The 72,089-nt window shown below is 39.4% G+C and overlaps 1 protein-coding gene across 1 annotated transcript; it reads right to left on the bottom strand.

Annotated features, from left to right (window-relative positions):
- Positions 1-14,358: 14,358 nt before the first annotated feature.
- On the bottom strand, positions 14,359-22,655 carry LOC118899558 (follitropin subunit beta-like). Its single transcript, XM_036861332.1, has 4 exons — positions 22,589-22,655; positions 16,389-16,447; positions 16,161-16,319; positions 14,359-14,589 (listed from the first exon to the last, which is right to left on the bottom strand). The coding sequence occupies exons 1-4, from the start codon at positions 22,653-22,655 to the stop codon at positions 14,359-14,361; spliced, it is 516 nt and encodes a 171-aa protein (XP_036717227.1).
- Positions 22,656-72,089: the final 49,434 nt, after the last annotated feature.

Here is a 72,089-nt window from a genome sequence, read left to right as displayed (position 1 = left end):
CCCAAAGGAATGACATTTGGGAAATATTTGGGGGTGTTCAAGCAAATAACAGCATTCCACATCTGGGTTCTGAACCAAATGAGAAACCAGAGAACAGGTTAACTAAATAGAGCCAAAATATTACCTTTATTATGGATAAAGCTGATATTGCAGGATGTGGCTTATATCTGTGGGCTAGTGGGCTTCCTAATAATAAATCCCTGGGTAGAGAGACTTACCATCCAGTCACAGGCAGTGCTGGCCCCCCGCTCCCTTCAACCCCATTCCCAGTGGTGGGACCTTTACACCAAGTTTACTGCATGGTTGAGGGCAAGTGGGAACACATTCTCTGCATACGCACCATCTCCCAAGGAGGAAACAAGGGGCAGGGTTACAAATGTACAACTAGATACCTCTCTTTTCTTCCCTGGGGGATAAGTGATGGGGCAGAAGGAGTTCAAGATGTTAAGCTAGTGGATCTCCCATCACATGAAAGGAAATATTAGGAGTAAGAAGAACATTCCCTACCCCCTGCCTTCACTCCCAAGATCAAGAAGATTTAGGGTGGAGGGTGTGAAGAAGTTTCAAGATGCATTTCATAGAGTAAATGAGTCCATGACTGGGAATACACAGTTTTGGCCAAGATATAATGATTGAAAAATAGATAGATCCCTCCTTTTCCAAAGATTACCTATTACTTGTTTGACTTATAAAATAAATTTTAACCTACTGAATTTAAACTCCTTAAAATAAGCAGAGATGACCCTCAAATGTGATCTGGCAGTACATAAAATTCTGCTGAAGAAATGGATAATGGGCCCAAATGTCATAGCTATAACTATAAAATTTCTAGAAGAAAATATAGAGGAAAATTTTCTTGATTTTGTGTTAGGCAAAGATTTCTTACATAGGACACAAAAGCAAGCTATACAAAAAATTAGAAAATTGGATTTCACCAAAGTTAGAAATGTTTTCTCTTCAAATGATTCCATTAAGAAAATTTAAAAAAGGCAAGCCACAGACTGGGAGAGAATATTTTCAAAGCACATATTTGATAAAGAGCATATATCCAGAATATATAAAGAGTTCTTATCACTTAATAAAAAATAGGCAAAAGATTCAACTAGCTATTTCTCCAAATAAGCACATTAAAGCAAATAGGATCTACATCATTAGTTAATAGGAAAATGCAGTTTATAGCCACAATGAAATACCACAGTACACCTACTTGGAATGGCCAAACTGAAAAAGACAGCACTAAGTGTTGATGAGAATGTGAAGAAACCGGAGCTGTTATTCACTGCTGCCAGGAATGTAAAATGGTACAGTCACTTTGGAAAACAGTTTGACAGTTTCTCCAAAAGTTAAACATACCCTTCCATAAGCATATACTTACCTAGATATTTACACAGGAGAAATGAAAACATGTGTCTACACAATGACTTATATGCAGATATTTGTAGTAGAATTATCTGTATTAGCCCCAAATAGAAATATGCCAAATGCCCATCAGCTGGTGAATGGATAAACAAAATGTGACATATGCATATAATGGAATCCATCTAGGCATAAGAGGAAGAAACTAGTGATACACACAGTAGTATGCATGAATCTCAAAAACATTATAAGTGAAGGAAGCCAGACACAAAAGACTGTATTTTTATGATTGCATTTATATAAAATTTCTAGGAAAGGCAAAGCCATAGTTATACACAGCAACCAGAATGATATTTTAAAAACGTAAATCAGTTTGCATCATTTTTTGCTTAAAAATCTCCAATGGTTTTCCACTGGCTTAAAAGTAAATCTAAACTCCTTACTGTGGCTTACGAGTCCTTCCAGGATCTAGCCCCTCCCTCTCTCTCTGATTCACCTTTCCTCATTACATTGCAGTGATATCAGGCTTCTAATTTTTTCTCAAGCACACCAAGCTTATTACTGCCCCAGGGCTTTGTACTTGCTATGTCTTCTGCCTGAAATGCTCTGCCACCAGAGAGTCTCACAACTGGTTCCTTCTTTTCACTCAGCTCAAACAACAACTTCTCATAAGTCCATCTCTGACCATCAGTCTAAATGATCTTCCCCACAAAACCTGTCTCTGTTTGAGGATCTACTTCTGTGTAACCAACTGCCCCAAAATATCGTGTCTTAAAACAACACTTTATTATTGTGGGTTTACTGGGCTCAGCTGGGTGATTCTACTAATTCTGATCATGTAAGCAGCTGCATTTGGTGGGGAGCTGCTAGGAGCAGAAATGCCCAAGATGGCCTCTTGTTTGGCAGGGCTTCCCTCCACATGGCCTCTCTCACTCTAGAGTTCGGCCTGAGCTTCTTCACGGCACGGCAGCTAGATTCCAAGAGGGAGACGGTTCTCTTAAGACCCGATTGGAAAATCTCAGAATGCCACTTTTGCTGCATTCTGTTGGTCAGAGTAAGTCACAAGCCCTGCCCAAATTCAAGGGGGGAAGAGAATAGATCCACTTCTTGTTCTCAGGAGTAATATGTATGTACTTGGATGTGAGCAATTATTAGCCACCATATTTTTTTTTTTTAAACATCTTTATTGAAGTATAATTGCCTTACAATGGTGTGTTAGCTTCTGCTTTATAACAAAGTGAATCAGTTATACATATACAATATGTTCCCATTTCTCTTCCCTCTTGCATCTCCCTCCCTCCCACCCTCCCCATCCCACCCCTCTAGGTGGTCACAAAGCACCGAGCTGATCTCCCTGAGCCACCATATTTTTAATCAACCCAGCAGAATTTCTATCACAATGTTTTCCCCATAATATCTGATACTACATTGCATGTTTGTGTTTGATGTTTTATTATCATTTTCTCCCACTGCAGTTGGTGGCGATGTATAAATTACCTTATTGCTCACAAGTATTTAATGATCACCAAGGTGAGTGTTGTATTGTGTAGTTTGGTGATCCACACAATCTGTTGGAGAAAGAGAGAACTAACTCAATACATTTTCTTTCTTTCTGTTCCTTGGGTTAACTCCTATAATACTGCATAAAAACCAAAAGTTAAAGGATAAACCAATGTACTATTCTCCTGTGTGTTCAGAACTTGGGCAACTTGGCTCATTAGCACTGGTTAGCTTAATATTGTCCTCTAAGTCTCATAAAGATTACTAAGTCATCTTTACATAACTCATAAGGCTTTAGTATTATAATTATGAAAATCAGTTACTTTTATTTATGAGTGGATATGCTGAAAACTGTTTCTCTCATCAATTTCATTAACCAATCCTTGTTCAGTATTTCTCCCCATAAAGGAAAAAAAAAAAAAAGTAATGACTCTGGCTGATTGGATCCTTGGCGAATAGGAGTTTACAGTAGGTTTTAATTTGATTATTACCATTTTATGTTGTACTTTTCTTTTACTCTTCAGTGAATAAATTACCTCAGGCACACATAGTTAAAGTCCTTAGTTCATATTACAGATACTTCTTTTCTAAATGCCAATCCATGAATGTGCAAATAAGGAGTACACACTTGCCTGCTTTACCTTAGAATGTTAATGATGGTAAGGTGTACCTTATGTAGTCACCAAAGCTCAAAGGTGGCAGTTTTCTTCTATGGAGAAAAAAAGGTAGAATAACATTGATCTCTTTGGAGCTGCTTTGAACTTCTTTGATTTGGTTTAGGAGCGGGATCGGCCAGACTTTTTCTATAAAGGGACAGATGGTAAATATTTTAGTCTTTGTGGGCAACGTGGTCTCTGTTGTGACTGCTCAACTCAGTCATTGTTGCAGGAAAGCATGTGCAGACAATACATAAACAAACGAGCCTGACTGTGTTCCAGTAAAACTTCATTTCCAAAAACAGGCAGCAGGGCACATTTGATCTTTGGGCTGTAGTTTTCTCACCCCTGGTTTAGAATTTAGGGGTGAGAGGGAAGATGCTGTCTAGTGTAATGGAAAGAACACCAGCAAACAGAATCAGGTGACTTGGTTTTCAGTCCTGGGTCTGCCAATTTGGTTTAACTCAATGAACATTTATAGAGCATTGACTGTAGTGATGGAAATACCGAGCACTGTGCTGCCACTGTCCTCTCCCTTACATGTCAGCAGGCGGCACTGTTCAGTCACAGCACTTGTTCAGAGTCCAGATGCACTCCCAGAATCCTTCTCAACACAGTGTTGCAGGTAGCCAATATCAGTGGATTGGAGTGGCTGTGTAACATGAAATGACTTGTCACTCCTGAAACACTATGTGTCATTTACTGTGCAGGGTGATTAGCATATTAGGATTAGTTAGACTTAATACTTACCCTAAGTAAGTATTAAGGGCCTCAGAATCCAGTGCCATTTCACTAGGTCATATCATTCAACACTGCTGAAATCTCTAAAATGGGAATACAGGATCTTTCTCACTGGACTATTGTGAGGGTCAAATGAGGTACTGTGAGTGAAAATATTCTATAAATGGCAAAACATACTTGTTTAATAAGTGAAAGCACTAAACAGGTATCTGTCAAACCTCATTTCATTCCTTAAAATTTGGACAGCGCCTGGGATGAGGATCAAATTCCTGTAAACTTTCAAGGTTTACATGAAACCGTTTAGCAACTGGGACATGAGAAATTTCACCACCCATAAAAATGACTTTATTTTGAGAAATTAGGCCAAACATTTCACTTCTGCAAAAGTGATGTGTGAGTTGTGTTGCCTAAGGTGTCCTCTGTCCTCAAATCTTATAGATGCCAGGTACCAAATTCTTCTGAAGTAGTTCCTGAAGGACAAGGATCCAAATGCAATAATAGTAGGAAACATTTTCAGCGGAGACGGCAGTGAGTGGGAGCCTTCAGGGAAAGCTCTTTGAGAGCTCGCAGGGGACTGTAATGCTTTTTTAGTTTCAAATGACAGAAGTCAACTTGGTCTCACCTAAGGAAAGACAGAAAATTTATTTAAAGAAACAGAGTTGTCTTTTGGAACTGAAGGCAGTAATGCAGCCAAATCAAAGAAGTGACTGGAAGCAAAACGTAAAAGCTGTGAGGCTTCTCTGGATATCACTTTAGTTTCTCTGTGTGTGATTGTTTCTTGCCTTGCTTGCTCTCTCTTTGTGTGGAGTGGTTCCCTCTACTCCAGTCTATGATGGAGAAAAATTATAATTCTTCATCTTCCAGATTTCTATGTTAGAGGCCTCAACCAACTCAACTCCTGGTTTTAATTCCAAATGTCTAGGGATGGAAGTGTATGCAGCAAGTGCCTACTGGCTCAATCAACTGGAGTCAGTGATTGCAAAGATATGCCAAGAAGGCATTTTAATGAGTTACAGGGAGATGTATTTCCCAGAGAAAGGATGTAGGAATATGGGGCAGATACTCCAAAAGATGTCCACTTTAGGGTTCCAGTGAAAAGATGCCCTTCTGGCTTAATAGTTTATGGCTGTAGTGTTGGGCATAAATTTTGGTTTAGGGGAATAAGGTGGTTCTGGCCATGTCCCCTCCAAGAGTTTAATCTCAGAGATATTGACCTTTCTCAGGCCCTTCATCCTGGGCCTGTGTTTTCACAGGCTGTGTCCTCTCTAGTACAGATTATTAAGTTCATATGTGGACATGGTGACTAATAGGTGTTCTGTCAAGTGTCAGTAAATTGATGATAATAATACATAGTTTTGTAAAATTCTTCTGCAAAAATGTGTGTATCCCCAATGTCTTCCCCTAGATCTAATGAAAATCTTTCTAATAAAGTGAGTTTTCAGAATATTGTACCTTCTCTAAATTCTTGTGCTTTCCCAAGTATATCAGAAATCTTTGAAATAGAGAATATTTGTCCTTGTGTATTTACTTCTTCCCTTTGTCCCTGGCACACTGCTGGGCTTATGACAGCTGCCCCCCAAATATTTGCTAAAGTGGCTTCTCTGATAGGAGGCCAAGAGAATGGAATCATAAGAAAGAAGATGGCATCCTAAGAAAGTGATCTGAGAGAGAATCCTTAAATACAAAAGCTGGAAAGGAACTAAGCCTCTAAACTAATGTGGTAGACTGGATATTTACCCCCCTCATATGTCCATGTCTTAATTTTTTGGAAGCCGTGAATGTTACCTTATGTGGCAAAAGGGAATTTTCATATGTGCTTAAATTAAAGACCTTGAGGTGGGGAGATTATCCTGGATTATGTGTGTGGGCCTGAAGTAATCGTAACACTTCTTATAAGAGAGATGCAGGAACAGTCAGAGTCAGCAGAGAAGGCCATGTGATGACAGAGGCAGAATTGGAGTCATGTGCTTTGGAGACGGAGCAGTACTCCACAAGTCAAGGAAAACAGGTGGTCACTGGAAGCTGAAAGAGGAAAGGAAATAGACCTTCTTCTCAGAGCCTCCAGAAGGAACCAGTCCTGCTAACACTTGACTTTGGCCAAGTGAAACTAATATAACTAGAGATCCCAAACTGAAAGTCATAGGCCAAATCCAGTTAGTATATCTGTTTTATTTGGCCAGCGTAGTATTTTGAGAAAGGAAAAGAAATAAGCCTACCTTCAAAATTTTAAAAATTGATGTGTTTGACATAAAAATCTCGATTTTTGGTTTGTTTGTAAGACAAAAAACAAAGATAAAACCCAGAAATCTAGAAATACAGGATCTGCATTTCTGTGTGGCATTCATCCCCTGAATCTGGGCTGCAGCTCCTCCCATTCCTGGGATTTGTGCCTGTTAACTATCATTTCCTCTACTCCCTACTGTATCTCTAATTTAAGCTGAATTATCAACACAAAATTGTCTTTGTTCTTCCTAAGTAGAGATATACTTCTCTGTATTCATATTTGTAGATAGGCTGATAAAAAATAGTCGTGATAAATGTATGATGCTCATGTAAGATGTTAACAAAAGGGGAAACTGGGTGTGGGGTATATTGGAACTCTACTATTTTTGCAACTTCTCTGTAAATCTTAAACTATTTTAAATTTAAAGTTTACTAAATGAAATTGGCATATTTCTTTATGAAAATGGAGAATGTTATTATGTATTTAACATGCAAGCAAAGTGTTTCTCTGTTGAATGATTCTTAGTCTATTTCACTCATTGCAGTTCTTTCTAGGCCTCCCTGAGCATTCATTTGTGACCTGCAGACATCTGCATTTTACAGATGAGGATTCTGAGGCTGGGAGAGAGAAAGTGACTTGCCCATGGTCACAGAGCTAGTCTGGGAGTTGCTGTGAGTGGAACCCAGGCCTCCTGACTGACTTCCAGCCCAGTGTTCTCTTCTTTCCTGCTATTGTGGGGAGTAATGGCAATAGGGAGGGCATAATAAGGTCAACATTCTAGAATACAGTGGGAATCTCACTTACCCTTCTAGAATTCTCTACTGGAGGAGAAGAAGCAGCACCAGAATCAGAGCAGCCTGCTTGCTTGCCTTTTGCTTTTTTTTTTTTTAACTTCCCCCATTTATATTTTAAATCTGGTGCATAGGGAAAACATTTGACATTTGTCCAAATACCAAATGTACTTTGGATTTTCTCTCTTACATATTAGCAAACTTCAGCCATGCGCTAGAACATTTCCTCTAAAAGCAGGAACCTCAGGGTTTGAGAAAGTTGGAGCAGAGTAGCTGGGACTGGGCTCAGGTCTTTGTGGAAGCTGTTGGGTAAAGGCTGAGAGGCAGGTGTTCAGTGCAAGCTCCTGCCATGCTGGGAGGTGAGGATTAAGGGATTAAGTGGATTTGGGAGGTTATGACTGCTTGTAGAACACTGTGCATTCACAGCCTTGGGTCTGAAGAACTGTTGGTGTGGCAGGCTCAGAGCCGGCCAGAAAGTCGAGGTCAGCTGTTAGAAGACTAAACAGGCTCAGAAATGGGCTGGTTCCTGGCCTTCCTCTGGCCTTAGCTCTGCAAGGTTATTTCCATGCTAATAACTTTCTCTGGGATCTGAAATGGTGAGCGTAATTTCTAACTTTTCCTAAGGTTGAACACTCAAGGTATGCGGGCAGAAAGGGAAAGGGAAAAGTAAATGATAATGATAGATGCAATTGTATTGAGTGCTTCTTATGTCCTCACGTAATTTATGTATTATATATGCAAGCAAAGTGTTTCTCTGTGGAAAGGATACACTTTAGTCTGTCTCATTCATTCCTTGGGCATCTCTAAGCATGAATTCATGACCCCTGAACATTTTCATTTTACACATGAGGATTCCGAGGCCCACAGAGAGAAAGTAACTTGCTCAGAGTCACAGAGGTAGTCAGGGAGGTGCTGTGAGTGGAATCCAGGCCTCCTGACTGAGTTCTAGCCCAGTTCTCTCTTTTCTTTCCGGCTGCTGAGGGGAGTGATGGCAATAGGAGAGAATATTTTGGAATTCATGCTTATGAGAGTATAGGCAGTACGGTGTAATGGCTGGAAACAGAAACTCTGGTGCTGATTGCCTGGGTTTAAATCCCAGCTTCACCACTTATTGGCTGTGTGACTTGTGCAAATTATTTAATCTTTCTAAACTTATTTCTTCTTCTGTGAAATAAAGATAGTAATAAACCTACTTCAGAGGACTATACAAGGATTAAGTGAGTTAGTTATAAAATAGTACGTGGCTCATGGTAGCTTCCATATAAATGTTAGCTATAAATATTATTGCTATTTTGAAAATGAGGACCCAAGCTCAGAGAGGTTACATAGTTTGACCAACAGCACACAGAAAGGAGCCAAGCTGGGGTTTGAACTCACATCTCTGCTATCAGTCATCTATTATATTACCTACCTATTAGCAACTCAGGTTTGCTCAGACCAGTATTCCTTGGCTACCTGTCTGGACAGCCCATGGTATGTAAACAAAGTTTCTGTGCTTATATTGGTAAAATATTGATAATCTCGATAGGTCTTAGATCTTTCACCTCCTCCTTTTAAGTTCTTGCCTTGAGTATTTTTTCCTGTTTTTCTATGTGAAGAGAAATAGAAGAAGTAATGATATAAATTTCAAACTCAGTAGGCTAACTGAAGTACATTGGTAGGGAGTAACACTGAGTGCAAAAAAGAATGCTTACCATTGAAATGGGCAAAAGGCTTTGTCTTAATGGTTTCAGAGGGAGAGCAGCAAGACAATGCTCTGATCAGGTCATTTAGACATAGTCGCTGGAGCCTAGGATGGGCCAGCTGCTCAGGACATAATTATAACACATTTGCTGTCTCTTCAAAGACCTTCCATTTGAGTCTGTTGTCTGCAGTTATTTAATGTCTTCAGTCTGGGTCCATTCTGCCCTTTATGAATCCCCATACTTTATATAGGCCCTTAGCACACAAAAGAATATTGATCAGGATTGTGGAAGGGTCTGTCTGAACCCTGGATTATTCAAAGAACAGTTGAATGAACTGCTAATCTTCCAGCTGGAAACAAGAACATAGCTGCTCTCCTTACTTGAATGGTGTTCAAACAGAAAAGAGATTAATTTTGTTTTGGATGGTTCCAAAAGAGAAAACTGGATGGAAATTGCAGGCAAACAGATTCTCGGTTCAGTTTGAGTCAATCCATTTATACCACTAATGGTACCTACTAAGTGCCAAGGGTTTACCCAAAGGCAGACAGAGGCAGACAGAATCCCTACATCCACAGAGTTACTAACTTTTTTTTTTTTTTAATCACCAGAACTGCAGTCTAGTCTTGACATAAAAATGTTATAGAGAATATAGATGTATGTGATAGTCTACACTTTGCAGATAGCCTTGTTTGAATGATCTAGTTTGGTTGGCAAAGTGTTTTGATGGCATAATGGGAGATAATCTGAAGAGAGACTAAAAATAAGGGGTACAGGGTTCTAATTCTGATCCTATGTGATCTCAGGCCTCAGTGTTAGCACACAGTAAATGGCAACACAGAACTAGATGGCCTTCAGTCCTCTCTCCATTCTGTGATTCTATTCAGCTTTCATTTTGTTTGTTCTTAGATCTTTGTACAGTCAAAAAATATAATCACATCTGTTCGTGAAGAACAGAGCAGATGATTATTATGAGAGGCCCACTGTTTTAACATGTACTCATTCTCAATTCAAGAATTTCAAATTGAATGGAAAAAAAAGTCATTTGGAAAGAATAATTATTTTTCTTTAGAAATTTAATTTTAATTTTTTCCCAGCCTTATCAAGATATAATTGACATACACCATTAAGTTTAAGGTGTGAAATATGATGATTTGATATATGTATACATTGTGAAATGATTACCACAGTAAGGTTAGTCAACACATCTGTCACCTCATGTAGTTACCTTTTTATTTATTTCTATTTTTATTTATTTATTTACTTTTTGTGGTGAGAACTTTTAAGATCTCTTTTAGCAACTGTCAAGTATATAATACAGTATTGTTAATAATAGTCACCATGATGTACATTAGATCCCCAGAACTTATCATCTGATAACTGGAACTTTGTATCCTTTGACCACCTTTACCCATTTCTCCCTCCTTGACCACCTGCCCCTGGCAACCACCAGTCTGTTCTCTGTGGTTTATTTTAGATTCCACATGTAAGTGAGATCATACAGTATTTGCCTTCCTCTGACTTATTTCAGTTAGCATAATGCCCTCAAGTTTCATCCATGTTGTTACAAATGGAGGGATTTCCTTCTTTCTTTATGGCTGAATAATATTCAATTGTGTGTACATACCACATCATCTTTATCTGTTCATCGACTGACAGACACTTAAGTTGTTTCAAGGTCCTGGCTATTTAAAATAATGTTAGAGTGAACATGGGGGTGCAGGTATCTCTTTGAGATAGTGACTTTATTTCCTTCTCATATATACCCAGAATTGGAATTGCTGGATCATATAGTAGTTCACTTTTTAATTTTTTTTGAGGAACCTCTCTACTGTTTTTCATAGTGGCTGCACCAATTTACATTTCCACCAACAGTGCATGGGTTCCCTTTCTCCACATACTGGCCAACACTTGTTATCTCTTATCTTTTTGATAATAGCCCTTCTAACAGGTGTGAAAGGATATCTCATCATGGTTTTGATTTGCATTTCTCTGGTGATCAGTGCTGTTTTACCTTTTCATGTACCTGTTGGCCATTTATGTGTCTTGCTTGGAAAAATGTCTGTTTAGGTCATTTGCCCATTTTTAAAATAAGATTTATTTTTTTTGATATTGAGTTATATTTTGGATATTAACCCCTTATCAGATATGTGGTTTGCGAATATTTTTTCCCATTCCCTAGGTTGCCTCTTCAACTGGTGATCAATTCTTTTGCTGTGCAGAAGATTTTTAGTTAAATATAGTCCCATTTATTTTTGCTTTTGTTGCTTGTGCTATAGGTGTCATATCCAAAAAATCACTGCCAAGACCAAGGTCAAGCAGCTTACCCCTATATTTTCTTCTAGGAGTTTTATGGTTCCAGGTTTTACATTCAAGTTTTTAATTCACTTTGTGTTAGTTTGTGAGTGGTGTAAAGTAGTGGTCCAGTTTCATTATTTTGCATGTGGATATCCAGTTTTCCCAATATCATTTAATAAAGAGACTATCTTTACCCCACTGTGTATTCTTGGCTCCCTTGTCAAATACTAGTTGACCACATATGCATAGGTTTATTTCTGGGCTCTTGATTCTGTTCCATTGGTCAGTGTGTCTTTTTAATGCCAGTATCATACTGTTGTAATTACTGTAGCTTTGTAGTATAGTTTGAAACCAGGAACTGTGATGCCTCTAGCTTTGTTCTTCTTCCTCAAGTTGGCTAATCAGGGTCTTTTGTGGTTCCATACAAATTTTAGGATTGTTTTTCCTATTTCTATAAAAGATGAATTTTGACATTGAATCTATAGATGGCTTTGAGTAGTATGGATATTTTAACAATATTAATTCTTCTGACCCATGAACATGAGATATTATTCCATTTATTTGTGTCTTCTTCAATTTCTTTCATCATTGTCTTATATTTTTTATTGTGCAGATTTTTCATTTCCTTGGTTAACTTTATTCATAGCTATTATATTGTTTTTGATGCTATTGTGAATGAGATTATTTTCTTTAATTCTTTTTCAGATAGTTTTGTTGTTAGTATATGGAAATGCAACGGATTTTTGTATGTTGATTTGGTATCCTGAAACTTTGCTGAATTCATTTATTAGTTCTAACAGTTTTTGAGTGGAGTCTTTAGGGCTTTCTACATATGAGATTATGTCATCTGCAATCACAGACAGTTTTACTTCTTCCTTTCTGATTTGGAAGACTTCTATTTCTTTTTCTTGCCTGATTGCTATGTCTAGGACTTCTGGTAATGTTGGAATATTCTCTGGTGAGAGTAGACATCCTTCTCTTATTCCTGATCTTAGAGGAAAAGCTTTCAATCTTTCACCATTGAATATGAAGTTAGCCGTGGGCTTGTCATATATGGCCTTTATTATGTTGAGGTACATTCCTTCTATATCCAATTTGTTGAGAGTTTTTATCATGAAGGATGTTGAATTTTGTCAAATGCTTTTTCTGCATCTCCTGAGAAGAATAATTCTTGATATCCATGTGCTGGAAAGTGTATCAGCTCTAGTACTTAACTAGATTCCAAAGGTTATGAGGAAAACTTCCCATTGAGTCTGAGTTACAGATAAGACATGCTAAGAGCTTTCTGGGAATAAATCAATTTTAGTGTAGACTGGGGGTTAAGAGTAGGAATATATTAGGAAAGTGATGATACAAGAAATGACAGAAGGTCTATTTTAGGGAAAAAAGAACACTAAAAATCCAACAAAATTCTTATGGATATTCCCAAGTGAACAGTAAGCACAGGTGATATTTATAGAAGCATTTAAAAATAGATTTCTAGTAATGTCACCACTTATATTATGAAAATACACATGTATGTGTCATGAGCAAATAGTTCAAGAGCATGGAAAAATCCAAAGTTGTGCCTTTGTTAGACAACATTTTTGATTTTTAAGTATGTTTCAACATTCAGGTAAAAAAAAAAAGTTATTATCTTTAAAAGTAGTTTAAGTCACGAAGCATTTTCAGAGTGCACCCTTTTGAAAGAAATCATAGATTTGGGAGAACATGTAGTCAAGTGATAAAGCAAATGTAGAGAGAGCCCAGAAAATACAGCTATTCTCTCTAGACTGCCAACTCTTTCTAAGAGAACTATTTCTCTGAAAAGTTAATTGGCAAGTAAGTTAAATGTAGCCTGTTAAGTTGCCTAAAGTGCTGTCACGTGGACTTCAAGGTTCCCATCCCAGAAATGGAGGAGATTTCTGGTACAGGTGGCACAGCAGTGAGTGACAGGTGATATGCCTTATTGCCTGAGGGGGAGCTTTGAGAAGGCTGGAAGTTCTTGATCAAGTTTATTTAACTGGCAAAGTACATAAGGGCTAGCAAGTTAGGAAAGGATATTTGTTGATCTTGCAACTGAATTTCCACAGACCCAAATTCATAGTTCTCATCTTGGCTCTTTTTTTTTTTTTTTTTTTTAATTTATTTATTTATTTTTGGCTGTGTTGGGTCTTCGTTTCTGTGTGAGGGCTTTCTCTAGTGGCAGCGAGCGGGGGCCACTCTTCATCGCGGTGCGCGGGCCTCTCACTATCGCGGCCTCTCTTGTTGCGGAGCACAGGCTCCAGACACGCAGCCTCAGTAGTTGTGGCTCACGGGCCCAGTTGCTCCGCGGCATGTGGGATCTTCCCAGACCAGGGCTCGAACCCGTGTCCCCTGCATTGGCAGGCAGATTCTCGACCACTGCGCCACCAGGGAAGCCCCCTCATCTTGGCTCTTAATTCAAATTTGAAATAAAAATTAAGATGTGGTTTTCAAGGCTGCAAATTGTGAATGGTTGCACTGTTTCCCAGCTTACCACCCTCCCACACCTGCTCCCACCTTCTCAAGTCAACAACTTCTCTGCCAGAAAACACAGGTGAGGTGGAACTGTTGTAGCACCTGCATAGGCTGGCAATAAAGTGGATAGTCTTGATTTAGTATCCCTACCTTCCTGACTCTCCTCTTAATAACGAAACAATTAGACATAGAGTTAGGTACCTGCTCCGTGACACTAAAGCGATACCGGCTCTGCTCTTGCAGGCCATATATCTTACAGGAGATTGTGTTCCATTTAGTTCTCCTACTCCATCATCTTGAGACTTCCTTCCCCTAAGTCTAGGTTTTCTCATCTGTAAAATGACAGTGTTGCTCTAGAGGACCTCTAAGTCTATTAAAAATGGGAAACAGCTTACAGCCCCTGCATTCAAGTTGAATGAAACCAACAGAGCCCAGAACTAGGAATATAGGGTTGAGTGGTGACAGGCCCCAGGCCCCAACACTCTCCATTCCTGGAGCTCGCTTCTGCAGGAGAGCAGGGATCAGTGGGGTCTCCCACAGTGGTTTGCAGCCTGGGCACATGTACACACAGACGTCTTGGATGTCTTTGTCCTTCAGGTCAAGGGTAGGCAGCTCAAAGTGTCCACCGCTCTTTATTCTTTGATTTCACTGAAGGAGCAGTAGCTGGGCCCCAGGCCTCGCACGGTGCAGTCAGTGCTGTCGCTGTCACACTTGCCACAGTGACATTCAGAGGCTACTGGGTACGTATACAGGGAGTCTGCGTGGTGAGCACAGCCAGGCACTTTGACCGTCTCGTACACCAGCTCCTTGAAGGTACATGTTTTCTGGATGTTGGGCCTGGCTGGATCCTTGTACACTAGATCCTGAGTGGTTTAAGAGAGAGAGAGTTAGGTTACAGTATTCTGCAAGCTTCTGTTTGGCTTAGTCAATATAAGACAGGGATTTAATACTGCTTGCTCTAATATTTGCTCTCAGAAGATCAGCTTCTAGGATACTTAAGCACAGGAAACTTGACCTCATAAAGGAACATTTATACCACTTTTCTGAACTGTCCTGGAAGTGTTATAGAAAATATAATTGTCTCTTTTCTCTCTACCATGAGAGTACCCACATATTTAATATTTCTGAAACTCTACAAAACCTTTGAATTTGTATGGCATAAAAACATGTAAAGATAAAGGGTATCTTTAGAAGATATGACCTTTGCAATTTAAGGATGAGTGTTTTTTTTTTTTTTTTTTTGTACCTCGTAATCTTAAGCTATACTAATGACAGGTAAAAACATAGCACTTGGAAAGAAAAATATTTCCAAGTACTCTTTTCTGTGTATATTTAAGAGAGGAATAAGAGCCGTAAGCTAAATTATTGATATTTTGCCTAAAGTGTTTGGGAATTCTCATATTGGATTCTGGATATTCTATTGCCTTTTAGATTCTTCCTTGCCACTGCCTTAAATTCTGTACCTTTGTGGGGTTCTTAATCCAAAAGTATATGATACAGTTTCACTATCAGAACATCTAAATCAGGCCAAATATATTTCACTCTTCTACTTGCCCAGTGAGAAAATAATTGGCTTTGAGGGAGAAAGGGGACTGGGGGTTAATTCATTTCCCTAGCTGGCCACTGGGTCTATATCTCACCCAAAGTGCAGTAAGTTGAGTTTTATTGATCAATTCATTTAATATCAAACAAAGTATTTTCATTAAAAAGCAGCCACTTTCAATTTCAGTTTATCAAACTTCTGCACAGCCAGGTACAACAGAAAAATGGCAAAGAAACACTTTCCCCTTTAACTGGTTTATTTTGAAGAAGCTGTGAGACTGTAGACAAATGGTTTAATACCTCTATTCCTTGATTTTCTTAACAGCATAAAGAAGGGTGTGGGTTTGATGATTCATTTTGGTTCTAGTGTACAGGCATTGATTGCTCTCAGGCTGCTCGTTGGTATTGTATTAAAGATGGGTCAATAAAATGAATTTTATAATTGGCTGCTTGCATTTTTTATTTGGCTTTAAAATGAATGTTATTACTATTCCTGTTGCAGAGGTATGCCTTTTATTATTGCAATTGGCTTTTTAAGACTATTGGCAAAATTCCATGATTAAATATAGATATGTACTCATGCCCATGTTTATCCCTCAATAGGTAAAGCTAGCAGAAAAATGCTCTTTTAAAATGCAGAGTTGGCACATTACTGAAGCATTCATTTACATCAATCTGAGCTGTCCCGAATTTGTTTTACCCAAATTAAATCCAAACCCAAACATCTAAATGATATCATGGTAAATTACCTCAATCACAACACAGACAGTGTTGACTAAAGGGCTCGTGGCTGTTACTCAGAAGAGACAAAATATTGACAAAGTGGGAATAAATGAAGCCTGCCTCATCCAGACCCTCAGCACTCTCACTTCCTTCAAAGCAAAGTACCTACCTGGGTACAGCAGTAGCCCGCACACCACGTGGTGTTGATGCTTTTACAGAGACCACATTCCTCTTTCTCTACTGTGATGATGATGTTGGTTAGCTCACAGCTACTGCAGCACATTGCTCTCCAACAACAGAAAAGGAAGCAAAAACTACTGACTTCATCCTGGGTTGGGAAGCAAACAATTAGACACCCAAAGTATTTTAACTGTCATGGACTTTGACCCAGTCAAACTGAACTGAAGTAAACCTGCTCCCCAAACTCCACCATCACATTCAGCTTCAGCAAGCACTCTTTAACCCAAGAGAATCACAGTACAGGTCAGAAATCCTCATATATAATTTTTTAAGGATTAAGATGTCACAGGGTATATATCTGAAAAAAACAAAAACACTAATTCAAAAAGATACATGCACCCCTATGTTGGCAATTTACAATTGCCAAGATATGGAAACAACCTGTGTCCATCAACAGACGAATGGATAAAGATGTGGCATACACACACACACACAATGGAATACTACTCACCCTCAAAAAGAATGAAATTTTGCCATTTGCAGTAACATGGATGGACTTGGAGGGCATTATGCTAAGTGAAATAAATCAGACAGAGAAAGACAAATACTATATGATATCACTTATTTGTGGGATCTAAAAAATACAACAAACTAGTGAATATAATAAAAAAAGAAGCAGACTCACAGATATAGAGAACAAATTAGTGGTTACCAGTGGGGAGAGGGAAGAGGGGAGGGGCAATATAGGGGTAGGGGAATAAGAGGTACAAACTATTAGGTATAAAATAACATACAAGGATATATTGTACAACAGGGAATATGGCCAGTATTTTATAAGTGGAGTATAACCTTTAAAACTTGTGAATCACTATATTGTACACCTGAAACTTATATAATATTGTACAGCAACTATACTTCAATTAAAAAAAATGTCACAGAGGATTACCTTAATATAAGCATTTAAGGGACTTCCCTGGCGGTCCAGTCATTAAGACTCCGTGCTCCCAATGCAGGGGGCACATGTTTGATCTCTGGTTGTCGAACTAAGATCCCTCATGCTGCATGGCACAGCCAAAAAAAAAAAAAAAACCCAAAACATTTAAGACTACAAATTTCCCTGTAAGTTTGCTTTAGATTCATCCCCAAATCTTAATTCATGTTGAGTTGTCATTATTCAGTTAAATATATTTTCTAATTTCTCTCTTGCTTTCTTCTTTGACTCATGGGTCATTTGGAAGCATGTTGTTTAATTTCCATATTTGAAGGGATTTTCATGATATTTTGGTTATTGATTATTTAATTCCATTGTGCTTAGAAAACACACTTTATGTAATTTCTATCATTTTAAACCTTTTGAGATATATGTTATATCCCAGCCTATGGATTGTTTTGTTGAACATTTGTGTGCATTTGTAAAGAATGTGCATTCTGCTGTTTTGGGGTGAAATGTTCTAAGGGTATTGATGAATTTAACCTGATAGTGTTGTTTGACTCTTCTATATACTTTCTCATTTTCTGTCTGCTTGTTCTATTGATTACTGAGAGGAGAATGTTGAAATTTCCAACCATAATTTTATCCATTTCTTCCTTAAGGCTTATAAGGCTATAAGTTTTTGCTTTGTGCACTTCGAAGCTCTGTTATTAGGTGCATGTACATTTTAGATTTTTTCATATTCTTGCTGAATTGACCATTTTATTTTATGAAATGTTCCTCTTTAGGCATGGTAATATTCCTTCTCCTGAGCTCTATTTCACCTGGCATTAATATAGTCACTCTAACTGTATGATTAGTGTTTTCAAATATATCTTTTTCCATCCTGTGTCTTTGTATTTAAAGTGCATTTCATCTGGGCAGCATATAGTTGAATCTTGCCTTTAAAAAAATCTCATCTGATAATCTTTGCCTTTTAATTGGAGTGCTCAAAATCTTTATGTTTAATATACTTTTTTTTTAAACATCTTTATTGAAGTATAATTGCCTTACAATGGTGTGTTAGCTTCTGCTTTATAACAAAGTGAATCAGTTATACATATACAATATGTTCCCATTTTGCTTCCTTCTTGCATCTCCCTCCCTCCCACCCTCCCCATCCCACCCCTCTAGGTGGTCACAAAGCACCGAGCTGATCTCCCTGTGCTATGCGGCTGCTTCCCACTAGTTATCTATTTTACATTTGGTAGTGTATATATGTCCATGACACTCTCTTACCCTGTCACATCTCACCCCACCCCCTCCCCATATTTAATATACTTTTGATAATCGTGGGTTTATGGTCATCATATTGTTATTTGTCTCATTTATTCTTTGTTTGTTTTTCCATTTTTCCTGTCTTCTTTTGAATTAGTTATTTTTTAGTATTTGTTTTATTTCCACAATTGGCTTATCAGCTTGCTTTATTTATTTGTTTGTTTGTTCTCAAGTTTAAAATGCATACTTTATCTCAGTAATATTCCACTTCACACATAATTAAAGTATGTATCTTGTAACATTTCATTTTCCTCCACCCTCATCCTTTGTGCAATTGTTACTTATTTTACTTCAACATTATTCTACCCTCAATACATTGTTGTTATCTTTGTTCTAAATAGTCAATTATATTTTTTAAACACTTAAAAAATTAGAAAAGTCTTTTATATTTACTCATATATTACCTTTTTTAACACATATTATTTTTCTTCTGCTTAATGAACATCCTTTAAAATTCTTTGTCATGCACATTATCTGGCAATACATTCTCTCAATCTTAAATTTACTAAAAATGTCCTAATTCAACTTAATTTTTGAAGAAAGTTTTTCTAGTTATAGAATTCTAGGTTAGGAAGTCTGTTTGTTGGTAGTTTTGTTTCAGCACTTCATATTCTTTATTTGCATTGTTTCTGATGAGGATTCTGCAGTCTTATATATTTATCCTCTCTATGTAATGTGTCTTGTTTCCCTTTGACTGCTTTAAAGATTTTTATCTTTATCATAAATTTTCAGCCTGCCTTGCTGAATTTATGCTTATTTATGATGTGCCTTGGTGTGATTTTCTTTGGGTTTTTCCTACTTGGGTTTCAGTGAGCTTCTTGGATATACAGGTTTATAGTTTTTATTAAATTTGAGAAAATTTGCAGATAATTGCCAAATATTGCTTATCATTGCCTTGAATACAGAATAAATAAAACAATTAAGTTTTCTTTGGCCTCTGTTTCTTGGTGTTCTGACGTATCTATCTTATTATTTTTAAAAAGAATCAAGGTAAAGCTTGGAACAGAGAAGAGATCAGTCTCAATTTTGGTAGGGGTCTCTAAGACAAGCATTTTTTGTATAGCTGTCATAATTTTCAGTGTGATAATTTTCTTGACATCATGCTCCTCTGCTAGACTGTGAACTCCATGAGAGACTAGTGGGAACAAAGAAGGAGCTCAGTATTTTTTTAGTGAATGAGTGAACAACACATGGTCTGCTAACTCAAGGAGTGAGGCAATATTGATTTCTCAGAAACACTAAGACAGGTGGAGACATAGTCAAGCCAGGGGAAGGTGGGAAAGAAGCCACACTAGACATGTTGTCAGAGATTACCTCTACAACCTCAGTCCAAACTGCAGTAAAGCTTGGTCCAGGGTGTCTAACCAGATGGGTTGGTTCAAGAGCAGCAAGGAACTCTGCCCACCTAGACCTCTAGCATGACCCAGCAGAAAGGCACAGATTTTGGGGACCCAACTATATTAGTTTGCTAGAGCTGCCATAACAAAGTACCACAAACCAGGCGACTTAACAGAAATTTATTGTCTCTTAGTTCTGGAGGCTAGAAGTCCAAAATCAGCAGATTTGGTTCTTTCCAAGGACTGTGAGCAAGACTGTTCCATGTTTCTCCCCTAGCTTCTGGTGATTTGCTGGCAATCTTTGGAGTTCCTTGGTTTGTAGAGTATCACCCTGATCTCTGCCTTCATCTTCACATATCGTTCTTTCTGTGTGCATCTGTGTCCAAATCTCCCCTTTTGATAAGAACACCAGACGTATGGGATTAGGGACCCGCCCTACTCCGGTATGGCCTCATCTTAACTTCACTAGTTATATCTCCAATGACCCTGTTACCAAATAAGGTCACATTCTGAGGTACAGGGGTTAGAACTTCAATATGTGAGTTTTGGTGGGGGACACAATTCAACCCATAACACCAACAGATCTGAATTTGAATCCTGTCTCTTTCTCTTACTGACTTGACATGTTTTCACATCTGAAAATGGGCATAATACTACTTATCTTTCAGGGAAATTATAAAGATTAAATAAGATAGTGTTGGCAAAGCACTTGGCTCAAACCTAACACATGGTGAGCACTCAGTATATTGTGGCTTTTACTATCCTAAGCTAAATGCACATTGATTTATTGAATAATTGTGTTCCTCCTGAATATAATTGAGAAAAAGCCCATTTTTCATTTGATTCATTTGTCCATTAGAAATAGATCTGGTTTCTTTGAAATGTTTGCCGGTTTCCCTCTCAGATTGTTTCTGGGGCAGCAGGAAGACAGCCACTGAATCTCAAGTGCTTAAATAATTAAGCCAAAACAAGAGAAAGCTGATAATAAACACTTTTCTGTGCATTTTAATTGTGGAGCAATATCTTCTAGATAGTTAACTCTAAAGGCTTTATCGATTTAACTGAAACCTAATCGACTAACAACTCAGAAATACTGTTGGAAGCACTTCTCCAGAGAGGCGTTGTAATTAGCAGCTGGCCCCCTTCTGGGCAGTGGGGCTGCCACCCTGCTTGTGTTTGGTCAAGTAACTTTTCAGCCGAGTGATCATCCCAGAGGACATCGTTTCCCTTAACACAACTCCCTCCATTTCGCTGGCCACAGCAAATTAACCCCAGCCTTGCTCCTCAAAATGGTCAGGACTTTAACCCGAGCCTCCCTTCTCTTTGGACGTGAAGGGCACACATTTAGAAATTTTGAGATTTTGAAATGGAGATCTGATCATCTTGACTGCTTCTGTGTGGTCAGGTTAGGGCTTCAGTTGCCTGGATCTGCTTCTACCCTTTCTCCCTAGTGTAACTGAGACTGGTTTTTAGTTTGTTTCTTCATTTATTTCTTCCATGATGTTCTAGATGGACAGTCTTTCATGAATGAGAATGCCTTTTTTCCATTCCCGGTTTCCATATGGAGGGATTTTCCTTAAGAGCTGTCCTAGCCTCCCTGGAAATCTTTACTGCTCCACCCTTGGGATGATGGAGGGTTTTACCTGATTGTAAACGTGGAAGGAAATGCTGGGTCTGCTTGACCTGGCTCTGCCCTTCCTTCCTTAGACATGGACTTGCCCACAGAGAACATTCCTCCACTGCGCTTCCTCTTTTCTAGGGGGAGCCCAACCTCTGCCTCAGTGGGTGTCCACCTAATTTTGGAGAGGAGTTAGTAGACCAGTGTTGTTTTTCACACCTTGCTGTGTTACAATTTAGCCTCTTTCAGTAATAAGGGGGACATGTGGGATTCCTTCTGATGTATTCCTCGTTCTATTTCTCAAAGTTCTGGGGACTCAGGAATGGATATAGAGTGCTGTTTATTTGAGTCTTATAGGACACAATGTTGGCAAGCCTCTGAGAGTCAGCAACACAGTTGGTCTCTTTAGCCGAGTGGAGGTGTCTGACGAGGAAGTTTCCATGTATCAACCAGGGATTAGAAAATCTCTACTTAGGGACTTCCCTGGTGGTACAGTGGTTGAGACTCCAGGCTCCCAGTGCGGGGGACCCAGGTTAGATCCTTGGTCAGGGAACTAGATCCCGCATGGTGCAACTAAGAGCCCGCATGCCACAACTAAAGATCCCGTGTGCCACAACTAAGACCCGGCACAGCCAAATAAAAACAAACAAAAAAACCCCCCAAAAAACAAAAAAACTTTATCACACTAAAAAAAAAAAAAAAGAAAATCTCTACTTAGAAAACACAAATCCAGCAAGGCAATTGAATATTTGACACCCAAAACCTTTAGGGAAAGCAGAAGAAGTAATATTTATAAGGAGCCATTTAATAAGTGCCAGATCTTGTGGTGAGCATGTTAGTTACATCATTTCATTTAATATTGAAAAGGATGTGAAACCAGGTCAAAAATCAAAGAGGATGTCATTTTGCCTTAGTAAGTCTTGTGAGGAAAAAAGTGGAAAGCTAATCCTTTGTCATTAAACATAGTCTTCCAAAGAGTACGATACCTCTGAGTGGACCATCTTTAGGCACAGAACCAAAGGTTTTCTAGTTTCTTTCTTAGGTGAATGGCTCTTCTAATACTAACCCTGAATTTGGCCTGGTGAGTTGCTCATGGTTTAGAGATGGAAAGGATGTCAGATGATGAATTCCTGGTACTGAATTCTTTTTTATAGAGGTGGAACAGATCCAGAGAGGTTAGGGAACTTGCCCAAGACCACACTGCGATGCAGTACGAGAGCTGGGATGAGCAATGCGGTCGTGGAGACCTAGGCTGGTGCTCATTCTGCTCTGTCCTGCCATCCCCGTACCTGGGAGTTATTGACGGCAACCAACCCCTTCTACCACTTACTCTATTTTTAAGGCTATCCGCTGCTGGTGAATGGGAGAACAGTCTGAACCCAAGAGCAGCACTTTAAGGTGAGCCCTTCATTTACTATTTATTTCTCAGGGCCTTATGCCATTCTTACCGTTCCTAGGAATTAGCATCCACTCCTTTTCCTTTAGGATTGGGGCAGCACACAGCCATCAGAGGGCAGCTACAACTTGTCTTATTGACAAGACAGATAGTATTTCAGTGAAATTATATTCTGTAGCATCGATCATCATGACAGGATGTATGATAATACATAATTGGGATGTTTACCAGGCGCCCCATTACACTTTTGAGTTGTTCACTGAGATTTACGTTTTTCCTATTACCCTGTCTTGTTGGCAATTTGTTGAAATTCTCCAATGGTGTAATCATTTCTTAAATGCTTTGCCTCTGGTATATTTAAGGAAATTAGTCAGTGTGTATAGTTGCTGACTTAAGTTATTTTGGAATGATTTGAGAATCATTTGGGATTAGGGCCCAGCTCAAATGCCACCTTTGGGATGTGTTGAGGGCCTGTTCTTAAGATCCCCAGTCTGGACCAGGGGCTCACCTTTGGGTTCCTATGTACCTTGCATTTTCCTCTATCAGAGCTTTTATCATCCTGCACTGTTACTGTTTGTTTATGAGTTTTTCTCCTTTGCTAGAAGGTGGGTTTTCTTTTTTCTTTTTTCTTTAAGGTGAGGTTTTTTAGAGTCATATGGACCTGGATTCAAGTCCTGATTCTGCCACTTAATAGCAGTCTTAACTGTCTAAATCTCAGCCAGCCCATCTGTAAAATGGGTCTAATAATATCCTTCACAGAGAGTTTTTGAATATTAAATGAAGACATGTATTTCAAGTGCAGAGCATAGAAGTATACAATGGAAGCATTCAATAAATGCAAGTTAGCATCTGTTTTTGTTGTTGTTGTCCTGGCATAATTATTATTTTATTTATTTATTTATTTATTTATTTAACATCTTTATTGGAGTATAATTGTTTACAATGGTGTGTTAGTTTCTGCTTTACAACAAAGTGAATCAGTTATACATATACGTATGTTCCCATATCTCTTCCCTCTTGCGTCTCCCTCCCTCTCACCCTCCCCATCCCACCCCTCTAGGTGGTCACAAACCACCGAGCTGATCTCCCTGTGGCATAATTATTAATAACTCCCCTTTCACTCTACAGATTATCCTCATTTGAATAAGTTGTGTGGTTTCCCTTTAGTACATAATCTGTTAAAGAAATAGACATCATTACTGTCCAAGAAAAGCATATATCTAAATGTATAGACCATGAATAAAAATCTTAATACCTACTCAGCAAATAATTTCTTTCAAGTTAATTTATTTGGCTGTCAGAATTTTTGCCCATAAATGTTTTATCTCTAATTTGAGGTAAAGACGTATGTCGTGGCTTGTGTTGGTAACCAAATTCCCAGGGAACACCCCCATGCCCAGAAAATTGTACATATTTACAAATCTAGAGCATGGTGAACAAAGTAGAAAAAAAACACGTAGCAAGCCTTCATGCATTTAAATTCTGTGCCATGTAGTTCTCATTCTTATCACGGAGAGTAAGTCAGAGTAAACATTGCAATAATCACAGGACCAAAAGGGAATTAATTTTGTCTGTTTTTCTGTCTGTAGGAAAGATGATACTTATTGTAACTTCAGATTGATGGTTATACTGGCTCCCCCTTTTTTTTTTTTTTAATTTTATTTATTTATTTATTTATTTATTTTTGGCTGTGTTGGGTCTTCGTTTCTGTGCGAGGGCTTTCTCTAGTTGCGGCAAGTGGGGGCCACTCTTCATCGCGGTGCGCGGGCCTCTCACTATCGCGGCCTCTCTTGTTGCAGAGCACAGGCTCCAGACGCGCAGGCTCAGTAATTGTGGCTCACGGGCCCAGTTGCTCCACGGCATGTGGGATCTTCCCAGACCAGGGCTCGAACCCGTGTGCCCTGCATTAGCAGGCAGATTCTCAACCACTGCGCCACCAGGGAAGCCCTGGCTCCCCTTTTTGTTGCCAAGCAAGGCAATACAAAGTGCTTCCCAAGGAAGATGAGTATGGCTCACTTTGGAATCTTGTAAAATAAAGTTTGTTTGTTTTTTTAACAGAGTTTATTTTTTAGCATATATGTATGTATGGGTATATATATATATATATATATATATATATATAGTCAATATTTTGAGTGGGATTCAAAAATCAGTATGTCTGTTTTACATCAACTGCATTTTTAAAAAATAAAATACTTTTTTTGTATTTTAGTATTAGTATTTTAATATATTAGTATTTTAATATTTAAATAAAATACTTTAAAAATACTTTTAATTATTATTATCCTAGGGTACAGCACAGTGCGTGTCACATGGTAGGTGCTAAAAATGAATGCATAATGAGTAAACAGATGACCTTCAGATTGCTTAAACCCTTCCACACTGATGTTATTACCCCAGTTTACCTGATATTATCGTAGTGTTTACTTATCTTAGTCTCTTTGCTCCTGGAGTTTCTAGTCCAGGAGATGTTGCTTTCGTCCTCACCACATGGAGAGATCGATGTGAGATAGGTGATACAGGTATAATGTGTGCTTGGTCTGATCTCTATCCCACCCTCTCCCCTAGCTCCAAAAAAAATACCAGATGCCTGTCACAAAGTCAGCTCAGCCATCCTCTACAGATGTTTAATAGTCAGAAGGACCAGGCTACAACCATCAGGGCTCAGAATAAGTGCCAAAGCCTATTCCTTAGCCTCGTGGGTACATTGCCCCTTCTGAGAACTGATTGGGGCAGGTCTGCCATTCTGTGGGACACAGTGAAACAGCTATGCTAGCTGTTAAAATACTGAAATACTTTTTTTCCCCGGGAGTAAATAGTTCTGCTCTTAGCCCCCTGAATAACCACACCCCTCCCACCGGCACCCTGGCCATCTTAGACCCTCTCCAGGACCTCCTGGACCTCCCTGTGGTCCAGCAACTGAAGAATTAATGCCTGGCATGGCAGAGGGAGTCCAGGATGCACCCTTTCTGATTGCTCTGGTGCCTGCTTCCCAGCTGCTAAATACTTTGAGTACCACCCCTTTTCAGGGGGTAACTGAGCTGCTCCCTGAGCTCCTTCTTGGTCCTGCAGGTTTCTCCTTCTTTCCCATCCTGCTGATGTTCTGTTTTGGCCCTGCCAGCTCCACGTCTGGGACCTAGTACCACCCTTCCTCACTGTGCTCAAGCCCCTCCAGTCCTCCACGCGGTCTGTCCCTAGTCCCTCTGCATGCAGCAGGTCTGCCAGTGATTGAAGGCTCCTCCCTTCATCCAACCTCCTCTCAAATGTCATGTTAATGGGTAGACCTTGGCCTTTAATTATCGGCCCTTCCCCTTGGGGCAAGTTTGCCAGGCATCCTGTATTGACAAGACATGTCTGTTTTTTGACTTGCATCATATATTGACTTTTTTAGGACATCCTGAGCATCCTGATTTGAGCTTTTTTTTCAAAAAATTGCAAGAATATGACAGGGCTATTTTTCAAAATTTAACTGGGTATCCTGATTTTTTCCTCCTTAAAACCTGGCAGCTCTACCTTCCTAGCTTGAGGACCACAATTTTACCCCCATTTCTTTGTATTGCTATTAGTTTCTGCTGTTCTTTTTCTCTCTCTGAGCTAAGGTTTTGCCGTCTATCTACAATGCTGTATGGCCTAGAGGCCAGGTGGTTTGCACCAATTCCATGCTAACTAGGACACAACCAATTTTTACTGAATGAATGAATGAATGAATGAAGAGATGAATGAATAAAAGAGTTTGCTCTGTAGAATTCTCTTTCTCTTTAGAACCCCATTTGGAATATAATAGGGCCTTTGAGTCTGAAAAATAAGTAACTATGATGGAAACTAAACCCTGTTCTGGGGAAGCCAGGCTGCTTTATACTGCCACTGCTCTGTGTTTAATTACCTTTTGTTATTCCCTTAGCAATTAGTAAAGTGCCAGTCTGTCTCGGATGTGCTAAGGAGACCAAGAGAAGATGTTTTTGTCCACACTTGAGCCAAAGTGTTAAAGGAACAGTAGCACACTTGGGATGGGGGCTGGGGGAGAGCGGAGATAGAAAATAATTAATATTTATTGAGCAACCATCTTGTACTTTTTTAGACATGATCTCATTTTGTCCTCACAGTAACCCTGCAAAGAATATTCTACACAAAGAATCATGTTTAGCCAGGCTAGGTAACTTGCTCAAATCCTAGAGTTAGTAAATAGCAGAACTTGGATTTAAATCTAGGTCTTTCCACACAATACCATCCTGCCTTCTCTTGCTAGAAGCATCATGGTGGTGGCAGTGGCAGTGGCAGTGATAAAAGACAGAGAACTCAAGGGGAAGGTAACACTCTAAGACAGAGCCAGGCCCCCTCATTCCCTATCTCTTTCACTCTCTTTCTCTCCTTTCTGCCTTCCATTCATTCTAGAACATTCCTGGCATAGTTCCGTATTCTCAGGATACTGATGAGCTGATGAATAAGATAAACACAGTCCCTGACCTCGTGCAGTTATATTCTAGGGCAGGTTATAGAGACTGAAAAAGTCCTTTCAAGCATGATGTAATTACTAAAGTTATTTTGGAAGCATATAAGGAGATAATGGGAGAACGGCAGTTGTTGGAAGGGTGGGGATCAGCAAAGGCCTCATGAAGATAGTAACATGTGGGTTGAAATGTAGGGATAAGAGTAATTTAGCTTTGCCAAGAGTTGGGGGAACAGTTGTTTCAGGCAGAAGAAACTGCTATAGGACAAAGAAAGTGTAATAAGGTTGGCTTATCCTTCTAAAGAGAAAGCTGTAGGATCCCAGTTTTATTTCATTTAGAGAAGCAGCCTGTTACCATAGGGAGAGGTCATTACTCCTGAATTCTCAGAGAAGGATCTTACGTGGCGAAATATTTGGATAGAGAATGAGGCAGTCATGCAGGCTGGTTTGATTACAAGCAGTTGAAGGAGACAGAGGCAGAAAGTAGAGATAATGAAACGAGAAAATGAAGAACCAGGAAGGGACATTTAAGTTTGTATCATTTGATAAAGAATATCTCCAACTGCAGTGGCAGCTCTGCCTTTGCTGGTTTTGAAATTGCATTTGGAATGAGGAGACAGTAAAGCTGTAAAAAAGTCACTCTGCACTGGCAAAGAATACATTGAGTGGCAGTTGAGATTGTGATCAAATCCAGTCTCCCCACTTCTCCAATTATAAAGTGTTTTCCAAAAGTGTAGGTAGATAGGCTGATTAAAGTACATGCTCTAAAATAGCCAAATGCTTCCTCCAAATGTTTAAAATCCAAGCAGGTCCTTTATCACAGAACACGTTCTGTATTAAATATTAATCAAAATAATTTCATTTTGCAGATTCAATACTTAAAACATCAATTTAGATGATGGATCATGAACTTTAAAGCTGGAAGAAATGTTAAACCCATCTCTCCCTCCAGCCCCTGCATTTAACAGATGAGCGAGCTGGAATCCAGAGAGGATAAGGGAGTTCTTAGCATCCTAAAGCTAGGTTACGGAAGTTAAACCAGAATATTGTATTTTCCTGATAAAAGAAAGAAAATCAGGTTGACACCAAGCTTTAGCTTTAACTGAGCTGTCCACTGATGGTATATAGAACTTTCCCCGATATTTTGCCCCTTGACATATATTAATTTTTCTTGCTTTTACCTCTGATGAGATCTCTATACTAAAGTGATTGTTGCTATTAGAAATCTGGATAGAATTCCATTCAAAGTGGGGAGAGGGGTGTTTGTAAACATGGCAAGTGAAATTGATTGTGGATACGGAATATCCCAGAATCACTGTGCTTTCCTTTGCGTCATGACAAAATGCCCCTTAAGCTTCAAAATCATAAGGTAGTTGCCTGCTTCCCCTCTTTTTCATTCAAGCCATACTAAGCACCTACTTTGACCTTAGTTCTGTCCTGGGCACAGTGTGTTGTGGTGGGGGCCGTGTTGAGAGACACACTCCAGTCTTAGGAAATGTACCATTTAGATGATTTTGGTAATGAGTAGACCAAAATGTGTTAGGGGATAAAAGGGGCAAATAAACTTGCCCAGAGAGCTGGAATCAATATTTCTGCAACGCAGCCTTGAGGGTAAAGAAAAGTGAGACACCCAAAACCTGCTACCTACAGCTATTTCTCCCTTCGTTTGGGAGGAGAGAGCTGAAAAGTGGATGGATGAAACCAGGTCAGAGGGTTCTGCTGGGCTCTGACTTGAAGTTAGTAGGAGACTGGAGGAGCTAATCAAAACTCTTCCTACCTTCAGGATTCAAGTTACTCCATGTTTCTTTGCTAAGGAAAGACTGGGTAATAGGAATATTGGGCTATATTAGCTACACGCAGAGGTTATATGGAACCGATGCCCAGGAACCCATTAGTAAATGCTAAGTAGATCCTTCTCCCTCTGCCAGGGCCCACTGGCTGATACGGCTAATCAATCATGGCATTCCTTTCCCTTTTAAGACTCAGCATCTTTCTCAACACCATGTTTCAGACAAACACTAACAAATGATTGAATTTAGTGCTTGAGATGAAACTGACTTCCAATTCTTGTGCCAAGTTGTATGGCATAGAGTAAAGGGACATCATGAATGCTTGAAGTATCCTGTGTGGCCCAGTAGAAGGGATGACATTAGTTGGGCTTTGAAGTTTGGGTGGATTTTGGGCAAGTGATAAGAAATCTTGGGAAAGAGTACTATGGGAACTAGAGTGTAGAGATGGTGAAGAACATAGCTGTTTCGGAGAGATTGAAGATGCTGACCCGAATAGAGGAAAGGGTATATGTAAGGAGTAGGAAGAAATGTATAGTTGGACAAGAAGAGTGAGTCAGATCATGCCAAATATTCAAAATTTGTTGTGATAGGAAATAGGGAGCTATTACAGGCTGGTACGGAATTGCAAATCTCTTTAATACCTGGCTTAATAAAAGACAGCTGGATTCTTGTATCTTGCATTCAGTTGGTACATTATGAGAAAACAAGTGTAAAAAAGTCAAATAACGGCTTAGTGTTATTATCAAAATATTTTTGACCTTATAAATCCCCTGAACTGGTCTCAGGGATGCCCAGAGAACTGCTGTTCTAGACCCTGCTAAGGATTTGGAAAGGGGAACTACCGAGATAGAGGACAGTTAGAACAAGAGTAGTGACGTAATCTGATATGTGCTTTAAGAATTACTTTGGCTGGCGTGCTGTGGAAGAATTGTGAGCAGGCAGTCACAGGAATAGAAGGAAGAGACTTCCTAGGTGGTTTTATCAGAGTCCAGGGGGTGGAGGGTCCTGACTGGATGGGAGTGGCAGAATGGAATGGAGGCAGATGTGCGCCTGGTGGAATGTAAGACCCATTTCAAGGGAGAAATCAATGGTCCCTGCTTCTTCTCCTTTGTGTCCTATCCCTCTCTTCCCTTTGCTGTTTCTTTATTCTCATTCTGTGGATTGGGATGGCCAGGAGATAGTGAGGAAAGGAGATTTTTAAAATTTATTTATTTATGGCTGGGTTGGGTCTTCGTTTCTGTGCGAGGGCTTTCTCTGGTTGCGGCAAGTGAGGGCCACTCTTCATCGCGGTGCGCGGGCCTCTCATTACCGCGGCCTCTCTTGTTGCGGAGCACAGGCTCCAGACGTGCAGGCTCAGTAGTTGTGGCTCACAGGCCTAGTTGCTCCGCGGCATGTGGGATCCTCCCAGACCAGGGCTCGAACCCATGTCCCCTGCATTGGCAGGCAGATTCTCAACCACTCTGCCACCAGGGAAGTCCCCAGGAAAGGAGATTTTTAAAAAAAGAGGAAAAGGTAGGAAACTGGCTTACTGAATCAAAGTAGGAAGTCTTTTCCTGAGTCAACTACTTCCTCTTTCTGTTGTTATTGAAAAGAATAAAACAAGAATTAACAATTTTTTTAAAAACGCAGCAACTCATTAGTCTACTGTCTTAACACCGTGAATAATTTTTTTTCATATTGGCTGTCATATGTATAAATATTTTTACAGTATTGCAATCAGTATACATTTTCCTCTGTAGGTATGCCATTTTAACCTATCATATTTATAATTGTCCATGTTTCTATGTAATTTTAGTTTTGAAGGCCTGCTTTCTTGCATCTTGTTACTATGCCATAATTTATAAAAGTCTGTCTCTAAGGGTTAACTTTTCCATTATTTACATTTTCTTGTCTTCTAGATAATACTGTTAGGATTCCTACGAACATATGTTTTTACTTGTATTACACCATTCTACACTGAGAGTAGATTCTTAGTTGTGGAACAAGGGGGTCAAAAATCATTGCTAGCTTTTTGTGAGATTTCAAACTTGACGAAACTTTCCTCTAGGTCTTAAGGACTGTCTACTTCTGCAAGAGAAATAGGTAAGTAACGTCCAAGTACTCAGTCCACAAACCTTGGAATCGTTCTTGGGGGAAAAGGGTGAAGGGTTTATAGATGTTCTTTGTTTCTGACCTTGCAATTTTTTTCTACAAATTTGAAAATACTTAACAACAAAAAAATCAAACAACAATTATCTTTTTCCTTAGGCAAAAAGGCCAGACATAAGCACCAAGACCACATAGAGACACGCAGAGCATAGCTGAGCTTCTCTCATTTTTTCACATCCTACTTCCAATCGCTCAGCAAATCCTATCAGTTCACCCTTCAAAATATAACCAGAATCTGCTACTCCTTACTATCTTTACCACTTATGCCCTGGTTCACACCATCTCTTCTCTTGCCTGGATGATTTCAATAGCCTCCCAACAGGGTCTCTTTGCTTTAACCCTTGCATCTCATCCCTGAAGCTGGAGTGATTCTTTTGAAGTGTAAGTTAGATCATGGCATCCCTCTGCTTAAAATCCTCTAAGGGCTTCCCATTTTATTCAGTGTCAAAGCCAGCACTCTTAAAATCACCTGTGAGCAGGGTGACCATATAATTTATTATCCCAAGTGGGACTATTTTGGGAAAGAAAGAAGATGCTATTAATAATTATGTCCAGACAGTAGCCATATATAAATGTAAGCTGACCAGGTCTACAGTCACCCTTCCTCTGAGGCCCTACTTGCTGCTATCCTGTCACCTTTGATTTCATCTTTATCCTTCTCTGTCTGTCTGTCTCTCCCTCTTCACCAATCCTCTTGGGCTACACAGCCGTCCTAACTGATTCCCTACCATGCCAAACATGATGCTCTTCCTCCAGAGAGCTTCACAGCTCATTCCTTTACTTCCTTCAGGTCTCGGTTCAAACACCACCTGTTAGAGAGGCCTTTTCTGACCATTCTACGTAAATAGTATTCCTCTTCCACTCACTCCCATACTTCCTGGACTCCTTAACCTGTTTTATTTTTCTTCATAGCATTTATCATCCTCTGATGTACTTGTTTCTCTGTGTATTGTTTTGTCTCTTTCCACTAGAATGAATATTCCATGAAGCCTGGAAATTGCTCTGTTCATTTTTTTTTTATTACCAGCATTTAAACAGGGCCTTGCACGTGGTACGAACTCAACAAATGTTTGTTGAATTAATGAAAGAATGTGAGATGGATGGTGTTCAGCTGCTTGGTTGGACCTGTAGCCAGAAATTACAAACTCGAGGCTCAGTTTCTTTTCCTAACCCCGTAGAGTCATGTTTATATCCCAGGGTGGTGGCATCTACAGCTTTTCCAGCTCTTCACGCTCTCTGGCCTGAATATGCACATGTTCCTGTGCTCTAAGAATGGCTGAGACCTGCCTTTCTCCTAAGCACGTCTAATTGAGCAATCTGTGTTTCTATCAGCCTTTTCAATATATGGCCTCTCTGGAAAGTATACTATAGTAACAAGCAAACCTCTTTTTAGCTCTTTAATGAATTTTTTCAAGTCAGATTAAGAAGTGTTTCCTAGGAGCCTTATGGAAGCCAGCCTAGCCCTGCCTACCTCTTTTCCTCATTCCTCACCATTCTGTCTCATGCCTCTTATATTGTAGAGGAAAGGAATGCTCTGATTTTTCATACCATGGTGTGTTTCCAATATTATTCCTCTGTCTTGAATACTCTTGGCAATTTCTGGTGATCCTTTGATTCTTTAAAGCCCAACTCAAGCAACTCAGCAAAAGCTTTCTTTGACTCATTTAAGCAGAGTTGATTACTCCTTCCTTTGTGTCATCAGTGTTCTTTATTATATGTCTGATACACTCACCATACTCTATTGCAAATGTTCCCTAAAATATCTCCCCCATTAGACAGTGTACTCAGGAATACACAGCATCACCTTTGCATAACAGTACCTGGCACAGAATAGACAATAAAAGGTCAGAGAAACTAGAAATGAAATGTCAGGATGGCTTCAAGTTCTAGGAATAGTAGAGATGTTTCAGCAAGCCCCCGTTTTTATTGTTAACCACTAAGGCTGACGTGCCTGGAATATGCTATGTCTCTTTGATACTCTTCAATACTGAGGAGGTATCACAGAACAAAGGAAGACTTATTTTTTATATAGCCCTTGGTTTCATTAGCATATAGAACCCTTGCCACTATTGATCAGACATTTTTGTTAGATGACTTTATTTTTTGAAGAGTTTTCATTTGCTGCAATTTCTCCTTCATGGTTCAACAGGTGATATTTCACTTTCTTGGTTGACAAAGTATTTTTACCCTCTAACCTTTGGAGAAATGGAACAGTACCTCTAAGCCTAAGATACACAGAGCCTTAGCACATATAACATAGTTTGTAACTTCCAGTGTGAAAGTCAGCGGGGCACTTGGACGAAGCAAGGGCTTTATGACAGAGTTAACATCAAGTCCTGACTCTATAATTTTTGTGCTGCATGACTTTGGGAACCTCTGAGCTTTAGTTTCCTCATCTGTAAAAGAGAGAGACTAATTTCAATCACATAGGGCAGTTCTTAGAACTTGGTAGAGTGCTTAGCACATAAGCCTTTCAGTTACATAACTGTCCCATTATTTGGATTGGATCATTGGATCCAATTACTTGGATTTTAATGACAAGGCAGAGGTCGTATCTGAAATATTTGGAAAACAATCACGGCAGTGTGTAACTGGGAAAGTTCGTTTGTGGGCTGCAGCAGTCAGAATGGCCTGCCAAGAGAAAAGGACTAATTTGAGGAGGACCTCAAAAGGGTGAGTAGGAATGGACTAGACGGGAGGAGATGGAGCATCCCAAGGAGCCCATGAATAGGTTACGGGGGTTACGTGAATAGTAATACACTCAAATGTAATAGCAAGACACTTAAGCTTTGTGTGGCGTATGGAAAACATAGTCTGTTGCCGGTGTCATTACTATTTCCCTTGGTGAGGACATCTAAGGCCAGCAATGAGTCAGGTTCAAAGACAGAACAAGTGCAGAGAGTACTGGATTCACGCCTTCCCTGTGTCCCTCAAGGCTGCCCTTGGAGCTTCCTAGTTCCAGCACATCGGAGCTGTACATGCTTCCAGCTGTCAGGCCAGATAGAGAATACCTGCAGCTAGGGAGTTATGGGACTTCCCTCCATTCTGGCCTGGTTAACATACAGAGCTGGGCTGTTTGTGGTCAGCTACTGAAAGCCTGTATGTCTTAGGGAGAAGCTGAGGCATTTTGAGAGCATCCTTTAGTTCCTACTCAAAAGTAGCAGAGGCAAACTCATTTATGCCTGTGGAAAAATACAACATTTCTGCTCTCTTCAAGGTTGAAAAGAAGGACGGTATGAAAGCATTTTTTTTTTTAACACATTGCAGTGTTGTAGCTAATGAGGTTTATCCAAAGCTCTGCGATTTCTGACAACAAATTCTAAACTTAGGTTAGACTGGAGGTGCGTGTTCTCAGGTATAACCACTTATGAATTAACCCTTTGTGATCTACTTCCACAGCAGTCTGCTCTCTCTAAGGACACTGGTCAGACATCTTCAGGTTTGAAATTTAGTGGCTTTTTCTCAGTTCTCAGCTTCCTTGCTTGGGCTGCCTCATTTTTTTCTCTCCTTTGAATTTCTCCTTTGGAAGATGATCATGTACGTTGTCTTAAAGCTGTTGGTTGCTTTTCTTAACCAATTGTTTGAAGGGGGGGAATATGTCTTACTCATCTTCCTAACCTGTCTGTTACAGTAACTTCCATGTACAAATGTTTGAACTGATGGATAGCTTTGCTCTTTACACATGAGTGAAGGAGTTCTACAATGAATTATGTTGCTTTGCCTTTCTAATTTACACTCATCACAAATTTCTGATGGGCCTGCCTCTTTTCTAAGCATGAGCCAATGCCTTTAATTACTGTCATTATCAACATAGAAAATGCTTATTACCACAAGCCCTGAAGTTTGGAAGAGTAGTTGAAACTCTGAGCCATCAGGAATCACAGAGTTGAATGAGAGTTTTGCAGCAGCTGTGTACCAGGAGCCAATAGGATTGCAATCTCACATCAGCTGATGACCTTAGGCAGGTCATTTGTTTTCCCTATTTTGAGATGAACAAACAAAGCGCAGGAGATATTTGCCTGAGAGGTTTGTCCCAAAGGTTTAATGAAGAACTATTTGTGAAAATGCTATGTAATGTGTACATTGCTATATAAATTGCTTTGATGATGACATTGCTGGGGTCCCACACTAGACTATGTCTTAAACTGGATCAGTTCAGTAAAGAAAATGCAGAAACATAAACCCATTCAAAAAGCTTTTTTTTTTTTTTTTTTTTAAAGGGAACGCTATTTATTTATTTAGGCTGTGTTGGGTCTTCGTTTCTGTGCGAGGGCTTTCTCTAGTTGCGGTGAGCGGGGGCCACTCTTCATCTCAGTGCGCGGGCCTCTCACTGTCGTGGCCTCTCTTGTTGCGGAGCACAAGCTCCAGACGCGCAGGCTCAGTAGTTGTGGCTCACGGGCCTAGTTGCTCTGCAGCATGTGGGATCTTCCCAGACCAGAGCTCGAACCCATGTCCCCTGCATTGGCAGGCAGATTCTCAACCACTGCGCCACCAGGGAAGCCCAAAAAGCATTTTGACGTAAATGAAGATGTATATTATTTTTTGTTAAATATGACTTCACCTTTGTGGGAAATCATATTGTTGGTTCCAATCAACAATGTCTAAAGTGTGTTCTGATGGTATGTCAATGGGTATTACACAAGAAAGCATTCCTTGTTGTATCAATTTGAAAAACACTGAGTTAAAGTTCATCAAGATTTTATATTTATAACTTCTTAGACCTTTTGATGTGCCAATTTTTTTGAGGAGTTTCCAAAAAATTTGCATATATATGTTTGTGTGTATATATTTATGGTGTACAGTGTGTATAGTATATCTTACTGTATTTCCTAAATATATATGAATATGGAGTCCCCTCCCCCTCTTTTTTTCTATAGAGTATCTTGGGTCTAGAATTCCATAGAACACATTTTAGAAAATGCTGCTCCAGAGGGTAGCCAGAACTTTTTTGTGACCTGCATATTTAGCTGGAAGACAGACCTAGAAGAACAGTTTGATAATCACAGGTATAACCTGTCAAAGATACTATATATATTTCTTGTGAGGTGACCAAGAAGCTTGGTCACAAGCCTCCATTTGGTTTGGCAGAGGAAGTCATCATCTCGGTATTCAGTACCCTCAAACGAATACGCAAGCTGAAAGGGAGGGCCAGATGGTCAAGCTAGGATGTGCATTAGACTGGCTAGAAAGAATTTCTAGACTTTTCAGTAACTCCAATGCAAACATAGAAATCAACCCTGCTAACTACCCAGGGCCTTACTTCTCAATACTTATCCTTCTCTACTAGACCTAAAGATGACTTAAAAGAAGAACATACTTTTATAGAATTCTATTTGGGCAATATTTCCTTGTCATTCATTTTTACTATAAGAATCTACAAGACATATGGACTAGTGGAAGTCACAAGTGTTGGGTTCTAAAAGGCCAAGACTGAAACTTGGGTTGGGCTGGCTTTTGCCATACATCTGATAGGATGGCTTCCCTATTAACACAAGCTGAGGGTAATGAATATTTAGAAGAGGGGTCCATAAGCTGGTAATTCCCTGGTTGCATCTTGCTTTCAGATATTTCCTGCTTGGGCGACATGGTGTTTTAAAAATGAGATAATTATGCTACAATGGATATTTCTACTTTCTCTTGAAAAAGTCAGAGATGTAGCAGTACAGGGCTACACTGCTGCGTGAAAACCATCAGTGAGAGCTGAGTAGCACTTGCCCGATTTAGATGGGCCATGTGCTTCCAGTTTGCCACAGAGCCTACATCTTTCTGTTTTTGGACATGAGCTGCTTCACTCAATTATTTTTTTTAAACCTGCTTGGCCCTATAGGACTTTATAGTTAGTGGCCCCTGCACTGGAAGTAGTCTTCTTTAGAGCTGTTTAGCGCTGATGATTTTCCTAACCATTCTATTTAGGAATACAAAGAGCCATAAGGTGAAGGAAATGTTTATTTACTTTATCAGCATGCAGTGAGCCCCACTTACTAGATTGTAAACTTGAAAAGGCAAGGGCTCTTTCTCTCTTATTTTCTCTTATAGCTAGTGTTAAGCATAGTGCCTGTTACATAGTAGACACTCAAATGTTTGTTGAATGACAAAAGAAGGAGGGAAAGTAAGATAAATAGAAAGAATGAAGGAAAGACACAAAGATAGAAGGGAAGAGCAAAAAAAAAAGATAGACAAGGGAAAGGAAAAAAAAGAAAAAAAAACTGAAGGAAGGGAAGGAGGAAGGGAGAGAAGAAAGGGAAGGTCAGTGAGGGAGGGAGGAAGAAAAAAAGAAACTGTGTGTTAGGGTCTAATCTTGGTGTTACAGATTGAAAGATTTACGTATATTTTTGTTCCCTACTCTTGAGTTCATGTGATTTTCTTCTCTCTCACATGGCTCAACTGAGATGGAGATTTCCTGACGATTTATTCACCTGCTAAGATAAGATGGAGATAGTCTGACAAAAGAACTCTTTTTGCTGTTAAGAAAATATTGTTAACTGATATGGGAATAGAGTCAGGGTAGGTAGAAATGAGGAGGGGTACTCTCAGAGTCAGGTACAGTTTTGGTTCATTTTTGGGGTCTTTGTGTTCTTTTGCATTCTTGATAGCGTTTGTGGCTCTTTCTGAACTTCTGTATTTGCATGAGGCTTAGTGCTCTTTAATAATAACAAATAAAATGTGAAAATAATAAAATATTGTCGAAGACTCTTTCTGGTCCCCTATTGAACCTCTATCCATATAATTGCCACTTCTGGGCAATTATCATAAATTATCATACAAAAATGTTTAAACTCAAACTTACTGAAATGTGTATCCAGGGACCTAGATAGGCCCCTGGGCTATACCTGCTTATACCATTTCTCTAGGGCAGGGGGAGAAAATAAATTCCCAGCGCCCAGGGGCCTGGCTGTGGGTAAAGAATATAATCATGGGAAGCCACTCTGTAAACCAACTTGAACTTTATGGAGCCCATAAAGTTAAAGAAGCATCAACATAAAATACTTTAAGGGTGTTCCATGAGTGTCGCTTGACTAAGAAAAAACACCCTGGTGGGCAAGCCAAGAAGGCCAGCAGGATTGTCTCCCATTATTGCAGACTTTGATTATCCTTCAGGCAGCCTGCTTAGCTAACTGTCTTCTAGCCCCTTGCTTCACATTCTGGAGTATGTGTTTCCTGACACTTGATGCCAAAGGTGTTGGTATTGGACCTTTTGGAAAGGAATATTGTAGATTCCAGGAAGTTTTCCCTGTATATTTTGATTTCCAGTCAATCATGACATTCTGAGACTCTCCACCTATTGATCAGTAATAAGCCTTGCTTCCAGATTAGGGCAGAGAGGCCCTAAAATATAAGAACCACTGAGCTACAAATTAGGCTTTTGTTTAGTCCATAGCAAGTCAATGATCTTGAAAGACTGGTGTTACTAAGAGAATAAAGAATTTACAAGGTTCCAAAAACTTCCCTTTACGTATCAAGAATTAAGCTGGAGATCCTGAGCAGAGAGTTTTTCAAAAAGCCATAATGTAGAGAGGGGTGGTATATGATGGCAAAAGCTTTCCCAAACTGTGAAAGGAAATAAAGTAAAAGAAGTAGACGAAAATAGAGAAAATCAGAAGGGGATTAGATTAGGTTCTGATACAACCTGGGACCCTGAGAATGGCAATAGGATTCCTATGGCCACTTACTTGCCCCAAAGAACCAAAGATACTAGGTGGAGGGAGGACCCAAGTTTATGCAGGTTGGGGCTTTGCCTCCTGCCACGTGCAGCGTAGCCCAGGAGCTGTAGGGCAGCCTTGGGGGAGGTTGGTGTTGATGTGCATGAGCCTGAGATGGTGCTCCCAGCTGTCCCCAGCCTGGACATAGCACGTAGGAAATTCAGTAAGTACTTTGTGCCTTAATCAAGAAGCATGGAATTGCTTTAGAGGACAAGTGGACTGAAGAAATCTGGGGTTAGTACAGGAAGGTTGTAAAGTATAGGGAATTCATGACCAGAGGCAACGGTAAAGTCCGTGGTGGTTGTCAGCAGTGGACCTGCAAAAGCTCAAAAGCTGGTACAGGTCAGCCAACCTGATCAGGTATCAGGGAAGAAAGTCCAGAGACAAAACCAGACCAGCCACACCTCAGTGGCATCAGGGAGGCTCAGGAGGACAAAACTTGGATGAGAGGCCTCTCCCATCATTATGATATTATCCAAGCTATTCCCCTCTACTTCAATAGGGAGAAGGTAAGAAGAGGGGAAATGGGGAAAAGCTAAAACGAACAAAGTAACTAACAAAAAACCCGAAGAAATGGTAGAGAATTTAAAGTGGCAAGATTCATGTGATTATAATCTACCTTGTACTGATTTTTAGTTCCATCATTCTCCCAGAAAGATTGGGGTAGATATACTAAGGACTCAGCATCTGCTTGTCAACTGGACTTGCAAACATGTCAACTGGAAAGCTTTGCATCCTCTCTCTTGCCCCTCTTACCATTTTGGCCCAACAATTCCACTGCTCATCTATATCATGCAGTTTTACCCATCCAAAAATATAAAGATAGATTTTAAAGGATGTTCTATGAAGCATAGTTTGTAATTGTTATTTGCTAAAATTTCTGAAAAAAATCAATCAGGGACTGGGTAAATAACTTATGATAGATGCAGAAATATTTGTGATATGTGGCCACTTAAACACGAGGTAGATTTATAAGTGTTGGTATAAAAAGATCTCCAAAATATATTATATAGAAGAAGCTGGGTAATAGGATTTTATTTATGTATATACCTATATACTTACACACATAAAACTCTATATACAGATTATATCTGGGGATAAAGGTAGGGGAAGACTTACTTTTCATCTTAAATTCTTCTAGACTTTTTTATGTTGTTTCTTTTTTAACCAGTATATGCATTGATTTTATAATGAAAAAGTGAAATTCATGTCTTAAGCGTCTTTTTCAACGTTCCAAAGGGAAGAAAAAGAAATGTGAAAAAATTGAGTCTTCAATATAGTTATTTTATAGTAACTCTCACTTTTACTAAATTTTATCTATAAAATCATTTTTGGAGAGCTATTGGAGAAAACCAATCTAGAGTGTTAAAATAATAAAGCATTTAACTCCTATCTGTTACGTGGATGCCGTTGTGTTATTCCGTATCTAGTTTTCTGTTTCAAAGGCCTTGGACTTATATATACTACCAAATGTAAAATAGATAGCTAGTGGGAAGCAGCCACATAGCACAGGGAGATCAGCTTGGTGCTTTGTGACCACCTAGAGGGGTGGGATAGGGAGGGTGGGAAGGAGTCGCAAGAGGGAGGAGATATGGGGATATATGTATATGTATGGCTGATTCACTTTGCTATAAAGCAGAAACTAACACACCATTGTGAAGCAATTATACTCCAATAAAGATGTTAAAAAAAAATAAAGTATGAAGGCCCACAATCTTCTCTGTTACAGAAACCGACAGCAAAGAGATGACAAAATGATTTAGTGAAGGTGATCATCCTGAGAAGATAAATAGACTCTAAAATTGTTTTGGCTTGAAAAATCAATTCAGTTGTCCACAGGCTTCACAGGAGGAAAATCACCTTTGCTGAGGAAAATATTATTTTTGTCTCCAAGAGGAACAAACCAACATCAGGAAGGAAGGAAGCCTTTCTGAAGTGACGGCACGTCCCTCCGACTAAGAATGAACCTTTACATAGACATAGGGGACATATACTTATTTTTCTCAGCATTGAATTAAAAACCTTGTCATCCTTTATGACTCTCCCAGCTCCGGGGCATTACTCAGTTAGGCATAGAGGATAGAGAGGCAAAAAGCTGTCTCATACTGTGAGGACAGCAGACTGATGTTCCGATGAATTAAAAACAAAAAACTTTGAAGGTGAGAGACGAGTGAGGGGAAATGGGCCGAAAAAAGTACCAGCTGAGCAAATTATCTTCTGGGTCAAGAGTCAGCAGGCTGCTGCAGCTGTCTTCTCTGTGTTGGGTGACCCATGGGAAGAACAATTACTATAGATTTTCTGTGAGGAGCGGGCAGAAGTATGAATAGCCTTCTAGCAACTTCTGGGAAAAGTCTAGTTAGAAATGTCTGACTTGTGATGGACAGCCTGACTGGAACCAGTTGCTTCCTTGGAGTGAAGAGTGTCAGAGTAGGAAGTTGGTGGGAAGGGATTAAGAGGATTTGGAAGCGCCAAAACCCTAACTTCAAGTGATCTAATAGAAAAGAATGAATTATTTGAGCCCTAAAACCAGCTGAGGGTTTGATGCAGAAAGTGGGAAGGGAATTGACCTCCATAAGCATCTTCTATTTGGAAGTGTTTTCTCTTAATCTTAGGAATACCAATGTGAGGTAGGTATAGCTACCACTTTTTATAGATGAAGGAACAGGTTCAGAAAGGGTGGCCTCTTTCCTGTTGTCACAACACTATTAAGTTATGGAATCAGCTTTTGATCCACCTTTATCTATTCCTCAGTCTGTGTTTTCTCTTCTACACTGGCCATTTCTTGGTTACATTGGGACACCCATAGGAAGCTCCTGGCCAGCTCATCGCTACCATTTACCATCTTTACTCTTGACTATTTCAAGGGTTTCTCTCCTCCTTTCCTGCCTTTATTCTCCATTAACCAGGTACTACAACTCCAGCCTTTGAAAATAACTTTATTGACGTAACAACTCTGAGAGGTCGCTGTTGTTTCCTTCCATATTATAGATAAAGGAGACTTACAGGTTATTGTAATGGCAAAAATGATGTTTGGTATTACTCACTGAACAAAGGTGTTCAGGGACTGGTATCAGCTTTTGGCTTGAGCTAAGTGTCAGAGCAAGGACTAGAACATAGGTGTTTGGACTGTTGTGCAGTGATCTTAATGTCCACTAGATGGCATTGTAAAAAATACTTTAAAAAGTGCTGTGGCTTCCTCTTGGGAGAGCTGCATTTCCCACTCAGCAAATGCATCACCCTCCAGCTTCTCCTGAGCAGCTGGCATCCCAGCTTTTACTCAGAGCTCTCTGTTCTGATGCATCCCTTTACCCATTGTTGTTGGGAAGGGGATTGCGAATGATATAGCACTAATGACTCGTCATTAATGAAAATTACCAATGATTAATTTTTTTAAAAAAATAAATTTATTTATTTATTTATGGCTGTGTTGGGTCTTTGTTGCTGTGCGCGGGCTTTCTCTAGTTGCGGTGAGCATATACCTTACTTACAATTAGTGGTTAATAAATGTTTACTGAAACTGAAATGAGCCTTTTCTAGTCAGCTGTCTGGGGAATAAGTATCACTTGAGGAGGTCTATGATATATATATTTACAAGGTACATTTAGTTTTGAAAGATATAGGAGAACCTCATAAGGTCTAGAGAGATATACATTCTCTTGGTAAAGAGATAAGGAAATTGCCTTCTAGACTGTATAGATAAGATCCAAAAGAAAATGCTTATCTTTGTGTTATTTGAACAAAGCACCCAATCAGTGATTATTCGTTAGCACTATTTTATTACATTTTTATTTCTTGGGTTCTTGATTACGGTGATGATTAGGCAAATGCCTTCCAAATTCTATTAGAATTACAGTTTTGGAATGATAAACTTATAAGCTCTTATTCCATCAGAACATTTTTTTCTTGTTCTTTTGTTTTTAATCGATGTATTGTTTGTGATGTCTGCAAAAGAGATGAAATGGAGAGAATTTTGTACTGATGTATAACAGAACAAGCACTAGGGTTCTAGTCAGGGATGTAGACTGGCTATGTGATCTTATTGAAGCCATCTGCTATTTCTGAGCCTCAGTTTCCTCATCTGTAAAATGAAGAGTTTTGTTTATATGAGTGGCATGGCAAGTAGCTTTGGATATGGCTCACAATCATCTCCACTGTTGGTATTTGCACCTTGTGTCATCCTCTTGCCTTGAAAGTGGGCTGAATCTAGTGTCTTGCTTATAACCAATGGACTATGGCAAAGGTGATGGGATGTCACCTTTATGATCAGGTATCAAAAGACTGACTTTCATCTTGCCAGCACACTCTCTCTACCTCTGTCTCCCTGGCTTTGATGAAGCAAGCTAATATACTGGAGAGGCCCACAGGGCAAGGAAAATGAGAGAGGCTTCTGGCCAGTATAATTAGTGAGGACCTGAGGGGTTCAGTCCAAATCCTACCAAAAACATGTAAGTAAACTTGGAATCAGATCCTTGTCCAGTCAAGTCTGCAGATGAGACCTCAGCCCTATTGAACATCTTGATTGCAGTATTGTGAGAGACTCTGAAGCAGAGCATCCAATTAAGTCATGCCTGAATTCCTGATGCTCAGAAACTGGGTTAAATGTTCACTATTGGAGCGTCTATGTTTAAGACTTCTACATTCCACAGCCCAGGGCCTTCCCCTTTTGGGGGAGTATGACTTAAAATAAAAAAAAAAAAATTGGGGAGGGAATGTTTTACCCTACAATAGGTAACGAATACTAGTGGTTTTCAAACTGATTGGTGAGTTATACGGGTTGTATGGGTGACCACATGTATAGCCTCCCTGTCCAGAGATCTCTCCCCTCCTCTCACCTATCCATGCACAAACGTGTATAAACATAGTATCTATAAAACTGCTTTCTTTAAGGTTAATAAAATAAAAATCTCTGATATGATATGCAGTTATCAGAGAGAGGCATCAGAGTAATAATTATAGGTGGGGGTCAGAAGAGCTGGTTAGAGATGAGTCTTTGGGCAAATCAGTTCAACTCCCTTGAAACTTGGTTACTCATTTGTAAAATGAGGAGGCTGGAATAGACCTGGGTTCTCAAAGTGTGACGACCACATAAGCAGTGTCAACATCATCTAGGAACTTGTTAGAAATGCGAATTCTCAAGCCCCACCATAGACCTATGTAATCAGAAACTCTGGGGGGTGAGGCCCAGCATTTGGGGTTTTAACAAGTCCTCCAGGTGATTCTGATGCATGTGAAAGTTTGAGAACCACTGGGCTGTAATCTCTTACAGTTCTACCAACAACTGATGTTAGTAATAACAAGAAATGGTTATTGATCATGTGCCAGGAATTGTAAAGAGAGTTTGTATTCATTAACTCATTTAATCCTCACAATGCCCTGTGAAGCAAATACTTATTCTCATTTCCAGTAAGATATCCAAATATCTTTGCTTCTTAAGGACAGGGCAATTTTTTTTTCCTCTCTAAACTCGTATAAACCTTGCATAGGATGCATCATTTCTATCTCTCTGTGTGTGTGTGTGTGTGTGTGTGTGTGTGTGTGTGTATTTGCTACTCAGTAGTGTTTATAAACAATGAATAAATGAATGAATTTTTTTGAAAAAAGAATGGAAGTGGCTTTGGAATTGGGAAACAGGCAGAGGCTGGAAAAATTTTGAGCAGAATAATAGAAAACATATATATTGCCTTGAACAGACTGTTAGTAGAAATATGGATGTTAATGACTACTAGTGAGGATTCACAAGGAAGTGAGGATTCATAGAGAAAACTTATATCATCTTAGAGAGTACCTAAATCTTCATAAAAACTGTTGGTAGAAATACGGGCATTAAAGGCCCTCACGGAGAGGGCTCAAGAGTTAATGAGGGACATGTAAGAGCTATGAAAAGGTACCCTTGTTATATAATTACAGAAAACTTATTCGATTTGTTTCCTATAATCATGTGGGAAGTAGAACTTATAAGTGAATTTGGATATTTCGCTGAGGGGATTTCCAAGCAGACTGTTGAAGGTTCAGAGTGGTTTCTTCTTGATGCTTATAATAAAATGTGAGAGGAAAGAGATAGGTTGACAGAATTGTTAAACAAAAAGGAACTGGGAATTTGGGAAGTTCTGTCTATCCAGATTGCAAGAGATGCTGAAATGAGGAGATTCACTGTGAGGAAAGTTTGCCCTGGAGAAAAAGCCAATGATGTGATTGGACAACTTTTTGCTAGGGCTTCAGAAGAATCAGTCAGAATATCCTGTCACACAGAGGTATCTTGGAAGAGATCAGGCATATGACTCATGGATCTCCTTAGCTATCTGAGCAGAAGCCAGGAATAGAGATGGGATTATCCAGGAAAGATCTGTGAAGGAGCCTCTTATCTAATGTAGTGAATCCACAGGACACACAGGAGATCCACAAAGATCTAGAGGATTTTATACAAACAAAAACACTTACAGCTTAGACTGAAAGGGACAGAGAATGCAATGAAAGAAAGCTGTTGGACTATCAAATTTCTACAGGCAAGAAACAGGCTGATAAAACCACTCAGCTGCAAACATATGCTATCCTTCATGAAAATGGAAGGATGACTCAGAGAGGGGAGTCCTGGGCCCAGAAAATAAAGCCTCAAGTCACAGAAGATCATTCCCAGGCCTTGAAACCTACTAGAGTGTGCCCTGCTGGTTTTCTAGTTTGCTTGGGACCAGTGACTCCTTTTCCCTTCCATTTGATCCCTTTTTGAATGTGATTATGATGGATAGCCTATGCCTGTACTACCATTACATATGGGGAGCAAATATCTTGTTTTCTAGTTTCACAGGTCCACAGATGATGAGAAATATTGCCCCAGAATAGATTACATGAATCTTATCCATACCTGATTCAGATAATTTTGCTGCTGAAATTTGGGACTTTGGAACTGATAAAGTTAGGATGAGATTTTTTTTTTTTTTACTTTGAGTTGATGTAATGGGTGAGACTTTGGGGGATGTTGGGGTACGGTGAATGTATTTTGTATGTGGGATGGATATGAATCTTTGGGGACCAGAGGGCAGATTGTACTAGAAAGAATTAGTCCATGCCCTAATCTCCCAAGCCCTAATCTCCCAAGCCTATGAATGTGTTATCTTATATGGCAAAAGAGACTATACAAATGTGATTCATTTAAGGATCTTGAGTTGGAGAAATTATCCTGTATCATCTGGGTAGATCCAATGTAATCACAAATGTTCTTATAAGAGGAAGGCAGGAAAGCCAGAGACAGAGGAAGGAGACGTGATTATAGATGCAAGGGGTCAGAATCAGAGATTTAAAGATAGTACATGGCTGGCTTTGAAGATGGAGGAAGGGGCCGTGAGCCAAAAGAATGCAGGTGGCCAGTAGCAGCTGGTAAAGACAAGAAAACAGCGCCTTTTGAGTGAATATTGCCCTGCTGACATTTTGATTTCATCCCAGTGAAACTTACTTTGTACTTCTAACCTGCGCAACTGTAAGATAATAAATTTGTACTGTTTTAAGCTACCGAGTTTGTTGTAACTTGTTATAGCAGCATAGGAAACAAATACATGTCTTATTTATAGCAGGGTGTGGTTCCTAATCCCAAATGTAAACCTATCTGGTAATCTGGGTCTTGGCTTGAAACTTGGGCCTAAGAGGAAGCCTCTTCTCAAGGCAAATTTCCTATTAGCTGCCCAAGACTAGGTCAATGAGAGTTCCATGAGTATATGATATAAGAGAGGGGAGAGGGAGAGAGACAGAGAGGCAGAGAGAGAGAGAGAGAGAAGCATTCTGCCATATAGGCTTATCTTTAACTTCTGCTACATGGAAACAAAGAGAACGAGGGAGTCACCCTTGCAAGTTCATGAATTTCTAACCTATACTGAGACAATGACTGCAATAATAGAGCCCAATCAGAGTTCTAAATTCTGATCTGGTCAGATTAGTACTTAAAATAATAGTTAAATGCCTTGGATTTGGAGTCAGACTACCTAGGTTTGGACCCCAACTCACCACTGTGACCTAGAGCAAGATGCTTTTAACTTCATTGTGCCACATTTTCCTCAGTTGCAAAATCACAATAGTAATTGTACCCTCCTCACAAGATAATTGTGAGAAAAGATGTACAATGAGATTGGAACAGTATCTAACACTGTTATGGAGGAGAGGATAGAAAGGAGTGTACGCACACATACACACATATACACACACACACCTTACAATAGTTCCGATAATGTGCAACATGTTGCTGAGCTCAGAGTAAGTTCTAACTGTATACTTATTTACTGAAACGTTTGAGAGCACCAAGTATCCTGTGTTTACCTTTAGTTGACAAAGAGAGAAGACCTGGAAAGGATGTGGAGACAAACCCAAATAACCCTGCTAACTCAATTAAAAGATCCAAGGAATGAGGAACAGTGCCTATTAACTGTTTTGGGAACCCCTCTCTCATTTCTGGAAGGCACAGGACTTAACTCTGATTAATATGTCTGAAATACTGTTTCAAATCTTTGCTTATACCCTTGAGATATGAATTTATTTCTGTAAAATAATTTCTCTCCCAGGGTCACTCTCCAGAGAAAATGAATAAATGTCATATTAGATTCTTCCATATTTGGAGTATGCAAATTGAAGTCAATAGGAATCAAGAGACTGAGATCAAGGCCAGCCTCATAGGTAAGCAAATTTGGTGCTACCTTCCTAATATTAATTTAAGAGGCAATGAGACTATTTTATGCTAGTATAATCAGGAGTCCACAAATTCTGCCTTAGTCCATCCAAGCCTCCTGCTTCTGAGGCCACTAGATACTTGAAAAAAAATGCAAGAGGAAGCAGAGTAATACTACTATTAACAGAGACTTCTGCTTGAAATTCCAGTGCAAAATAGCAGTACACTGGGGTGAATCACATGGAAAACTTTGTAAGACACCAGAAGCAGCCTATATATATATCAGTAGCCTAGATCCAAAGCAGGCCAAACAGCTTTATTTATTAAGGTCAGCCTGGATAGGAGATCTTCCCCTGATGGTGTGGAAAGACCAATTCAGATTTTACCCAGTGCCAGGGAGAAAGGGCTGGTGGGTCCAGGCATGAATGAGGAGAAAATATTCACAAAGGAGAGAAAGAAGGTTGCACAGAGCAGCCCTGAGCCTTTACCCTTCTGGCCTGGTTAAACAAAGGGGGAAAAATTGCAGTCACAAAAGCAGTAAACATTATTCCATTTGTTACTCTAGTAGAAAATGTGACTGACTCATTTTCCTTGAAATTAACCACCTCTTGAACTCCCCCTACTCTTTGGTGAATGGAATTTCTTGCCTTTCTTCCTGGCTCATTCTTAGGGAAGAGTAAGGCCTAAGGGTGGCATGAGAACCTTCTTTTCTACTAGAGGATGATCATTTTAAGGCTGGTTAATTGGTACGATACTGGCACTGTTGATTGATAAAGGTAATAGGGGAAGGAATTCTACTTGGAGTGAGGGGTTGGCATATTAGACAATATACACAAGATGACATTGCACACTCGAATGAGTTTTTCAAGTGAGTGGACAGGTTTTAAAAGAACATGAGAGCTATTACCACTTCTTGCCCTGAAGAGTCAACAGGAGAAAATAGTTAATGGAACCCAAAGAGGGTGGTTGTCTCTATGGAGAAAGCAGCCTGAAGAAAGCTATGGCTTTAGGCCACAGTCAACCCTGGTAACTCAGCAGGTAGGGCACTGGGGGAATACATACTGCAACTTCACTCTTCTCCCACCCTTGAATCTTTTGTTGATGTTTCTATTGGCCAACAACAAAAAACCCTGTTCATGAAGTTCACATAAGTAAGCCTTCCTGGGCACAAATTGAGCTGGAGAAAGGTAGAGGGAGGTTCTGGAGGGACAACCAGAAGTTTCCAACACAGGATAGATTGTGAACTCAATGGTGAGTGAGCTAATAGTTGGACTTGAGGGAGGAGATGGTTCTTAGCTTATAAGAAGAGTGGGCCTCGTGGTAGAGATTTGGGATACAAGTTATGGAATGTTTAATCTGGAAGAAAAGGCAGAATTTTTACTTAGTATTTATTATGTACCAGGCACAGTGCTAGGCATTTTTGTATGTTACCATGTTTATTCTTCACAAATAACTCTGTAAAAGAAGTATAAGCATTCTGAGAGGTTTGTTAGTTCATGGGTCTCGAACTGGCAGCTCCAGGGCTGAGCATCTGTATTTTCTTTGGCCTGCGTAATGCTGTAGAAGTCAGAAGATTTCACATAAAAATTCGGGTTTCTGTTTTCTCTGGAAAAATCAGAAGCTCTGGCAGCAACAAGCTTACATTCCTGCAAGCTAGAATTGAGTGGTAACTTTCATCTTTAGACTGGACATGAACTTCGACACACTCCCCACCACTCTCTATTGTGTTGTAACTTCCAGATTAATTGATCGAAATTATCTGCCAAGTTATTTTAATTTGCAACCCTTATCTACTCCCTCCTATTTTGCAGATGAATAAATTAAGGCATGGAGAAATTGGATGACTTGTTCAAAATTTCACAGCTAGTTAATACCAAAGTCAGCCCTAGAACTTAGGTCTTAGGCCTCTGCAACAGGCTATCAGTGAAATCTAAAAGTGGATTACTATACATTTTACAGTAATCAAGGCAGTGTGGTGCTGACTTAAAATTAGATAAATACATCATCAGAACAAACAATCCAGAAATAAACCCACACACATATAAGGTCAACTGATTTTCAAGAAAGGTACCAAGGCAATTCAATGGGGAGAGGAAAATCTTTTCAACAAATGGTACTTGAACAACCGGGCTAAACACATGGAAAAAAGTAACGTCTACCACCTCCTCTCATTATACACACAAATTAATTCAAGATGGATCATGAGTTATAAAAGCTAAAATTATAAAGCTTCTAGAAGAAAACATTGGAGCATGTCTTTGTGACTTGAAAAAAGCAAATATTTCTTGGAGAGGACACAAAATGCACTAGCCTTAAAATAAAACAAGTATTTAAAGGAATGGATGCACGTTTTATATGAGATAATGTGGAGAGGGTCAGGAGTGCTTAGTATGGGAGAATAAGAGTAGAGACCTTGAAGAAGCAGCTGCAAGAGATAAATAAGAGGTGTTGGCAGAAATACAGTAAGAGGGTGGAATATTATGAATCTTTCCCAAGGTTCTAACAGCCTATTTAATTTGGGTCTATAGAGTTTATTTGGGAACTTACTAAATGCCTCTTCTCTTAGTAGGCACCAATAAACTAATAATTCAAATTGCTGAAGCTCTTTCTTTTTGAAATCTTGAGCCGTCTCCAAAGCTTTGTTTAGTCCTCTGTTGATGACATGCTCTGAAATTTAATATTTTTCTCCCTAGTCAGAGTCATACCAGGCTTTCTAGCCTTGGCCATCAGACTTTGTTAAGGCAATAGCTCCACACAGTGTTGGTTTGAAACAACCCTATGTTTATGATGCAGTGAGACCTGGACTCAAAAATACATGTAGTCCTTTCTCCTGATTGAGTCAATTTGTAGGGTGCAAAAAAGGTGAATATGACGTTGAATAAGGTTGTTTTTCATTTCCCCTCGCCTGTTGGACACCAGGTCTCTTCATCTGGGTTAAGCAGACATTTGGTTTCCTTATGGTGAAAGTTCCCTCTCTTCCCTCCTAAAATATTGTATTCTTAATTTTAGTGAATTATTGTATTCTTGATTCCTTTGGGGAAGGCATTCATTTTTCTGTCATATATGAAGCTAAGAGTATAGTTCTTCTTTTTGGAGTATGGTGCTCAGCTTCTGAAAAAGTGTATTAATGAAAACTTCTTTATTTTTTGTTCTCCTGTTGCTTCTAGAATATACTGGTATTTTTCAATGGAACAAATCTATCATTTCTACTTATCAGTTATCTTCTGTTTTCTTAATATAGTCTCGTTCTGATCCTAAATTTGCTCTCGCTCTCCTCTACTCTTTATATGTTATCATTTCTGTGTTTATTATGCCCTGAAGAGCTTTTCCATGCCTTTTATGCCCTGAAGATTAATGGATATTTGAATTTGGACAGCAAGATGACGATAACCATCTAATCTCCTTTTCAACTTCATTTCCTTTTTAAATTACTTCTTTGAGTATGAAACTTGCCTTAGTTCCTTGAATAAACTGGAACAGACAAATGGGAGTTCAGCTCCTTGGGGAAAAGAACACAGACACACAGAACAGCGCCCTTGGGAGATGCTCCCACACAGCCTTGTGCACAACTCACCTGGTGTCTTCACAAAATGGATCGAAGTCGTGGTCATGTAAAATATGTCTTCTGATGAAGAACTTAGAAGGTATAAAGCCAGCTGTATGCTGTTAGCCTTGTCACACTACAGGACAGATTGGACAAAACATGCACTGTACAGGCAAGGATTATGGATCCAACACAGTGATATTTTTCTTTTTTTTGTTTTGTTTTGTTTGTTTTTTTATACTGCAGGTTCTTATTAGTCATCAATTTTATACAAATCAGTGTATACATGTCAATCCCAATCGCCCAATTCAGCACACCACCATCCCCACCCCACCACAGTTTCCCCCCCCTTGGTGTCCATATGTCTGTTCTCTACATCTGTGTCTCAACTTCTGCCCTGCAAACCGGCTCATCTGTACCATTTTTCTAGTTTCCACATACATGCGTTAATATACGATATTTGTTTTTCTCTTTTTGACTTACTTCACTCTGTATGACAGTCTCTAGATCCATCCATGTCTCAACAAATGACTCAATTTCGTTCCTTTTTTATGGCTGAGTAATATTCCATTGTATATATGTACCACAACTTCTTTATCCATTCGTCTGTCGATGGGCATTTAGGTTGCTTCCATGTCCTGGCTATCGTATATAGTGCTGCAATGAACATTGGGGTGCATGCAACACAGTGATATTTAAATGCCAGAACTTTCTAGGGGATGGGCTTTTGTGTGTGTTGAGGCTTGTATCTTCTATTTGAGCCCTTCTACAGAGCTGCCATTACTGTTGTCATTTGAAGTCACAGAACAGCTTAGATGTCACAGAAAATGCAGATGACAGTTAGGACAAACTATAATGCTTTGCAAACAAAAGGAGACCAACCAGCACATATAGCTGCTACCTACTCTCAGAACTTCTCCAGGCCCTGTCCTCCCTCATCAGAATCGGATTGGTTTTCCTGAGACACATTTTGGTGTTCCCTCATCTTGATAAGGTGATAGTCTAGGCTTCTTTTGTATTATACATTTATAAATATTAAAGCACAAATAGCATGTCACAGACAATTTGGAAAACAAAATGATTAATAAGCAAAAAATATTATCTATGAATTTTCATCATGTTACAGGCTCTGTAATACTGGGCACTTTAGACACATTTTGCCATTTTGTCATGACAACTACTGTGAGGTTTGGTATTATCCTTGTTTTATTGTTGGGACTGAGAAAATCAAATGACATGAATAAGATCTGCCACTGATCATGTGCAGAGCTGACGTCGAAAACAAGTCTGTTGGACACTGCAGCACAGGTCCTTTCTGCTCTTGCTGGGCCTCAGGACTTGTTGGTCCAAAAGTAAGTAAATATCTCGACTTGAGCCAAGTTCTGTGCTAAGGAGTGACGACAGTTAGATATATGACTCTGACTTTCTAAGAGTTACAGCAAGGATGCATTTAACTTTCCTGAGCAGGGGATGATAATATGACGGAAGGAAAGTTTGGGGAAGATGAATGTCCCACCATTTTGCAGGAAGAACTGGGGGAGGGGTGACTAGAGGCAAGGGCCCTGGGCTGGGAGGCCATTGCTGTGATCCAGATGTGACTCCATAAGGGTCTCAGCTAAGCATTTTCTCACCTTCTGCAGTTTTCACTTTCTCTTTAGAGGTCACTGCAATTTTCACAAGGATAATGTTGCTCTAAGACATACCATTTTGGATCTACTTTGGTTCTAATTTCTTTTTTTCCTAATACGTTCTCTGGCCTCAGGGTGACTACAGGTGAGATATAGTCCGTTATCCCCTTTTTTTTATTAACTGATCCCAGTCATCCTTTAAGCTCGTTCAGTTCACTAATTAGAGCACAGGAGACACCTCGTTTGCGTAGGCTGGTCCCCCAGTCCTCAGCCTGATGAGCCCCTTGCAGTTGGGGGTGGAGGTGTTTGGGGACAGCTAAAGGAGGTTATTTCTGTTCAGGCTGAGACCTGGCATTTTTCCTGCCTTGGAAATTGTGAAACAGAACTCAGTTTCTTTCACTGGGAGGCTATTCTCCGGCAGCCTCTCTGCCATTCCCAGCCGCTCTGCCCAGCGTCGCTGTACAGCGTCAACCAGATGCCTCTAGGAGCTCAGGTCTGCAGCAGGCTGACAGCGTCATCTCCTTTCTTCTCTCCTTCCCAGGCTATAATTCAGGAGTGCCATTTACCTGTAGAGAATGGTGGGTGGTATGTCAGCTGTCAGCCTGAAGCTATACTTTTTCTGTCTGATAAAATCGGTACTCATTATTTACTGTTCTGTTTAGCTGAGTATTATGTGGAAGCTTTGAGATGTTGTGGAGAATCAGCCAAGTCTTAACAAAATACCTAAGAGTTGCACATCCCCCGTGGCTGTTTCTTAGCCTCGAGTCAGTTAGAACCCAGGAACCCAAATGTCTGTGTCTCAGAGTAAACTTAAATATTAAGTTCAAAATGTCCTATAAATTTGGTAAAGTATGAAGGTCAAGTCAGATTGTGCATCTCCTCTTTGCACTTACAGCCTTCTTTTTCTACCACTGTAACTACTGTTTTATTGAGGTGGAATTAGATACATTTAAGTAAGGATCAGGGAAATTTGAAGAGGAAAACAGTATCCCTTTAAAATGGATTTGGAAAAGCAAATGAAGCCATTACTTTTTCGTGTACTCAGGCATTTAGAAGCTGAGGAAACTCAAAAGCCTCTATTTTATGCAGGTAGCCTTCTCCTCACCTTCAGGGATTGGTTGTCTCCCCATATGACTTCCCTCTGGAATCATTATAGAGTTCCCTGCAAGTGTGGGAACAAGGGGCAATGCCCTAATTTTTCAAATCCTGGAGACACTGAAAAAATTACATATTTGACAGTTCCTTGCCCATTACATTATGAACTAAGACAGTGAAGTTAGCTCCCTCTAGAGGTGGCCTCTTGCAAATGTTGAGCAGTGTGGTGAACTGGAGATTGGAAGCTACTCGAATTGGAGCCTCTGAAGGCAGAGTCCTCATCCCCAACTCCTCTGGGAATCCCACGGGGGTGTCTGATGGGCATGGATTCAAAAAATCAAGTCATCAGGGAGAAGGAGAAGTAAAGCCAAAAGAAAAATAAGACAGATATGCATAGTCAGCCCATTGCAATGCTTAAGGAAAAAATACCACTCATTCCCCCGTCAGATTCTAGGGTCAGGTTTCCTCTCCTCTGTATGCAAAATTTACCCCAGGGGTAGGAATTAAGTAGAAGCTTTTGGAAAACAGTCATGTTGTCCTAATGGAAGTTACCATTGTTATTTGCTTTAAAATATGATTTCACTTCTTATCAGTAAGGAACTTCAGAAAGTCCCCTCCATCAGGTGGCTCATTTGGTCTACTTCTGGCCTCCAAGAAACCCAGAGTCAGATCATGGCCACTGACCCTATACCGGGCCTCCAACTGGGATAGCAGGTAGGTTTCATTTTATTTTTTGACTCTGACTGACTGGAAGTGGCTACCTGCTATGATATTGGGAGAAAAATTCTGAAGCTACATCGAGGCTCAGAGAGAATGAATTCCATAATTGATATGAACTGTCTGCCATAGGCGCAGGGAGGGGTAGTGGAAGCATAGCTTTGCCATCCTAGAGCATCTTGTCTCTCTTTGAAGTGACCTCTAGTGCATGCTACATCTAGTTCCACATCCAGATTCTTCATTTTGTTTGTCCACTAAACTTACTGGGAATCCCCCCAGCCATATAGTGCTTATCATGTATCAGGCACTGATCTCAGGTTTTATATACATTAACTCTTCACCACAACCCTGTGAGGTTTGTTTATTACCTCTATTTTGAAGGTGAGGAAACTGAGGCACAGAAAAGTTAAGAAAATTGCCTGAGATCACAATTAGTGAGTGGCACACTCAAAATTTAAACCCGGGTAGTATGGATCTAGAGTTCCTGCACGTAACCACTATGCTATACTGCTTCTCTAATTAGTGCAGTAGGTATTCTGATCTCTCCAAGGGACCTATCTCCTCACACAAACTTCAAAGAGCCAACCTTGATAACTCTCTTAGTCTCTCTTTCTCTTTCTTTTCTTCCCTCCCTCCCTTTTCTTGTTAGAGATAAGCAAGAAGACACAAACTGCATCATCTCAATAATTGATTTCAGTTTTTCCTATTAGAATTCCATTAACACTACTTTCTAAGGCTCATGTTGTTTTAATACTAAAGTACTTAATAATATGTTTATAAATTATATGAGTGAAAGAGGAAATGGTCTAGAAATTATGGATTCAGAATCCTGGGTAGAAAGAGAAGAAAAAAAAGAGTAAGATAAAATAGCAGAGTCAAAGCAAAGTAATTGGGGAAAGAGAAAAATATTACCATTTCTGGAATTGGAAAAGGTAGGTCATAATATTAATTAATTCAGCAATCAAGTATTTTGTATCTACTATGTATCAGGCAATAGAGCTGAGCACTGGAAATAAAAAAGGTGATTAAGACACAGTCCCTTTATCTAAGAGTTTTACATTTATCACAGGGAAATATATATGTGGAAACAAACTAAACTTTATGAGTTAGACTCTTAGTCCTGACTTCTCTCTAGCCACTGACCACTCTTCCCTGGGAGGAGTGACTTTTTCATTTGAAATTGCATGTATGTGGCTTAGCCCTTTCTAGGATCTTCTTGGCATTTGTCTGCCTGGAAAGAGCATGCATTCGATCTTCTCTCTGGGCCATGTCTAGGTTTACTGGGGTAGGCCCTGCCCTGTGAACTAGGCCTGTAGTTCCCAGCTCTTCCCATGACTAATTGTGAGAGATGACTTCTTGGGTGCAGTATTAATAAGACCATTTTTTGCCACACACCTAAGCCACAAAAAGCTTAGGTGTGTGGTTGGTTGTTCCTAACCAACTTTCAATAGTAACAAAGCTAATATTTTGGTCACCATCTGCTTAACTATTTCTAACTTTCAATTCTGTCCAAACTCAGAGAGGGCTATTTCTTAGACATCCTCAAGCCTGAACAGTTCACATAATGCTCCTGGGATTTAATGAACCTCAGCAGTCCCTCGACTCCTTCTTTATAAAAATGGGTTGAGGAGATTGATCCAATCCTGGCCCAGAACTATCCTCATTGACAAAGGGAAATGAGTAATAGTTGTGATTCGTGGACTGATTGGCAATCATTATCAGAAATTCATCTGAAATATTTTGTAAAACTTAAAAATATATCTCTAACATGTGTTTCACTGTTTTTAGTAGCTTGTCAACACCCTAGAAACTGAGGTTCTAGCTGACAAAACTCTGAGGGCGAGTGTGCACTGAATTAGGGTAACACCCAGAGAGTAGATACCAGGATACTTCACGGGGCAGGGAAGGGCTGTCATGGCTTTTCTCAATGACTTGCCTCCTCTTTGTAGGCTCACTTGTCATTCGAGAAGCACTGTGGGCATCACTGCCACTGAGAAGTCCTCCCTGCCCCCACCCCCCTTTTATTTCACAGCACTCTGTGATATAGTGCTATGGCACAGTATCAGAATTGTGTGTTTTCTTATCTACATTACTGGAGGGTAAACTCCCTAAGGGCAGGAACTGTGACATATTTACCTTTGGGTTGGCCCTCAAGATATAATTGTGGAAAGAAAGGAAGGGTTATTCGAAGTTTGAAGCTTCCTCAACCGGGATGGAAGGGGGTATCTAAAGGAGATAGGAGCAGAAAAAGATAACCGGAACTTTGGAAAATAGACTTCAAAAGACAAAGGATAAAATTTATGGGCAGCTGGGTGGGATGGAATCAAAATCTAATTGATTTTCTTTTCCAGTTTGGCTCTGGCATTTGGTGTACTGAATACAATCTTACAGAATGAGAAGACCGTGGCTGGTGAGAATAAGTTAAAAACCCTGAGTGGTTATTAACTGACTCAATTCCAGCAAGACTATTAACAGTGATGAAGCCAGTTGACTAAACATACCAAACAAGAGCCTCCAAGAACACTTGCTACAGGTTTAGATAGGGGGACGTGGCTGTGGGATGCTGGGAACTTGAAAAAGTTTTGGAGGGTAGATATCAGACAGAGAGAGAGAGGTGAAAAACAGGCTTTCTTAGCATGAAGAATACAGGGCTGGATAGTAATTCAATAATGACTCTAAGATACATGAAGTTTTATTCTGTGAGACTGCAGTTTGAATCCATGAAGTATACAAGGCTTGATATGTTACTCTACATACAATTCTCAACATTCACCCTTGAGAGGGTTTAAGTAAAGTATTTTCACATCTATTTTGTAATACACATTATTGACTAAGCCAAAGAAGGCAGAGGAAGGAAACATGTGGTGTATGGAATTTGATTTTGCATGGAGCAGTTGAGATGATTGGTTGACTTGGCTGATTAGGGAAAGGACATAATTTAGCTTGGCTGCTGGGCTAACTGTGACCCGAACAGATGGTAAATGTTTGATGCAGGTGGTAAAAAGGATTAAATGATTATAAAGACTTAAAAAAAAAATCACTCAAAATGAAAATGAAAAAAATAACTGGACAATGAAAAGGTAAAAACAATGAAAATTAAAAAAAAAAAACCCCACAGAAGGCAGTATTATTAACATCCAAAGGGCAACATATTTTAGAAATTAATGTTTTTAATGGTCATCAGTAGTTGCTTATGATGTCATAGATACCATAAGTTATTAAACCTTCACATCTTGAGAATTATTCCCTCCCTCCTCCAAATCAATAATTTCACTAGGGACTTCCCTGGTGGCGCAGTGGTTAAGAATCTGCCTGCCAACGCAGGGGACACGGGTTTGAGCTCTGGTCTGGGAACATCCCGCATGCCGTGGAGCAACTAAGCCCGTGTGCCACAGCTACTGAGCCTGCGCTCTAGAGCCTGCGAGCTACAACTACTGAGCCCACATGCCACAACTATAGAAGCCCGCACGCCTAGAGCCCGTGCTCTGCAACAAGAGAAGCCACTGCAGTGAGAAGCCCGCGCATAGCCAAGAATTAAAAATAAATAAATAAATAAATAAGTAATTTCACTAACTCCAAAGTCCAGTTATCAGGAACTTGAGCCCTCATTCCCAATTTTACTTACTTATGGCCTTGAGCAGCCATTATTTCTTTGGGTATAGATTGTTGAGGCCTTTTTTTCATCCCTCTGACAATGCTCCCTTGTCACTGTCTCAGCCTGCTCCCTAATAGTCAGCATTTATTGCATGTGTAGAATATATAGACCTGTGCTAAGCACTTGTGCTCATGAGCACTTTAGTCCTCATTTGTCCTACTGTTAATGTATTTTACGGATTCAGGAAAGTGAAGCTCAGAGAGGCTAAGAATTCATTCAAGGAGACAAACTTATCAAAGAGCTGAGCTGGATTCAAACGTGAATCTATTTGGCCCAGAATCTGTAGTCCTGAACACCAAATTATGCCACTGACATACTTGACCTCACGGCAACACTTAGCCTGGTTAGTTTATCTGACTGCTTTCATCCTACCATAACTAGATTCTGGGGTAGCCAAAGGAGATGTACAGGCACTGATAGTATCTGTTGTGCTAAGCATCTGGGCCAACACTTGGCATTATCAGAGTTTTTATGTCTTGCCAGTCTATTGGGTGTAAACCAATATCTTATTGTGGTTTTAATTTTCATTTCTCTGATTACTGATGAAGGTAAGATCTCTGGATACATTTGTTGGCTATTTGTGTTTCATGGGAAAGGCCTATTCTTGTCTTTTGCCCACTTTTTATTAGGTTGTTTTTAGATTTTTCTTATTCATTTGTAGGAATTCTTTATATATTCTGGGTATATGGTAGAGAAAGGCTAGCTGTTGATTATTGATCAAACCTATTTCCCTTCCATTCTGGGCACACATCTAGATTATTTTCATCCTTCCTTGCAGTTAGATGAGGTTATATGACTGACTTCTGATGAACGGAATGTAAGAAAAAGCAAGGCACATCAATTTTCAGACCCCTTCCAGAAAAGCCTTCCCTGTGCTCTGCTATCCTTTTCCTTCCCCCATCTGCCAATTGCCTACTAATGATCAGGGAGATCTTGGAAGCCAAGCACTGAAGATAGTAGAGCCTCCTCTAGCCCAGAGTCCTGAATTACTGAATTAAGGAAAGCCTTCTCAAGCACAGACTGGAATTTACATGAGTAAGAAATTAACTGCTTTTGTGTTATAGCACCTTGATTTCAAGATTTACCAGTTAAAGTAGTAGCTGACCTTCATAGAGGATAAATTGTCTCTTTCAAGTTACACGAGGTACACATATCCTGGATGTGTCTTATGTATATGGCAAAAATGGACTTACTAATATTGCACCTAAAAAGTCACCTTATCTACTCAGTCCTGGACAGAGCTGGAAAACTACAGGCCTAATTTATAGGGGCAGGGCTTGCCCCAATAAACCTTCCTGGCCCAGAGTGCAGATTAGAATGCATGGTTTTCCAGGCAGAAAAATGCCAAGAAGATCCTAGAAAGAGCTAAACCACACACATGCAGTTCCAAATCGAAAAGTCAGTGGATAGAAGTCAGGACCCGAAGTGTAGCTGTTGGGGATCTGTCTTCTTAGAACATAGAACCTGGAAAGGAGTCCCTCTCATGAATCACAGATCTTGCAGTGCTGCCAGGTACCACTATGGTTGTGGAGAATATGCTTGACCAAGTAGCTAGTGGAAGTTCAACTTCTCATTTTAAAAAGTTCTTGATTAACACTTTATTATCCTTCATCCTCAAAAGGGAGGGAAAATGCTGATGGCCTGCAATGCAAGGCTGGATATTTGGAATATAGAAGAAGTAGAAGAAGAGGCCTGCCTGAGGGATGGGAGAGGGTCCTGCTTAGCAAGTATTGTAATGAAGATAGTTACCTGAAAATACAAGGTACCTTTACAATGATGAATTTTTAGGGGAATCTGAGCCTACATCATTTTAATTAAGCTGAGTTCTCTACTAAGTAATTCTTTCTGAGGTTGTCTAAAGCATTTAAGGATCAACAAAGAAAGGAAAGTAAAAACCTATTATTTTTGAGAGCAGGGCATTATGAAACTAAGGTCATTAATGACAGTAGTAGTTGAGAGTACAAGTTTTGAACTCACACGTAACTGGGTTAAAATTCCAATTTTGTCACTTACTAGTTGTGTGACCTTTGGAAAGTTACTTAATTTCTTTCAGCATCAGTTTCCATATCTGTAGAACAAGAATAACATGACATGTACATGATGCAATTATTGTAAGACTCAAATAAGATTTTAAAAGTAAGTGCACTTAGCACAGTATCTAGACATGGTAGGGACTTAATAAATGGTGGCTACTATTACTTTCAGTCACAGGTCAGCTTAAATGAGATAATATATGTGAAAAATACTTTGTAAACTTGAATCATCTGGCTCTGTGCCCCTGGAACACGTTTTCCTGCCTCTATGAAAGCACTTTTCACTCTTTCACGTTAAAGTTGTTAGAATGGCCTTGCTTTACCAGCCAGCAGGGCATGAGACTCTGATGCAGACTGTGATACAGGGGGAAAAGCAGGTTTAAGCAGTACTCGACTATGGGGCAGGGTCCACAAGGACCATGGAGGACAACTAGGGGAGAGGAGCAGATGGGGGTGAAAATAGGCACAAGTACTAATGATCCTATATAAGTGATTGCATTCCAGAATGATTTGGTGTTGCCTTTGGTATGGACCACAAAGAACTTACAGAGATTTTGAGCCATCAATGCAAAGAGCTCAGATCCCTAATTTGGGGCATGAACAGAAAAGGAACTCTACTACACACCTTTGTCTACTTGTTTCCTTCTAACACCACACATTCACATAGAGGTGTCTGGTGTTCAGCTAGGGCCTGAATTGGGGCCGTGATTATAAATATTATTCTTTATTCTATCCCTAGCATCCAGCCCAGTACCAAGGAAATCGTTAGCCAACAGTACATGCTAATTGAACATATTAATTTAAACATGTAAGATGTCATGTATTCACTTTGGTTGGACCCCTTGTTTCTTAGACACCCCTAGAGCAGCCCTGAATTGCCAGGGCAAAGGCAACAGAGAAAAGCATAAGACCATAGGGACCTGCCACTTCAATAGTCCAATGACCAAGGGTTAGGTGCATGCCATGGTGAGAAAAAGAGCTATTCTAAAATTGAATTGGCTACCATACAAGAGAGTGAGATGCAGACAGAGAGTGGAAGGGGGGTGGAGATAGGATGGGCATCAAGCAGAAGCTCATGACCAGCTGAGGGCAATGCAGTAGATCGCCCTTAATCTTTTAAGTGTTTTTGTACAAAAAAAAATTTTTTTTTTGTACTTTTAAAACACCAAAGTGTGGAGGAGGGATGCAAACAAATGACAAAAAAGATGCTTTTATAATGTGATTTTTCCCTGTTTAGAAAGGAAAAAAATAATCATTCCAATAGTATTTAAAAGTCCAAAGATGAAATAATTTCATTTTCTTCTCTAAAGGCTAAAAAGGCCCCTGCCTGTTGATTCCGTCCTCTTGTATCCAGTGGAGCCATATTACTCTTTAGTGGCCCACATTTGGCTAAATCATCATCATACTCACACTTGGCTAAATCAGACCTACCTGTGGATGGGATTAAAAAACAAAACAAAACTCATTCCTAGGCCCTTTTCCCAGAAATTTTTATTTAATACAACTGAAGTGGGTTCAGGCATCTGTGAGTTTTCATTGACATACAATAAAGGCACCCGTTTAACATGGAGTTTGATGAGTTTTGACATACTTATATCCATCACAATCAAGACAAAACATTTACACAACTCTAAAAATTTACTTTGCACTCTCTGTGGTCAATTTTCCCCCTCCCAGTTCCAGAGCTCCACTGATCTGCTTTTTGTCACTATAAATGAATGTTGCTTGCTCTAGAAGTTGATATATAGCATCTATAGTATGAACTGTTATGAGTCTGGTTTCTTTCCTTTAGCATAATGTTTTTGAGGTTCATCCATATCTCCAGGTGTATCAGTAGTTTATTCTCTTTATTGCTGTGCAATATCCTGTTGTTTGGGTATTCCACAATTTCCTTATACATTCACTCCTTGATGGGTATATGGTTTGTTTTGAATTTTTGCCTATTATGAATAAAACTGCCATGAACATTTATATGCAAATCTTTGTGTGGACATTTTCATTTCACTTGGTTAAATATTTAGGAGTGGAATTGTCGCATTATATGGTAATATCTATTTAACTTTTAAAACCATCAAGTTGTTTTCCAAAGTAGTTATACCAGTTTCCAATTCCTGCCAACGATGTGTGACAGTTCCAGTTGCTCCGCGTTCTTGACATTACTTGGCCTTGTCAGTCTTTCTAATGTTATCTATTCAAGTAAGCGTGTAGTAGAGTCTTACTGTGGTTTTAATTTGTTTTCCTTATGACTAACGATGTTGGTTTGAACATCTTTTTATGTGCTTATTGGCCATTTGTATATCTTCTTATCCGATGTGTCTGTTTAATCTTTTGCCCATTTTTTATTGAGTTGTCTTCCTGTTAAGTTTTAAAAGTTCTTTATATATTCTGGATACAAATCCTTTGTCAGGTGTAGGTATTATTAATGTTTATCCCAGTCAGTGTCTTGCCTTTTAAATTTTCTTAACAGATTCTGTTATGGGTTGAATCACTTCCTCCCAATATTTATATCTTGAAGCTAACTCCCAGTACCTCAGAGTGTGACACTATTTAGAGACAGGATCTTTAAAGAGGAGATTAAGTTAAAATGAAGGCTTTATGGTGGTTCCTAATAGAATCTGACTGGTGTCTTTATAAAAAGAGGAAATTTGGACATGCAAAGAGACACCAGGGGTATGTGAACATGAAAGAAAGACCATGTGAGGACACAGCAAGAAGGCGGCCATCTGCCGGTCAAGGACAGAGTTCTCAGGAGAAATCAAAAATGCCAACACCCTGAACTTGGTCTTCTAACTTCCAGAAAATATAAATTTCTGTTGTTTCAGCCACCTAGTCTATGGTATTTTGTCATGACAGTCCTAACAAACTAATATAGTATCTTTCAAAGAGTAAATGTTTTTTATTTTAATGAAGTCCAATTTATCACTTTTTTTCTTTATGGTTTGTGTTTGTTGTGCCCTATCTGAGAACTCTTTTCCTACCCAAAATTTGCAAAGATTTTCTCTTGTGTTGCCTTCTAAAAGTTTCATGGTTTAGCTTCTGCATTTTAGGTTCATAATCCATTTACAGTTAATTTTAGTATACGGTGTGAGGTAAAGTTGGAGTTTATTTTCTGTTTCAAGTAGATATACAGTTGTTTCAGCACCATCTGTTGTAAAGACTACCCTTTCCCTGTTCAGTTACTTAGGAAATCAATTGACCTTATACGTGTCGGTCTATTTCTTGGCTCTCTGTTCTGTTCCATTGATCTATACCCAAGTGTCTGTTTTTTAATAACCATAGGTGATTCTAATGCATAGCCAAGCTTTGACACCCCTGTGATTGATGATTTCTAAGAAACCTAACTCTTTAATTCTATGAGAGCTCTCTTAACAAGTTACCACTTCTATGAATCAACACTAGAAAGGCAGGAACTGATAAAATAGATGATCTCCAAGAGTCCAAGAGTATTTGTCCTCTCCCTTGGCACTTGAAGTCACTCAGAATTCAAAACAGGTATGGATTAAAAGAGATTCTCATGGAAAGAAATGTTGCCTAATTGTTGAAAGTCAAACTGGGAGCACTTTATCTCAAAAGCATCTGTTAAATGGCATTAACATTCATTCATAAGCATCTGTTAAATTGTGCTGTGTCGATACAAGCTAAAATGGATATTACTTAGACATAGAAAGATTTTTTCCATTTAATGTAAGAAGAGGAACAAAAGATGTCCTGGGGATGGAGTCAGATGAACAGAGGAAGTAGGAGAAATCGTAGCTCAATGTCTACCATAAAGTACATTCTTAATGGATGTGGTGTCCCCAGTGCCCAGAATAATACCCAACACATATTTGATGCTGGCTGGTTGAATGAATGTTCAAAGGACACAGAGAAAAAGGGTTTGGAAAATATGTAACAGAATCAGGGTAGTGAGGCATAAAGTCAATGACACAAATATACAAATTTAGCAATTAAATGATGTAGTAAGAGCAAAATCATTTGAGTCAGAAGATTCTAGGTTCAAATCATGACTCTATTTACTAACGGTGACTTTGGAAAAGTTATTTAACTTTTTTAAGCATTGCTTTTTTCTTCTGTAAACATTGGGATAATGAACATTTTTCATCGTTTTGAACATTAAACGGGCTGAGAATCATTTATTTATTGTTTCTCTTTCTAGCTGTAAATTCCACTCCTTAAGAATAAGGACTGTGTCTTGTTATGACCTTATTTTGGAGCATATAAAAATGCTAGACACTCCATATATATTTGATTAATGAATGAACATATAAAATATTTAATACTGTGTTTTGCATGTAATATGCCCATAGTTAATAATAGCCATGATATTTTTATTGTTATTCCATCTCAGGAAGGACAATGTTATAGTCAACTAATTCCCCACTGATGACAGCAGCTATCTGTTATAAAAACAAATAATCCAATTAGGACTGATATAGTTAATGTAGATACAACTCATTGTTGTATCTACAACAATGTCCAACCTTGATGGATGTTCATAGGGTCACAGGCTGTAACTGTGTCATATGCAGTTTTCCATGCTGATGTTTGAAATGGTCAATTATTGGTTCAAATGATGTTTCTTTCAACAAGACACATTTCCGTGGATGGCTGAACACTGATGAATGCTTTCTAAATAGAATTAGTATATCTTGGTTTTCTCCATTATGAAATGTGCACGAAGGCAGACATCAAATTCTCTTCCCTAATGTATGTATGGTGCCGGTTAACCAAATTTGGAGCAAACAGCCCATTCCAAAGTGCTAATTGGAAAGAAGCCTGCTTGTGATTAATAGCTGGTGAATTCTGAAGCCTGGACAAGTGCTTGGATAATCTTGGTTCTGGCTTTGTAATTGTTTATTAGCTACTAGATAGTCAGACCAGAGATAGAGCTCAGAGGCTCTATCTCTGAGCTTTGTAAACTCACTTTACTCTTACTTGAGGGCACAAAAAAAAAAAGAGTCAGTATTTGTGTTTTCTTTGCCAAGGGGACACAAATATATTTTTGGAGAAATCAAAATTTTGGCATTCCATTCGTTTTTTACGTGAAATGTTTGAGGATTAGCAATCCAAGTAGGACCAAAATGTCAAGTTCCATTATTCCAACAATTCACCATATAGCATTTGCTAACACATACAATGCTTTTGAAAGAGTGGGCCTACTCCACTGATTGAGTGGCGTTAGATCGAGCAGACCCAGAATGCTGTTTGAATAGGTCCAAATGCTGTGATTTCAGGGCTGACAGGAGAACTCAGTAGAAATCTCAACCTGCTTTCTTCCCTTTCTCTCATCTACTCTTGTCAGTTTGGTTCAAGCACCAGAAATTCCCACCTTTATGCACACCCTGACCTCAAGCTGTTGAAATCTCCTATTAAAATAAATGTATTAACTTAAAGAAGAAGTTTGGTATTTTTAAAATCAGCAATTCTTTAATCACTCATAACACAATTTAGTTTTTTAAAGAGGCATAGGCTTTGGAACTGGAAAGATCTGGGTTCAGATCCGAATTTTGCTACTTTCAAACTGGGCACATTATCAAGAGATTAACATTTTGCACTGACAAAAATACTGAAATTGAGCTATTCCTGAAAGAAGAAATGGAAGTCTTTACTGATTGATCAAAGACTCTTTTGATTACCAATTCCAAAACTATTCATGCTTCATACCAGGGAACGTTTGAGAGTCTTGAATAATTTGAAACATGACCTTCAGTAGCCTCCTAAAGAATTGCCTTCATGAAGTTGTGTTCTCATGTTATATTTTTGGTTCTTGTAGTATACTACATACTAAAGCTGGCTGTTAGAGTCACTTGGGAAAATGCTATCTGCTGTGTCACTTCCTGTTTCCTGTAAAAGGGATCCACATTAAAAAATGTCTTTCAGAACCCAGTTCAAGAAACATTTTGTTTCTTCTAAGGAAAGTGTGTGCTTACTTTCTCCTGATATTGAGAAGTATATACTTGCTTGTCACTTGGCTTTTAGGGATCTTTGAGACAAAGTTAAAGATCAGTTTTATCTATTGCATAGCCCTTTATGACCGACATATTTGTGTTCCTTACTTGGTCTTATCATTTCTCCTCTTATTTTTACTGTTTACCTGAAATTCAGTTATTTTTTTTTCTATCTTATAACTGTTGTATTTTTTGAATTCTAGTTATAAGCTGCTTTAAATTCTCTATGAGAGGAGCCAGGCAATAAATGAATACATACACAAATAAACAAATATAGTAAATGGATTATATTTCATCCTGTGTATAACAGTTAAAATCTTGTAACACTTATAGGAGATGGCTGTCAAACAAGATGTATTAGTTATCTGTTGCTGTGTAACAAACCACACCAACATGTGGTGGCTTAAAATGTTATTGCTCATGAGTCTGGGCATTAGCCAAGAAGTTCTGCAGTCAGCTTGTGGGTCAGCTAAGATTTGATGGTCTAGGCTGCCTTCCCAAATGTGACTGGCTGTCATCAGACTGGTTGGGCTAGTTGGCCTCAGGTGGGCTACCTCTCTTGCTTTACTTGATCTCTTCTCCTCAGGAGACTAGCTTGGGCTTCTTCACAGGTTGTCTCAGGGCAGCAGAAGATAAGTGACATTAAGCAAGCACTTTTCCTGCCTGTGCCTATGTCGCATTTTCTAATATCCCTTTGGCCAAAGCAAATTACACAGTGAAGGTTAGATTTAAGGGGTGGAGAGATAGATTCCATTTCCTTGTGAATCATATTGCAAAGGGACATGAATATAGAGATGAAAATAATTTGTGGCCAATTGCAATTCATCATACAAAGTCAAGATTAAATAGACAAATGGGTCTTTAATAAAAAACAAATGGGAAAAAAAGGACAAATGGGAATCAGTCATTAGTGTTTACTGAGCACAGACTGTGTGCAAGTGTTTATAGTATTTATAGAGCATTAGGTTTAGGGGAAGGAGGTTTTTTCAGCTACGGAATTTGAGAATCAATGACAGAGGATTTTCCATGACATTGTCTGGGCAGGATCCCAGGTATCTGCTTTATAAATTCATCAACTCCAGTTTCCCCTTCTCTGTCTCAAGTTGGGTCTTGGCATCTGGGCAGCTGAGAAATGCTAGAAGGGTACAGAGTAACAGACTGTGAAGGTCTCAGGATACAACAGGTATGAGGAATCTGTTATGATTTCAGAAAGCTGCAGCTATAGTTTTGCTTTGTGGATGATTGAAGGATCTGCCAATTTAGGGATGTGGGAAATTAAAATTCACCACAAACAGTTTATGGTCTTATCCCCTTTTGTGAATAAGGATCAAGGAATTATAGGACCTCGCAACCGGAAAGAGTATTAGGTCATAGAGTCATGTCCTGTTGCCTGTTTGGTTTTCTGACTCCCACTTAAGTATCTGTTTCTGCTCTGTGGACAGCATGCCCCTGGCTTGGGCTCTCAGTTCTGGCTCCTGACTCAGCTGTCTCTCCCTGACTGTGAACCTGTGTGTGATAACATTGCTTCCAGACTGTTTTGGGGACTTTCACTCCCATTGAATGGGATGGACTTGGGGTTCTGCTGATCAGGTCTTAGTGAATGAGAAAGGAGGATGGGAAGGGAAGAAGGGTAACCTTTCTCTCAACTACTGGGTCAGTCAAGGAGAACTACAGATTCTGATCCAATATTTATTGAATGCTTACTCTGTACCAGAAACTATGCCAGATGATTCCATATATCTTCTAATTTAATCCCAAGGAATCTCTGGCCAAGACCAAGTGGAAATTCCAGAGACTAAGACTAAGCCTGTCACACTCAAACTGCCATACAAGGAAAAAATATATATTTAAAAAATCAGTTGCACCTGACACTTCACATTTTTTAAATGATTAAAAATACAACCATTTTATCTTCAAACACTTTGGATTCCTTCTTTCAGGGTGCTGTGGGGAGGTCTTTGCATTCTAACATAGGGTGGGGAGAGAAGATGTAAACTGGGTATAAATTGTGATAATTGTGAGCCAGTCTTCTTTAGGCTGTCTTCAGCGTGCACAAACAAAATGTAAACTAGGCTGTTCCCTCAGACACAGAAACCTTCATGGATGAATGTTCAAAATTCATTGACTAGTTCCATACCCTCTTTCAAAGATAAGTGCCAAGCCCTTCCCTTAATTAGACTCTGAGCAAAATATGTAGAAGAAGAGAATGCATTTTAAATTTCTATTCACTCTCATCCCTTCTTCTAATTACACAAAGCATCTTTTATATCTGAAACCCAGAGACAATTTTCTGCTTGAGAATGAGGGCCGACTTTCTTTTGCAAGTTGATAGCACAGTCGTTATGTTGTTAAGTAGAGACAAAATGATATTGTGTAGTGGTGCATTTCTTTACTCCATGCCGGAGAAGTTCAAAGTCTCATATTAGCTTCAAAAATTTAAAAAGGGACAGTACATTCATTTGGATGGACTTCATGAGTTAGAGGGAGAGGTATGAGATGCCGATGATGGGGATTAATGTAGGCCAGAAGATAGAGGAGACTTTGTAAGTGTTGAGAAGTAGAAGAAAATTCTCTAGAAGGAAGTCCTCCAATAGCCCATTGAGCAGCTGATGGAGTAAAAGATCAATGGTTCCTGTAACCATCCATTGCTCCTCTGGTAGCAGACACTCAAACACCAGACCAAGTTTCTGGGAGTAGTGGGGCAAGAGAGGGGCATAGAAACAAAATGTCAGGGAAACTTGATTAGATCACCTACAGCAAGTAAGAAAGAGATATAAAACAGCAAAAATGGTCTAACACAGAAAACAGGGCAAGAATATAAAGAAATAGATCTTTGGGAAGGGACAAGGAATATGAAAGCCTTGGGGAAAATCAAGGTTACTGTCTGGACTACACCCCAGGTATGTCTGTCACAGTTAGGACCATTGAAACTTGGAGGAAGAAGGGAGGTGATGTAAGTCACCTTTGACATGTTAACAAGCAGAAAATGTCAAGCAAAGAGGGAAAACACAGGCAGTAAATTGAGAAGTGAAGCCAAGAACCCAGATGGGTACTCTAGGGGTCATAAATGGACAGCAGAACAGGCAAAAAACAAGAAAAATGATGTGAGTTTCAAAACAGACTATGGGGAGAGAAGACAGTTAAGTTAAAGGCCAGTTTGGGAAAGCAGACCACTATAATATCTTACTGCGGGCTAGGTTGTGTCATAAGCAATATACGCTCATTTATTCCTCCTAATACCTTGAGGCAGGTACAGTTCTGATACCCTGTTTACAGTCCAGAAAACTAAAATGTAATGAGGTAAGTAACCTGCCCAAGGTTACTTGGCTAGCAGGTGGCAGAAGCAGGATGAGCCTGGTTCTGGAGTCTGTGTGCTTTCCTACTATGCTACACTGCCACTGTTATAGTTGGCTCTCGATTGCCATGGTGTATATTTCTGCGTGGCCTTACAACTCAGGCGAGCCAGAGACTTGTCCTTAAAACAACCTCATACCGTTGGACAGATGTAATTGGTACCTAATACCTTATAATTTGCTTTATAGGCTTTATTTTTTAAATTAAAAAAATTTTTTTTAATGGAGTATAGTTGATTTACAATGTTGTGTTAGTTTCTGGTGTACAGCAAAGTGAATCAGTTATACATATACATGTATCCACTCTTTTTTGGATTCTTTTCCATATAGGCCATTACAGAGTATTGAGTAGAGTTGCCTGGGCTATACATAGGTCCTTATTAGTTATCTACTTTATATACAGTAGTGGGTATGTGTCAGTCCCAATCTCCCAATTTATCCCTCCCCCACCTTGGTAACCGTAAGTTTGTTTTCTACCCTATTTCTGTTTTGTAAATAAGTTCATTTGTACCATTTTTAAAGATTCCACGTATAAGCGCTATCATGTGATATTTGTCTTTCTCTGTCTGACTTATTTCACTCAGTGTGACGATCTCTAGGTCCATCCATGTTGCTGCTTAGAGAACTGTTGGATTTGTCAGTACACTGTTATCAGAACCGAAGGAGAACTGGCAGCAGCCTGGTTATTTTATTTTTATTTTACTGCATCCTTTACTTAGCTTGGTTTTGAACTGATCACTAATTGACTATGGCCTTTATCTTTAGAGTTCAGAAATCCATAAACTACCTCTGGGTTGAAGTGTTAGAGATCTATAATAGGAGCACTTAAATAACACCCAAAGGATTTTTTAAAGAAGGATTTGATTAATTGCTTTGTAGTGCAGAATAACAGCCCCAGATATCTATTTTGTTCATTAGGTTTTAGCAACATTTGTGAGAGTGTTTTTGAGGCAGAGCCGTCATACTGGGGGACCATCAGAAGGAGGAGGAGTGAGTTGGGACCTGTGAGGCCAAGGCTTAGGAGACAACAGAGTGGTTCTACCTTTTTCCTCCAGAAAGGGTCAGCTGCCCAAATCTCCATGTCAAAGGGAGGTAGGGCGTTTGTGTTGTCCCTATGCTTTGGTCAGCATCTGTGGATTCCAGTCAAGGAGGTTGGAGTCCTTGAGCAATGTCAGTACAAGGAGGCAGGGCAGCCTGTTTGGGTTTTTGCGGAGGCCAAGCCAGTCTACTGTGTAAAGGGACAGAGTCTATTCTGTCCCTTTACATTTGCAGGCAGGAAATAAGTAGGGTTTGAGGAACACAGCCTGCTAAGAGGTAGCCAGCTGAAAGATAAAATACACACATTTTAAAATCAGAGCTGGATTTGAATTCTGGCTTTACTCCTTATTAGCAAACAGCTTAACTACTTAGAGCCTCAATTGCCACATCTCTGAAATAGGCATAATAATGTCTATGTTGAAGATATGTCATGAATATTTAAAAAAGAGATGAAGCAATCAGTTCCTGATACACAGAAGATGCTCAGTAGGCTAGCTATTATTATTACCATGCTGATGACCATAATGATAATGATGTTGATCATTATGATTCAGAGCTGTGTACCATTCTTAGTGAAAAGCATGGTGCAAACCAGGAATAGAAGTGGGATAGCAGTGGAGGAGGGTGTGCATAAACCCAGCTGTTCTACTCGGGCACCCATGGAGGGATCTAGGAGGGAGGTCAGCCTGGAAGAGAGCCCAATATTCAAATTGTAGCCCCTGCACATCCATCTCAGGGCAACAGATCAATTTTTGCCTAACATTTCCCCTTATGCATAGTAAAGGCTCTCCTATGATAATACTGGGTCTGGTTCTCATCAGTTCAGAAATGGACAGGCAGGGGCTGCAGGTGGCAGGGCTTCTGCACCCACAGTTGGTCAAAGAAGGGCCAGGAGCAGGCAGGGACTGAGAGATTTGCCCACCCCCTCTCCTGCTGTAAGGCTGGCCCTCCATTAAAGAACATGCTGTCATTTAATAAGTAATGAAGAATGGTATCTCAAGTAGCATCTCTTATGTGGCATTGTCTTTTAAATAACTTGAAGGACTTACTGAAGGTTGTATGCTGGTCTGAGATAATTGCCAGCAGCAGGCTTGTATATCTTATCACCTCTTTAATTCACAAACAAAATTTTCTCTTTAGGATGGATGACATTGGTTAACATTGATATAAAAAGGCAGATTGTTACTAGAAGGATACAGTGGAAGAAAAAAAAGAGAAAGATGACTTGTATGATGATCTTGGTAAAAATATGGAGAATTAAATAATAATAGTAGTAGCTATAATAGTACCATAATTTTTCAATGCTAAGAAACCATGGATTATGTGATTCACTATTAGTTGAAGAACAGCTTATTCTAGAGATGGCTGGCGAAGGAGTTGTATATATCAATTTCAGAAGCAGTAAAAGGAACTAGGACTATCCTAGTAAATATAGCAGCTTATATTTTTTGAGCACTTACTAGGTTCCAGGTGTTGTGCTAAGTGCTTTACACAACTCATTTAATTATCACAGCAACTCTGAGTAGCTACTATTATTATTCCCATTTTTATGATGAAGAAGCAGATGCTTAAAGTA

This window comes from Balaenoptera musculus, chromosome 8 (genome assembly GCF_009873245.2).
Source record: "Balaenoptera musculus isolate JJ_BM4_2016_0621 chromosome 8, mBalMus1.pri.v3, whole genome shotgun sequence".
In the NCBI taxonomy this organism is placed as follows: domain Eukaryota; kingdom Metazoa; phylum Chordata; class Mammalia; order Artiodactyla; family Balaenopteridae; genus Balaenoptera; species Balaenoptera musculus.
The sequence above is the reverse complement of the archived record's forward strand: the minus strand, read 5'-3'. Positions and strand labels throughout refer to the sequence as shown.

Coding starts and splice junctions, on each gene's coding strand:
- LOC118899558 (XM_036861332.1), bottom strand. CDS start 22,655: ATGGCAGGACAGAGCAGAATGAGCACCAGCCTAGGTCTCCACGACCGC. Junction 16,448..22,588: donor CATTGCTCATCCCAGCTCTC/GTACTGCATCGC, acceptor CTTGGGTTAAAG/AGTGCTTGCTGAAGCTGAAT. Junction 16,320..16,388: donor AGCAGGTTTACTTCAGTTCA/GTTTGACTGGGT, acceptor TTCCCAACCCAG/GATGAAGTCAGTAGTTTTTG.